This window comes from Protomyctophum parallelum (assembly GCF_964188405.1).
Source record: "Protomyctophum parallelum genome assembly, chromosome: 2".
Taxonomy (NCBI): domain Eukaryota; kingdom Metazoa; phylum Chordata; class Actinopteri; order Myctophiformes; family Myctophidae; genus Protomyctophum; species Protomyctophum parallelum.
Window position 1 is genome coordinate 13,089,485 of NC_139699.1, and position 71,580 is coordinate 13,161,064.

Sequence of the window (71,580 nt, forward strand, 5' to 3'; positions counted from 1 at the left end):
GCTCTCCAACTCGTCCTGCTGTGCTCTTGTGCTTCTTTGTCAACCTGTTGTCAACCAATAAAAAGCACAATGATATGTTATATGATATCATTAAGAAGGACCCAAAGACGCCTATACACGTCTTAGAACCCTGCGTTTTTTTGTTTTATTTATCCCACGATTTTGTAACCCATTTTTCACCCCTGTGTCAATTATCTAATGTGATCCTGGGCTCTACACACCCTCCGCCAACCTGGGGAGAGCAACGGACTTGAACTCATGCTTCCTTCATGCCTGAGTGTCCAAGTTGCTCCTTTACACCTGACAGGGGGGAGTTTCCCTGGTTGGACGTAGCGTGTGGAAGGAACACGTTATTCCAACCAGTTCCTTTCCCCTCCATCAGGTGCCCCGGCTGGCCAGGGGGAGGCACTTTTTAATTGAGAGGACGTATTTACCCATTTTTAGCACACAAGGTGTTAAGACGGCAGCCGAATGAAAGTGGTCAGGTGGGTGAGCCGTGTGCACAGAGCATGTTTATTTGGATAAACACTAAAATAGTTTACTTTAACCTCTAAATAAACCTGTTTCTGCCCTACGTATAATTCAGGCTGTCAGTTGTAGTAAAGGACCAACACAACCCTCCTCCGTCAACGCCTTGGTTGTTTCGCTCCTATTTTTAAACATTGTTTTCCACATTTTGTCTTTTAACAGCCATTACAAATGAGCATTTTGAGCACAAGGATGCTGGATAATGTGTTGTATTGTTTTATTTGTCATGTCGGTGACCACTGTTGGTGAAAGAATACTTGGTGATTATTTAATTACTATAAACAAATGCAAATGTTAATTTTGACAATACTTGTTCCCCTAATAAGTATATATACATACATACATACATACAGTATAACATACACACACACACACACACACACACACTGTGCATACTGTATGTACAAATCTTGGAGAATGGAACAGCGTGAATGTCAAGTACAATAAATTACACTGTAAAACATTACATTTTAAGTCAAAGTGCAATACACTCAACACATTTGGCCTGGGGGGGGGGGGGGTGCTGTGGGCCTAAATAGCATTGGCTATTTAAGCTATTCAATCCCGGACAATTGCTGGTCCAATATCGCAATATAAATATAATATTGAAATGTTGGCCAACCCTTCATACTGTATGCTACTTGATTCAACATATATAGACTATTTGGTCTTCTCTGATCTCATCTGTTTTATCCAGTTAAGACCACCTCATGTGTTTCCATAGCGATAAGGCTTTGACCCCATCCATTGCTGATTTAAAAGGAATTTGGCATAGGAATTCAACTGCTAAAAAGACGAAATGCTATTGAGTTTGAGCCTTAATCTTTGTTTTTATATGTATATTTATTTGGTATGCCTTCTTAATCGAGTCACAAAACAATTGATTAATTTGTAGTGTAGTACAGATGTGTTCCTCTGTGGGGAATGCAGGACTCTGTTAATAGATGTGATTTATAGATGCTGACATCATGAAGAGTTCAGTCGAAGAACCATTTAAGTCCATAATAGTTTATAAATTATGGATAAGGGACAGAAGGAACCTTTGAGGGATGGGTCAGGACTCAGGATAAACTGTGGACTTGAATGGTTCTTCATCTGGTCAAAATGATTTCCTAGCAATCACAATTGAAATCCTAGTAAAGAAGCACTTCACCCATGTATGTTCAGCCTTATTTCCATATAGTTGGTCTTCACTAATGCTCATTATAAGACTATGAGGCTCATTGTGAGACCATTTCTCTGTCTTCGGCTGTGGACAATTCAGCCTTAAGTTGTTATTATAACCCCAATGATTCCATTGGACGAATTTGATGATGTCCATTAGAGTAAGGTTTCTGAACCGTCCACAGGCCATCCCTGAGATGCAGAGCAAGTAGACAGACATAGTATAGCATCTTATAATGAGCATTAGTTACGTCACTTTATACGTGTATATGTATTGTTTAGGCTATACCATTTATATGATGATAGTTTTTATTTATTTTTAGTTATTATTTAGCCACCACATTGTGATGCAATGGATTGAAGGGGAGAGCTTGAAAGTACGTCATCACTGTCGGATGGAAACCTTTGTATCTATGTCCCAAACTGTTACTTTTGAGTAAATGGAACAAATGTTATTAGAAATAGTGAAAATAGCAGATCTACAGGCTCACACCGCTACGTGACCGGTTGCGAGCCCAGTAGACTTGCTGTTTTCAGTGCTTTAGCTTGACTAGTGTATGACGAAGGGCATTGAGTGACTTTGAAATATGTGACTAAATTTGACTGAGGGACTGCTGTTGGATTTTTTAGAATTTTCGTTTTTTCATGTCATATGAAAGCAGGGAATCATAGCTTCAAATTGACATTTGTTCAGTTTGACCCACCAGTTTTGGAGATATGGCTTATAGAGTAATGTCTTGCAGAAAACAGCGAGTTGAGAAAACAGGCTTGAAAGGTTCACTTCTGTGGACTCTTAACATTACACCTAGCTACATGTTTAAGCATTTCTTTTATATTTACATTTCAATTTCAGCTCTGACACGTATTTCAGACAAGCTCTAGTATGTGGAGAGTCTGCCTGTGCTATAAACTCATTTTTGAAAAAATAAAATAAAGCTTTTCTCCGCTGGTGAAAAGCTGGAATTTGCGCGATGGCAGTCTCTCAGTCAAATCTGGTCACATATGGAGATGCAAGGTTTCTGCAAGACGGCAACAAAATGTGAAGCAGACACCCGCTTCCTTTGTCTGACCAGAAGTTTGGCACCGTGATTTTATTGTATTTTATCCATAGAGTAGGGCTCCACAATCATGGCTAAAATTCATATCTGTGATTATTTGGTAAGATGCTGTGATAGTGATTGTTGAGCTCAATGAATAGTCTTGATGGCTTGGAGAAGAAAATCGTTTTATTGCATATATCATATCAACATGCTGACCACTTTCAAATCAACATGCTGTGTTGCTGACCATTTTCAACTGTGTTCTGAATTTCTTTATATAAATTATATACAGTATATTGCCAATAGACAAGATTGTATGATTATTGTCATGCCTTTGAAATCATCGCAGAAATGTGTCGTCTCAAAAGGACCTTTTATTGCCATAACTCTTTATGCTTTTCCATTGCAGCAACTATTTTATTTTAATTCAAACTTAACTTTTAGTCTACTGGAAATTCCATGAACCCAGAAATGTAAACTTTTACTATAGAAATGTTATCTATAGGCCTAATGGATGAAATTCAGCTTGGTTGCTAAAAGTTGCACGTTGAGCAATTTGAGTTATTAGCATAATATGTGACCATACCATTAACATCCAATATATGGCCAAAAAGTTAAAATTTCATCATTCTTTAAGTAGCATGTGACATATGAAACTAGGGGGTTTTCATGATTCTAAATCCATTCCAAGCATTAGGTTTGCACAAAAAAACACTCCTTGGGCTAAATTCGGCCATATCCACATATCCACTGCTGACATCATCACATTTGTGATGACGGCTATGGCTGTTTTCCTCCCAAGGAGTATTTTTTCTGCAAAACTAATGCTTGGAATGGATTCAAAATCATGAAAACCCCCTAGTTTCACGTCTCATGCTACTTAAAGAATTATGAAATTGCTCAACGTGCAACTTTTAGAAACCAAGCTTAATCTCATCTGCTAAACCTATAGATGACATTAATTAATCTCATTTGCTAAACCTATAGATGACATTAATTAATATCATCTGCTAAACCAGTATAGATGACATTAATTAATCTCATCTTTTTGAATAATTGCATGATAGACATTGCATCATAAAATATCAAGCTGTTTTTATTTTAAAGGTGCAGTGCCTAACTTTCATAATACCCAATCTTAAATATCGGACAGATCCGTCTTGAACACATGACTATAGAGATAGTGTGTAACGATTTGCTGGATTTTTGGACAGAATGAAGAGTAATCAAATTAGCCTACTTACGTACTGTCCACCACACTTACTGAATACAACATTATTGACTACAGTACAGATACAGACCTATTTCTGCACTGTATCTTCTCTCTGTATCTATGCACTGATAATAATAATAATAATAATAATAAAGCTTTATTTATATTGCACATTTCGAAACGAAGTTACAAAGTTCTTCACAGGGAATAAAAACAATCCACATCATAAAAAACAATATGTAATGGTAAACAACAATAAGTAATGATACAGGATAAAACAAGCAAGCAATATGGAGGAATGCATTAAGAATAAAAAAGCAAACATAGAGAAGACTTGTTTAAACATGTATACAAAGTACAGATATTTTACATTCATCTCAAATCTGGGATCCTGCTGCTACAGGATATGTATTTAGTACAACTAATAGTCTACTCTGTGTTAGAATCAAGAAATGATTTGAGAACGTTCCTACGATGGACTAACAAACATAATCCAGTTTACAGAACATACTGGTGTACAGGTTACTTGTTATTAACTAACAATATAAATGGAAGGTGTAATTGCATAGATGATTTCTTTTTTTAAATGTCTCTCCTAAATGGTATTTATGATGCCATGTTCTTTTGCACAATAAACTTGATTGGTTGAACGTGGTCAGAAAAATAAGTACATAAATTACCTGGCCACAATATATCTGTCTCTGCCATGTTTATCCCTTCCTCGTTAAAGGCTCATGCAGTACATAGTCTGGATTTACGGTGGTGAGGTGACCACCGAACTACAACATGACGTCACGAGCCGCGGTGAAGAGCAAACCACCGCCACCGCTCCAGCCCTTCTCTCTGTTTTTACAGCGGTGGTCGCGGTGGTCAACTCACCACCGAAAATCCAGACTAAGAAGGTTGTGAATCTCAAACTTTGCTAATAAGGGTGTGCTGCTTTTCCCTTTTTGCTAATGGGTTCCCAGATTGATTTCCAGCAGCCACCCTGAAGCTTGGTGGAGCCGTGGAGTCTGTCATATGATGTATCTATGACGTATGACTCTACATTTGGGCAAGGTTTTAAAGGCCTAGGTTTACTGTTGTTTATAATATGACGTGGCACTGAGGGTATATAGCCGGTGACACCTCAATGCGCGACACACAGTCCTATATGTTAGTAGACGTGTAGTACCTGCACATTAAAATGACAGAAGATAAGCTGAGCAGAAGATCGATGACGGAACCGGCTCCTCCTCCGTCTTTCCTGAAATATGACAAGCCTGTTTTGGTGAGACAAAAATCTGATAAACCACTACAACGTCTTGAGGCGATGCTGAAAGGGAAAGACGACAATACCGCTTCAGAGAATAACGGTCCAGATGACCCAATATGGCGTTCTTTCGTCCTTCAACGTACTTCCTCATCTACAAGGAGACGGGACAACAAATTGAGCGGCCGTGGGATCAAAAAGCAGACCACAGCGTGTCCTCGGTTTAAAAAGGCTTTGCTGAAAAACTACAACCCCTTTATGATGTCCCCGACTAGCACTAGTGATACAATATCGACCGTATCGACGGGATCGACAGTATCGACAACGGAACCTCCTGAACCCTTGCTTCCCGAACCAGAAACTCCCGAATCAAGGGCAGCCGCTGCAGAGTTATGCAGACACACAACCCAAGCCATGCTCAACGTCATCCTTCCACCTAGAAGATTTGAAATCAATGATGACCAGCTGTGGGAGCAGCAGGTGTCCAGCTGTCCTCCCACACGACTGGATCTGGTGAACCTGCAGGAAGCGCTGGAATCGAAGCTGGAGGAAAGCGATGAGGTCAGTGACTTGTTCCGCCTAGCAGAGCTCCCTGCCCGCTGGGATTTCTACTCTGAGTGTTTTGATGAGCTGATCAGACAGGTGGCTCTCGATTCTCCTAAGAGAGGCCAGCTGCTGGCACGAGTGAGAGAAGAGATCCGTCTGTCCTTAGAATACTATCAGATTCTGTCCAAAGCAGGTGAGGAGTTTGGCATAAGGAGAGCAGTTCAGGCTGAGGAAGATGACACGTCTAGCCTGGAGAAAAGGATCGCTGAAATGGAAAAACAGAACGAAGTACTGAAGATGCAGATGGAAGCGAAGGTAACTGAATTTGTTGCTACTACACTAAGTCAGCAGATGCAGCATGACATAGACTACAAGTCATACTTGGTGGAGAAAGACTTCCTGAAGAAAGTCAATAGCCAGCGTAGAAACCAGCTGGAGCGGGTCAGGCAACTGCGTGAAGCGCAGCTGGAGACGGCCAACCAACAGCGTAAAGCCCAGCTAGAGATGGCCAACCAGCAGCATGAGTCCCAGCAGGGTGGCGAGCAGGGTGGCGAGCAGGCAGAGGCGGGCAGCGAGCAGGGTGATGAAAAGCCAGAGACGGCCAAAGAGCAGGGTGAAGGAGACAAGGCGGAAAGTGATGAAACCAAGCCAGAGAGTGTCCCAGCAGGGTGAGGAGTGTGTCAACCAGCCGGCAGGGTTGATCGGTCGACGGTTCTCGAGTTACACAAAAGACAAACAAACGCAGAGGTTTCATGCATTTATACTAGTAATTTAGTAACAATAAGGTTGTTAACTTTTTTATATTTTTTAGTTTGTGTTAATCCTTTTCTACTTTTTTATTACCCTATAAGTGAATGCTGTCTGCAGGAGGCTCAGATGGGGCTGAAGTCGTGTCATATGTGATCTGTCATAGATGCTTCCTAGACCACTGGCCAGAAACGGTCTGAAATCCACATTGGGTCATTCCACAGTGTATGAGATGAGAGCCTTATACACTGGATCTCAGGATTTTTTTTAACAATGTGGCATGTACAATTATAGGGTATGTATCTTAGCACTGTTTTTAGTGTCAGCAATATTATGGCTCCAGGCTTCTGGAATTTGATACCTGTTCCACCTGAATCTGTCTGCACTGTAACTAAATCAGTTAGAACCAGCTTTATTGTCAAATCACAGCTTTACAGGAGTAGACAATTGAGTGAAATGACAAACTCCATAGTTTGTAGTTTTCTAGAGAATAGAAAGAAAGTCCTCATTGATGTGTACATGATAACGCGGTTTAGCTTGGGAGACAGGGTTGGTACCTTTTACAGTCTATGGTTGGTACACAACTTGAAACTCATGCACTCACCCTTTCCACTGCAGCACCATGTTCTCTCTGCCCAGTTATCTGACCTCATCCCTGTAAGCACCATGTTCTCTCTGCCCAGTTATCTGACCTCATCCCTGTAAGCGCACACATCCGTATTGACAATCCGGCCTATCACTGTCATATCATCAGCTTACTTGATGATGACATTGTGTACACAGAGGAGAGGGCTCTTACACACCTCTCTCCGAGGGGCTCCTAGGAGCTTTTGAGGGTTAGGTCCAGTTGAGACGTTTTCACCATGCACTTTGCAGTGGTTCATCACTCGTCAGGAGGTCCAGCATCCAGTCGCATTATGCTCAGATCCACGTCTAGCCCTGAGCTTTGCTTTGACCTTGGTTGTAATCACACTATTTACGTATTTGTCATTCAGCTTTCTGTGATTCGAGGTGGAGAACCATGACAATTGCATCGTCAGCGGATATGTTTTGACAGTATACAGCTGCCATGGGTCTAGTTAGGAAGGTAGAAAGATCGCTCAGAGCATCTGCTGAGTATTAATAGGCGTGAGGAATTATACGTATATATATGGTTTTTATGTCATAGCATAGATAGACTGGCCATGAAGTCCAAGATCGACATTAAGCTGTTAGACCCTGTCTTGTATTCAATGGAGGAAATTGGCTTCCATGATATGTGCTGCGTGATTGTATTACTTCAATTAGTCAGGGCAAAACCTATTTGATAATTGCATGTACCAAAGTTCATCCTAAATTACCATAATTTAACAGAATTTCTGATGTTATATTTCTGTATGCAATGAGCAAATGTGTATTTTTGAATACATTAGCACAAATAACATATACAGTTCATCTGATCATCCAAAGTTTTTGTGGTAATTGAATGAATATTTGATCTCATCCAGGAATAAAGATATTTGGAGTGCAACCATTGGGTATTTTTTATAGTGGTCAGTGTGCATAAATCTTATTACACATTTTCTGTTCAATTCAAAGTACCTTTTATAAATGATATTACTGTACAAGTGATCAATACAGAGGGAGTAAATATATCACAATATACTGCTGTTTGTCCATACAATACCGTACTCTAATATGGCCATACAAATGATTTCTGATCATTTATTATCTACTTTTAGACAATATTTTTAAACCAGTGCAGTGGTCACTGCCAATATTTTCTCAGTTCATCCTAAATGATATTCTTTCCTGTAGAATCCATTTCTGTTTTGGCCATTTTTGTATTTGTGCAACTTATTGAGATAATTTGCACATTTTAACACATTAGTGGAAATAATGTAATAAATACATGTACTGATGTAGCCTACTGCTCTGCTCCAGGCAGTTCTTAATAGATCTGGTCACTTGTTTTCATGTTTTTATTATTCTTAGATTTGTTTTTTCAACAGAATGTGATTTAAATAGTACGTTGTTTACAGATTCTAGGTTCATAGTTTACCTGATATCCTGGCTGGCTACTATCCACTCTGACATTTCTACCTGGCCATCTCCACATTTTTCTGGGCCAACCTTGTTTTCTTTTCAATTGGGGTTCCATTTCAGCTGTTTTCTGAGGATGTGACCAATGAAACTTCTTTTTTTCCACAGGTCCACATAGCTTACTTTGTCTCTCCACCATCCACCAGATGTTTAAACCCGTCTCCTGAGGCATCTACTGTATATATGTGTTGTTGATGAATGTTTGCTGCTTGTGTGTTTTATTATTCTCCGAGGCAACCACATTTTGCCAGTGCCCTTATGCCTAAACTTCTATGCCCTTTTTGAGCAGTGCAGCCGCTCTAATGCACAGCTCTGTGTGTGTGTGTGTGTGTGTGTGTGTGTGTGTGTGTGTGTGTGTGTGTGTGTGTGTGTGTGTGTGTGTGTGTGTGTGTGTGTGTGTGTGTCTGTCTGTCTGTCTGTCTGTCTGTCTGTCCATATGAGCACGGAATGTCTGTTTGAGCTCACTTCACACGAGTGTGATTTTTTTAAACTATTTTGATGTTGTTGAGATCTCAAAGGGGGGGGTCCGAGGCCAAATACATTAATGTGGGGGTCCTTGACATGAAAAGGTTTGAGAACCACTTCTGTAGACAACTCAGCTATAGGGCACTGTGTGGCTTTGTTCCAACCCCGAACATGGTTGAGGACCACATCGACCACATCGTCCTGGGTCGAGCATGAGGACCACATCGCTATCCTGCTCTCATTGCAGATTGTCTCCTATTGGGGTCATAGTTGTACTTCCCATCAGTCACTGTAATTGAGTTGCCATGGAGACGGCGGCCTGCTCGATGGCTCACCTCAAAATCATTTCACTGCAGCGTTCAAGCCACAGGGTCAGCTGCAGAGGTGGACAAAGTAGGCTACCTAGAAAAGGTAGTAACCTGCACGCATTTTTCAAGATGTTCAAAATGTTCTACAATTAATCTACAAGCTTACAATGTGGATGCGTTGTAAGCTTGTCGATTTTCAAATAGCCATGTATAAAACAGGTCATAACTGGATTATGTATCTTTTGTAATAATCAAATCTGAAAACAACTATATAGTAACCAGTTGTTATGTCTGATAGGCTATGCCATTTAAATATGCAAATGATCACAATAATTAAAGCACAATAAAGTTGTAACACAAGTTTGTATTTTAACTTCATACTCTATTATGGCTTCCTATGGGTATTATATTGTACTTTTAACATTTCTATACACATCATCTGTACGCTTTATTTATAAAAAAGATTGTCTGTTTAAACAAAAAGTGTTCAACGAAATGCGATTTAAAAAAATGTGGTATAAGATTGCTGATGTCCTTAAATAAGGAATAAAGAAAATAATGTAGGCTACCACTACGACCAGTACAGTCTACCACACACACATGAAATCTACATAACGGGTAGGCTCGTTTAGAGTTGACTTTTATTTTGGAGTCTGCAACCAGAACATGCGTCGGTATTTATTTGTTTCGCTTGACGCGTCGAGGGTGCGTGCGGCGAAAAGTTGGCAGTGCGTCACTTCCTCTGTTGGTAAACATGGCGGCCGCGGCAAACCAAACTGTTACTGTACCCGTAGTAAATAATAATATGTCTCGGGAAGAATGTCTTATCGTCAACCGCTGGCTGGTGGACCATTACCTCCAGTTGGCGATACAGGCATTTAAGGACAACCAATACGACACGTTCTGCACAATCAGAGACCTCCTTGACGGTGAGTTTAGCGAGTGTTGTTGATTGTTGATGGTTTGTTGTTGTCCTCCTAGCTGTTAGCTGCAGCCAGAGATATATTTATAGAGTAAGTGAGACATTGAGGGGGCAGAAAACTAGCCCATAGACTCCAATGCATTCCGTAACTTTCCGGTTGTCCCTATTCAATAGAAGTCTATGTAGAAGAGCCCTGACCCATGACGTGAACGGAGTTGTCGTAACTCTGTCTTAAGGCTCTGGCTGCAGCCTACCTCACCGACGTGGGTCAACGTGCAACAAGACATATCACCGCAGGCCAGGGACAACGTAGCCCTCCAAGCAGAACCCAAATGCTACTGAAGTTTCTGACATTTTGACGACTCATCAAAATTTCAGAAAAGCTTTATGTAGGGTCCCGAGAGGGGCTAGGGACAACGCTAAAACCATCCTGACCCTTTGGTGTGGTTAGGGGCTTTAGAAAAATAATCACCTGCACAGAATCTCTTGACAGAAAGTAGCTTATAACATGTCTTAATATTCACAAAAACCAGAGCAGAACTCCCACCACGGGACTCTGGCAATCAATTAATACAGTTGCAACCACTATATTAATGTATTAAAGTATTTCATACAGCTTAAGTTTAAAAAAAATCTGAACTATCCCTTTAATGTTGTTGTGGTTGTTTTCAGGTATTGTCTGCACTACACTTCATGACTGTGGTTCAAGCTATGACTCCAGAATAATCATATTTGAACTGGGGACATCCCCACCTGACAAGCACATAGAATGCATGCATGAGTTGAACTGGGGACACCGACATCCCCACCTGACAAGCACATAGAATGCATGCAGGAGTTGAGGCATTACATTTAGTTCTGTAAAAATATATAATCATATTTGAACTGGGGACATCCCCACCTGATAAGCACATAGAATGCATGAAGGAGTTGAGCTTGTTGATTACTTTTGATGGTTTTTTTCTTTCTTCCCTGAGGTATTAAAAGGGTCTTAAAACAACCGTCTTTAAATTGTCAATTTAAAGTAATCTGGGGACCCTCCAAAAATTCCTGGGATGCAATACTGTACTCAGTACTGTAGTCTAACGTCATTGAAGTAGGACCCATTACATTGAAAACCTATTTACATCACTGTTGAGGCCCAATTTTGAACAACAATACATTATTGTCCATTCCTTTTACAGGTGTACTGTCTATGCCTGTGGAAGTTACTGACGTGATGACCACAAAAATACGAGTGCTGCAGTTTCTGGCCCGGATAAATGACGGAGACAAACTTGGTAAGTGTTGAACCATTCCTTTGTGTTGTTGACCATGACATTGTGGGGGTGATTGTTGTGTGGTTCACAAACAACAATTAATTATAAAAAAATAATCAATTCATTATAACCCAGCACACTTCGCGTAACAGTAGTTGTTGTATTAGAAAAGAGACAAGAGATACAGAGACAGACAACGCCTCTTCTATACAACAAGGGCCCTTTCAGTGCCACACTGTGAAAAGCTATAACAGTGTCTATCTGCTATCATTGATCTTCCCGCCCGCAGATGTGTCATTTGAAGTAGACGAGTCCATCACTCCTCTGGAGTCGGCCATGGAGTTGCTGAAAACCATCGGAACAGAACACGGCGTTGAACAGCAGGACTTTGAGCCAGTGCACGCATCGGTCAGAGAAATGGTATGTTAGAATTACACACTTAACCTTTTAATCCATGAATTCCCAACCTGTGGGCCAATTTAGTACACGCAATCAAACAAGGGGAAAGTTTTGAAAATGGGCTGTAAAGTATGGCCACCATCCATCCATCTTCAACCGCTTATCCGTAGTCGGGTCGTGGGGGCAACAGCTCCACCAGAGTGCTCCAGACTTCCCTCTCCAGAGCAACATTTTTGACTTCCTCCTGGGCGATCTCGAGACGTTCCAAGGCCAGTGAGTCGATGTGTTTCCTCCAACTGCGCCTTGGTCTGCCCCGGGGTCTCCTCCCAGTGGGACGTGCCTCGAGGACCTCCCTATGGAGATGCCCGAGAGGCATCCTAACCAGATGCCCGAACCAGCTAAGCTAGTTTTGCATGAAAAACACTCCTTTTGGGCTAAATTTGGCCATAGCCACTTATGCCAAATGTGCTGACCTCATCACTTTTGTCAAGACTGCTATAGCTGTTTTTGGCCCAATGAGTGCTAATGCTAAAACTAATGCTTGGAATGGATTCAGAATCATGAAAAACCCCTAGTTTGACACATCACATGCTACTTGAAGCATAATTAAATTTAGAAAATAAAAGCCTGTTTGTCAATGGTGGCCATACTTTACATGCCATTTTCAAATACTTCCTCAGACAATTCCAATGCTCTGTGTTTCTCAGATGGTGGTGGTTTTCATTAAGAACAGGAGGTATGATGAGGCCAAGGCTATGCTGCATAAACACTTTCCCAAACAAATGGTTGGCACGGTAAGAAAGCATGGCTTTTCATCATTCAATAATGTTTATTTCTTGGTGCTATTTTAAACAACATGCAATGCACAACAACATATACTGAGATATTAAGTATTGTCCCGCATATGTAGAAAATGTATAAATAAACATTTAAAAGTATCTTTCTATCAAAAAAAGTCCAATCTTTATTCTTGCCAAGCCACCTACTTGCTTACATCAGCAGCTGCCAACCAATTACAACTAATGATATTATGACAAACAATCAGTTAGAAGGGTGTAGTAAAGAAAAAGCTTTATTAAAGGAATACCAATGTTTCAAACCGGAAAGGTCTTCTTCAGGCAATCCCTGAAGAAGACCTTTCCAGGTTGAAACATCAGTATTCCTTTATGCCCAACCTGTCCTTGTCCAATAGGCACGTCAGCAGCGAGGAGACAGGGCAAGCTGTCCTTTTCCCCCATAGAGATGCATGTTAAATGACGGGATTTCTCCATATAAATCGATCATTTCAGTAGCAAAATGTCTTATAAATGTAGTCTAACAGGCCTGCAGTAGGCTATGCACTGGACAAATGTGCGTAGAATTATTTAAATAAACTTGAAATACGAGGAAATGACAGAGGGCAAAATCAACTTTTAATGACTACCTGACAGGAGTTTTCATTTTGCACGGTAAGACTATGGTCATTAGTATTATTGCCATCACCTGGGTGGGTCAGGCGTGTAACTTTACCGAAGTAAGCCGTGTATACTGTATGTTCAACAACACAGCCATGCAAAATAACATTGACAGCTATGACGTGGCGGAAGCTTGATCTGCATAGCAACAGTTGCTAAACTATTTGGATTGCCATTGGAAAATCGCTTTTTGGTGTGGGATTTAGTGAATTCTCAATAAAATGATGACATAAACCTGTCAATCAATCAAAGAAACATATTACAGACACAAAAACCACAGGAAAGTGTTTCTTGTGTCCCAAAGTGGCCTTTTAAGCTTTGTTTCAGGCATATTTTATTTATTTTGAAGCCAGGAGGATGTGTTGTATGTGTATTCTGTCCAGAAAGCCACATTGACCGCTCTGGCCAATGATAAAAAGAAAACCCATAAAGTCCTGGAGCAGACGACCTACCAGCAGTTCAGAGATAAGATGCTGCAGTTCTGTGAGAGCCTCTACCGCCCCTCTGTCCCCTTTCTACAAAAGGTACGTGTTGTGTGTCACAAGGTTTTACAGGCCTGGCTGTCTTTTGATATCTGTATGGGTAGACTATGTCAATACAATGTAACTGACACAACTATGGTGGTTGTAGTGGGTCTCCCTGTTCTTCTATTGAGAAATGTATACCCTGAGGTTGGGTATGACCACTACGACTTGACAAGTTCTGAAGCACATGCAGCTCAAAATACAATTCATCTTCTGGAAGCAGGCCTGGCCAATAAGAAACGACTGTTTTAACGAAAATAAATTTGGGTTACTTGAAGTCTGAAATTAGTTTGACACCCATGGTTATGTCTTGCACAGTGCATGAATTGAAGACCTGTTTTTCTTGGACTCTTAAGTATGTACTTAAGTCTTAAGCCTGCAACATTGAACACTTCCTGACTACTATTTCTGTCTTTGGTTCTGATTCCCAGGCTGCAAAAAAGATGGTCAATCAGCGACATCTGGGTGAAGACGCCGCTCCTGTCAAGGACCAAGCAGCTGAGCAAGACTCGCCTGCACAATCTCCACTGCAGTCAACATGGTATGAACATGTAGGAACATGGTATGAACATGTAGGAACATGTAGGAACATGGTATGAACATGTAGGAACATGGTATGCTCTTCATGGCACAGCACAAATCCTACCCTGGCTCTACAAATGTAACCAAATACATTTTTACACTCCGAAGCCTAGTTCAGAACAAAGATTCACTTTGAGGGGGAACCAATTTAGATCATTGCAGAGAAACATTGCAGCAGTCTGAATGACCTTGTAGCAGGTCGACTAATGCCGGCTGACTGAGTCACAAGAGATTCAACTTCGAATCTCAAGCAATAAGTTGCAACGCTTTTATGAACACAATCAAGTTGCTTGTGAGTCTGCCATAGAGAAACAAAGAAGATGAGGCAGAAATTCTTCTTGTTGAAGTAGAAAAATATACTGTAAATGAGTCAAATGCATACATAAGTGATCGTCGTAGTGCAACAGCAATGGCATAGTGTTGCCTGTTGTCTTTTTTGTAAATGAATGCCCCACCCCTACTTCATACAAGAGTGTCACCACAGGTTATCAAACTTCTCATTCTTTGTAGAAGGACACCCACATATATATATTTATTATATATATGTATTCAAAAAGGATTTTGTGCCAGAGACCCTTAAAAAGATTGCAAATTCTTTGGAAAATAGCCAATCTGCAAGCTCACAACGTGTTGCCGTTGTGAGTTTGTAGTGAACAGATGTATTTTGTTTTATTCATAATGTTCAAAGCCAACTACACAATTTAATCATTAATCACAAGTATTTACTTGACATTTAATCATCAACTCAACATCAATCAATTTGATAATGGCGGCAGCCCTAGGCAGGAGACGCGGGCGGAAGTGGAAGCTGACAGCCAGGAGACGATAGACTCACAGGACGAGGAAACCCACATCTTCCAGGATGTGTCCATGGAATGGAGCCCGGTTGCACACAGATCCACTATGGAACGGAGCCCGGTTGCACACAGATCCACACATGGGCACCAAAGACCACAGACCAGCAATGCAAGCCAGTAAGTCAAAAGTACATTTGGGCGTGCACCATCAATAGCTGACATTGTTTACATAATCACGACATTCCCAGTTTCATTCAAGCTTGATCGTAATCTGAAAATTCTTAGTAAAATGGTAGTGAAGGGTTAATGAAATAATCAAGAAGCATTGTTTTTTTAAATATATCTTTTTAAAATGTTTTATATATCAAAGAATCAACATGAAAAAAAGACAATCGATTAGTCTGATTAACCACTTACACTTGGTTGTATAGTGGTACAAAAGTACAAAAATTGTGAAAATAACTCATCTGCAAGCTCACACAACTCCTTGCCGTTTGGTGAGCTTGTAGATCTGCTATATAAAAACAAAAACAAATATTATAATCACTCATTAATTTTTACACTTATAAGTCGGATAACAAACCCCCTTCACAACTCTGGTCTAGGTGAGGGAACTTTTACTTACATTGGTGCCACCCAGTGGAACATACTGGCCACTGCAACCAAACTGACTTTGAAGGGACATTGTCACCGCTGGAAGAAACTGCAGTCACTCAATGTTAATAGTATTTGTAGTAGATAACGGTAGCACAATTTGAAGTGTGCACCCTGTGGCCAGAACAATAATGAAGTCTGTGTGTTTGACTAAGCCCACTGGATAGCTGAATTCCTACAATTACCTTAATGCTTTGTACACTTCCCCTCCTTGTGGGGAGGGGGGGAGGCTGTGTGGAGGTGTGACTTGTAGTCCAGGAAGGAAGTGTATTATTATTATTGAATGAAAAACATTACACGTTGTGATCTTGTAGGTTGGATATTTGAACAATTCAAAAATGTTTTTCAAAATAGTAAAAATCACACCCGTGTGAACTGAGTGGTGCAACTCCCCAATCGCCAACTAAGCAGTCTGTGTATAATTTTTGTATAGCCTAAAAAAAGAATCAAAAAGTAAAATATATGTCAAATAATATTTGTCTCACTTGATTGGCAAAATTGCGCCACCTACTGCTTATTTCATAAACGTATTTCATATCTCCCAAGAATCACATTTTACCAGTGGATGGAAATGCGCATTTCTTTTTTTTTCTTTTTAATTTCTGAAAATTCGCGTCCTATTTTCGAAAAGGCTTGAAGGAAACGCACCTACTGACAACGTGCCTATCCCGAAGAGCCGACTGCAGGCCGCCTACTTCACTCTGGCTGAGGGCTGTGAGATCTCCTTTGACCAGCTAATTGAGGGCTGTGAGATCTCCTTTGACCAGCTAGATGATTCTCCGCTGGAATCCAGACTCGTCATCGACAAGACTCCAGTGACACAGGAGTAGGCATAATCGCCTAATGACAATTATTTAAGATAACAATCTTTTTTCTTTTTTAAATATATGTTTATTGGTAATAGGTTTCAACAGTTTGAACATACCATTATTATTATTTTCATTTTCTCCCTCACCCCATCCCTCCCCCCAAGTTATCGTCATCATTAAAACAATATAGAAAATAACATTAATAATTGAATACAGACATACAAAAACAACAACCATGCATATTTGACATATGATATAAACAGTAGGATACAAAAATAATAATTTAAGCACATCAAAAAAACAATATAAATAACAAAAAATAAAACAAAATAAAATAAAACAAAATAAATACAATTATGAGTTGGGTTATTCAAGTTTATTTTATTTATTTATTTATTTATTTGACAGGGACAACGCTCATTAAATTTCATCTGTAGTCCCTGGGCAGGCTCTTAAAAAGTAAATGATAAAAGAAAGACAGAGTGTAGGGCGCCTGCACACAACACCATGCGTTGATGCCATGTGTGCATATGTGCAGGCACCCATCACTACGTCCATACAAAACACAGTACAACAGATAAAAGAAAGACAAAGTGTAGGGCGCCTGCACGCAACACCATGCGTTGATGCCGTGTCTGCATATGTGCAGGCACCCATCACCACGTCCATACAAAAACACAGTACAACAGATAAAAGAAGGACAAAGTGTAGGGCGCCTGCACACAACACCATGCGTTGAGGCCATGTGTGCAGGCACCCAACACGGTAACAAGACTACTCGCCCCGTTTCTGTTTTCCTCCCAGAACTTTCCCCAGTGAGGGGTGGGAGAGGCTGGACAGCAGACGGCTGGACTTTGATTTTCTCTAACTATAAACTTTCATGACAGCAGAACAGCCTAAGTACAAATATAATTTATGAAAAGCTACTACAGTGAAGTCTGTTCACAGAAGTTGTTGTAGGATATGTGGGGATCATCTGACGAGGTACCATTTGAGGGGGCAAAACCTTACATATACTTAATAATACTAAATTGTTTATAGGTTCAATATAAATCAAATAATATAGCCTTTCCACAGGAGTATCTTTTTATATTTTTCCAAAAAGACAGCCAATAGCATATTACAAAGTTATCCCCCTCACTGGGGAAAATTCCGGGAGGAAAAATGGGCAAGCACCGGGGCGAGTAGTCCAGTATTACCCAACACCACGTGTCCACGTCCATACAAAAACACAGTGACGGAACAATACAGATAAAAGAAAGACAAAGTGTAGGGCGCCTGCACACAACACCATGCGTTGATGCCATGTGTGCATATGTTCAGGCACCCAATAATATCCATAATATCCTTAAGCCACATAGCTATAGAAGGGGAAGGTGGGGATTTCCATCCCAACAATATTCTACGTCTTGCTATCAGTGTGGCAAATGCTACCATATTAGACTGTTTCTGGGTTAGAAGTTAATAATAATTTATTTTTGCAGCATCGTCATAATCAATGTTGGAATAAGAAACAAACTTTTTCCAGCTGTTTATTTCTGGTTATTTCGGCTCATTCTTTTGTTATTCCATTGAGGTTATTCCTGTGTACATTGAGGTTATTCCTGTGTACATTGAGGTTATTCCTGCGTACATTGAGGTTATTCCTGCGTACATTGAGGTTATTCCTGCGTACATTGAGGTTATTCCTGTGTACATTGAGGTTATTCCTGTGTACATTGAGGTTATTCCTGTGTACATTGAGGTTATTCCTGTGTACATTATTCCTGTGTACATTGAGGTTATTCCTGTGTACATTGAGGTTATTTGTCACATCTTCCCTGTGCTGTGTTCTGTTTACAAAGCCTAAAAGGCAAAAGTCACACCTGTGTGAACTGAGCGGTGCAGGCTGGTCAACGACACTTGTGCGGCTGTTCGTACTCAGACATACAGACACACACACACAGCCAGTCAGTGGAGCCGTTTATGCACCGCTCAAAAATGTATTAATTATATGAATACAAATTACATTATGTTCAATGACGATTGAAATCGCTAATGATAATTATTTGTGTCAATTAATCGTCAAGTACAATGTCCTGATGTTGACAGCCCTACACCAGAGCCCACAACCACAGGCATAGCAGTGGAGCCGCCCGGAGAGGCAGACGCCCCAGTCAGGGCGCTGTTCACAGCGGAGCCGCCCGGAGAGGCAGACGCCCCAGTCAGGGCGCTGTTCACAGCGGAGCCGCCCGGAGAGGCAGACGCCCCAGTCAGGGCGCTGTTCACAGCGGAGCCGCCCGGAGAGGCAGACGCCCCAGGCAGGGCGCTGTTCACAGTGGCTCGCCTGGTAACGCTGACAGACAGCAGCGAGTGGACAGAGGAAGAGGAGACGGAGGGGTCAAAGACGAGGGCGGAAGTGGAACCTGAAAACGAGGTCATTGGTGTTGAATTTAGTACCCAAACTACAAACACAATCAATGTGTCGCGATGCACCACATTGTGAGCTTGCAGATTGGGTATTTCCGCATTTGTCGAGACAAATATTTTAACTTTTAGTTAACTATAATATCCCTGTGTGACGACCAGGAGGTGAGGTTGGGAGTGGAAGCTGACGACCAGGAGATGATGAACTCTCAGGAGGAAACCCAGGGCACAACGGAGGAGCCAACGCCGGCGTCCATGAAACAGAATCTAAAGAGCCCGGTTACCCTCGGTGTAAACGCCACATCCGCACAGGCCAGCAATGCAAGCCAGTAAGTTCAAAGGTCATCTGGTTTGGCAGGCATAGTTGACTAGCCTGGCATTGGTGATTCTGATCACGTGGGGTCGTAAACGTGCCCACAAGATCAGTCTGGATTTCAGCCCACAGGACACCAGTATAGCGGGTTGGAGTACTCGCCTTGAAAGCGAAAACGTATTTTCCGCCGGTGCATGCTCTTTCTGCACTAACTGCACTTTCATTTTCTTTCATTTGCTGCTTTCTTTCGTTTTAGGGATTTTAGCAGTTTTTGACAGGGGCATTCGAGCATGGGGCTAAATATGTATTTTTTAACACAATTTTATGGTGATTTATTTTTTTATGGTTTACTATAGTCTAATAAACACCAGGAAATTACATCTGGCCACAAAAGATCACGGGATCTATTGAATGTGACAAACTGACATATTGAGCCTATACACACAGTATAAGCCTTCCCCCAGTAGGCTACCTTCACATTCAGTAGATCCTGTGATCTTCTGTGGCCAGATGTAATTTCCTGGCGTTTATTAGGACTATAGTAAACCATAAAAAAGGAAATCACCATAAAATTGTGTTAAAAATGCATATTTAGCCCCATGCTCGAATGCCCCCGCCCCCCTGTCAAAAACAGCTAAAATCCCTAAAACGAAAGAAAGCAGCAAATGAAAAAAGATTAACACTCATCTTTTACTTTATCTAATAACAAACTAAAACATGAACCGTGGTTGAAAAAAACTAAAGTTGTCCTTTAGCATGTATTGCTTCAAGGGCCTCCATTGTTGTTTTGCCAGCTCTGCAGCCTTTATTCACATTGTGAATTATAATTTCCATTATAATTTGCGTTAACTACATGGACCAATTGGGGGCTGCTTTCCACTGTTGAAGGGACACTGTCCTTGATTAGCCTGATCGTACTCTGAATTCTCACACTTGTCTTCTAGGGGCAGAAGTCTTGAAAGTTGATGTCATGGCTAGCAGGCTAGTAGCTGACATCCTGTGTTCAGCTCGGCTATAGCTGACGGTTTTTTATTTCAGCTTGATCATAAGCTGAACATTTTTCTTAAAAAGGACGGTGGAGAACATATATGTGAGTCAATGTTGACACAAGTCTTCTGAAAGTTTAACTCTGGGAATAGTTAGAAGACTTTTATACTTTGACTCAAATACTGCGGTACTACTTTGAATTTGTCCACCATTGTCTATAATTAGAATAATATTGTCTATGGCAGCCCCATAAAAGCAGCAGATCTTGATGTGTCCTACATTTTCCTCTAGGGTTTTTTAGTCAAAGGTCATAATTCTGTCACATTTGCCAAGCTAATTGTGTATGATTGTTGTGGTGACTGTTTGGTCTGATATGGAAATATTAATCTAATCTCTTGTCTAATGCTGAACTAATAGGAACTTGGCAGAGTTAGCCCAGTCGTCAGCAGGTAGATCTGTCCCAGCCAGGGAATCACCCCTTCGAAAACAACCAGCCAGCAGTACTGTTAATGAGTAAGTCTTTTGTTTTAACCCACTTGTAAAAAAACAACAAAGTCCACCACAGCAAGCATAGAGTGCCCCCTGTTGAAAAAACTAGTTACTGGATTGAACATATTTTCTTTTTTCTCCAATTCTTTGCTAATTTGATGTAACGAGGAGCAATTACATTTCATTACTGAACATAACGTCTGGTTCTATACTATGTTATCATTGCAACCAGAGGATTAGGGTACATATTAGACAGACCAACACAGCCTATTAAAATATATAATCTTTATTGACAAATTCAAAAAATGAAAATAAAATACTTTCTTACAATTAGAGTTAACAACATTAACAATAAAATAGAGACGGATTTAAATATACAATAATGCTCACCCTAACCCCCTAGTCGTAATTAGACTCACTGTGGACTAAAGCAGTGTCCAATCCACTGGTGATCACCTGGTAAGACATGGAAATGCAAAACCGTAAATTACACGGCATACCAACAATACCAACATTTCATGAACCTATAGTATATACGGCTGAGCTACATAAACGTGAGCCAAGGACTCACCAAAGACACAGGACTGTAAGCCAATCGACTTGGATCCCCATAGACTGTTGCTCACTAAGGAGAACCACATTTATATTCACCTTTTTAGTTATACTCAGATTAACAATACATATCCAAAAGCACAAATAAACGCATTACCAATAATAATCAGAGAGAGAGAGAGAGAGAGAGAGAGACTAAATTAATGGATTACACAACATGGAAGACACAACACCCGAACTGGGTTGTCCAAATTACTGACTACAATAAACACATTATCCCCACCAAACACATCTCCTCCTCCCCCTGTTTGGACTGTCTGCCTTGTCCTAGGGGAGAATCCATTCACGGTTTGGTCAACTAACCCTATAGTGCATGTCAAACCTAGCGACCTTATAACTGAAGAAAGCTACACTTTATGCTAACGCTACTCACCAGTATACTTGTCGACCCAAACTCTACTCGCAACTCTCTCACATTGCATGCAACACTGGGGGAATTGTTTATCGCATCCGCTCACACGGAAGAGCCTGTTCCAGTGGCCGTTCGGCGACTCTGAAAATCACGTTGACGCCATGAATGAATGTGTACCGGTACTCTCCTAATGTATGGATGAATGTGTACCGGTACTCTCCTAATGTATGGATGAATGTGTACCGGTACTCTCCTAATGTATGGATGAATGTGTACCGGTACTCTCCTAATGTATGGATGAATGTGTACCGGTACTCTCCTAATGTATGGATGAATGTGTACTGGTACTCTCCTAATGTATGGATGAATGTGTACTGGTACTCTCCTAGTGTATGGATGAATGTGTACTGGTACTCTCCTAATGTATGGATGAATGTGTACCGGTACTCTCCTAATGTATGGATGAATGTGTACCGGTACTCTCCTAATGTATGGATGAATGTGTACCGGTACTCTCCTAGTGTATGGATGAATGTGTACTGGTACTCTCCTAATGTATGGATGAATGTGTACTGATACTCTCCTAATGTATGGATGAATGTGTACCGGTACTCTCCTAATGTATGGATGAATGTGTACTGGTACTCTCCTAATGTATGGATGAATGTGTACCGCTACTCTCCTAATGTATGGATGAATGTGTACCGCCACTCTCCTAATGTATGGATGAATGTGTACCAGTACTCTCCTAATGTATGGATGAATGTGTACTGGTACTCTCCTAATGTATGGATGAATGTGTACCAGTACTCTCCTAATGTATGGATGAATGTGTACCAGTACTCTCCTAATGTATGGATGAATGTGTACCGGTACTCTCCTAATGTATGGATGAATGTGTACCGGTACTCTCCTAATGTATGGATGAATGTGTACCGGTACTCTCCTAATGTATGGATGAATGTGTACCAGTACTCTCCTAATGTATGGATGAATGTGTACTGGTACTCTCCTAATGTATGGATGAATGTGTACTGGTACTCTCCTAATGTATGGATGAATGTGTACCAGTACTCTCCTAATGTATGGATGAATGTGTACCGGTACTCTCCTAATGTATGGATGAATGTGTACCGCTACTCTCCTAATGTATGGATGAATGTGTACCGCTACTCTCCTAATGTATGGATGAATGTGTACCGGTACTCTCCTAATGTATGGATGAATGTGTACCAGTACTCTCCTAATGTATGGATGAATGTGTACCGGTACTCCTAATGTATGGATGAATGTGTACCAGTACTCTCCTAATGTATGGATGAATGTGTACCAGTACTCTCCTAATGTATGGATGAATGTGTACCGCTACTCTCCTAGGTCGTCCGAGGCATCAGCGGAGGACATTGAGAATCCCCTCAGCTCTGCTCCTGTCAATGAACTGCCTACATGGAGACACCGAAAACGAGCGGCCTGTAGGTAAGGAGTAAGAGCAAACGCATCCATCTGCATTCACATGTTGGAGATTGAATGTCTGCTATTTTGAACCAGCAACCAACGGAAATCTTGCTCATGTCGGTAATTTTGTTCATCATCTTTCTTTTAACGATATCGATGCAACATAATTCCAATAGATTTTTTTCTTCATGACTAAATCAATTAGTCTGGTGATTGACCACTTAACCTTGTATTATACTTCTGTTATACAATGACGTTATTCAAAAATAGTTAACGTAGCCTTTCTACAAGCTCGTAGATATATTTAATGTAGTGTGAACACAGAACATACACTGTTCTAGAGCTCTGAGGGACTCCGGTCAACTAAGTATAGGGGTTAAGTGGTTAATCTTCTCCTAAGGTCAGCCCTAATTGTCATGATTGCACCAGTGCTGTGACTGAGCACACAACTCAACTAGTTCCTTCTGTAGGCCAAGGTATATTAAATGGAGGTAAAGTCACCAACGTCTTTTTCGCTATCACGCAATTCCAGACGGCAGATTCGTCGCACCATTGGAGCCAAACGGCACCCGGAAGTTCGGCAGAATGCTCTGGAGTCAATGCGAGCTCAGTGACCAGCGCATGAACAAACACTATTTCTCAATGACAGACCTTTTGTAATTGGCAAATAACAGAAGTCATGTAACTATTGTCTGCTGTGTTGCTTTTCGATGTGTACACTGTGTAATTTTATAGAGGTATCTAAAGAGCAAAAAGTACGTTTCTGAACGAGAGTATCACGAGACTGCCCACCGTTTCCTGTTTGGCAGCCAAATCTCGCGAGACCCCCGGAACAGAAACTATACCTGCTGTTTAAATCCTCAAATAAAATGATGTACTGTGCACTCTGTGCACATCGAAAAGCAACTGATTAGAAAACAAGCTGTGATATGTCTTCCTTTATATGCCTGAACCGATTTATATGACAAAGGTCTCAGTGGTTCATGAATAATGTTTATGAGCTGGTCCAGCCGGCTCCATTCACTGCTTTGTATTCATGTCACTTCCGGTGCGAGATTTGGCTCCCATGAAAGTGTCATGGCGCAGCACAGTCACGTGACCATGTCACTTCCTTCTCTAATTTTCCTTGCTGTAGGCTCCAGCTGGACAGTGATGACAGTGACTCGGTAGTGGACAGCTCCTCCGACCATCCCGTTTACCACGCCCCTCAGAAGAGCACTACTCCTCACAAGAGCTCCACTCCTCACAAGAGCTCCACTCCTCACAAGAGCTCCACTCCTCACAAGAGCTCCACTCCTCACAAGAGCTCCACTCCTCACAAGAGCTCCACTCCTCCAACGACGTCCAACCCTCCGGCGAACTCCAACCCTCCAGCGAATTCCAAGTATTCCAAATGGTAAGATGCAGTAATGGTCAAGGTCCCTGCATCTTGAATCACGCATACATACACCTGCTGTCATAATTATGTTAATAATAAAATCAAAGCCTTTTTCCTATATCTCTCCATATCTGTTCCTGATCCCACTGTAACAGCTAGTGTGAAGTAGATTTAATATCGGATCATCCATCATCAAATTACATTTAACACTAGTGTGTGCCCTGCACTGCAGCACCCCTTTTGGTGTTTTAAACATTGTTATAATTTAGCTGCTATTTTTGAAAAATCTTGAAAATGTGGCTCAAATCTTATATATATATATATATTATATATATATATATATTCTTTCAGAGTGAACGTTTTTAACTCAAATCTTTGCTTCTGAGGGGTTCCTGGAACAGATGGGGGTCAGCGGCCAATTACATATAATTTGTGGGGTCCTTGACATGAAATATTGAGAACCACTGGTATAGAAACTTGAGATTTTTCAGAAAAAAACATTTTTAAAAGTTTTTTATTTTTTTCGACGTCAGGCCTAAATGGGTTAATGTACACTGCAAGAAGTGACAGCTCAGACAGTATTTCTATTGTGGCTTTTGAATGAGTAAATGCAAACTTTATTTGACGGATTGGGTCTTTGCTGCGTAAACGGCAACATACTTCAGTTAACTTTCTCTCACGTTCTCTCCACAGGAAACAGCTGTGCAATAACGCAAAGGAGACCAAGGAAGTGTGGAGTGATGAAGAGGACTTATTTGACTTCAATGACAAAAAGGAAAGGAAAGGTACTATGTTTACCCAGGGTAACTGGACTAAGCATCAGATACTTGTTTACAGCCAGGCCCTGCTTATTTCATAGAACATTTCATGGTAGTGGTTCAATGCCTTGTACGACGGTCCGATCGACCAAATATGGACATACAAGGATCCCTGATGTCCCCAGGAACTGCTGAAACATGGGCATAAATAGGAGACATGCAGACACTCAGAGTTCTATTGCACACACCACCACTTATGTCGGTGCACGATACAGACTTTTTCCCCTATTTACAATAATTTGTTGTTCAATGTTGATGTTCAAGCTCACAGCGCATTGTAGTGTGTTGTGAGCTTGTAAATGTGCAATGTTTTTCATTTGTATGACAAAGTATAACTCAGCCTTAATGGTCAACCATCCTTTTTGTTTTCTGTAATCCAGCTAAAAGGCAAAGTGATGCCGTCAGCATTTGCAGTACAACTACGGGCAAGAGGGTAAGTGGACTGGCCCTGTTTTCATTTGGTTAATGATGATCCTATTTATAATGTGATCCAGCAGAACATTACACGGATGTCTTCGTCATCCTGATGAAGACCCGAAGGGGTCGAAACGTTCTATCCTTCTCCATGAAATAAAATGTGGAGCTCAAGACGGGTGTGTGAACTCCATCTTCTTTCACCTATTTATAATGTAACTTGGATAGTATTGTGAGTTATACTGAACAGAAAGTGTTTTGTCCAATGCCGAGAGCCTTGCGTTGTCTTGTATTTGCTAACCTGTGTTCATACTTGTAGTCGTTATTTGTTTGTCACAGCAGTGTAAAGTAGAACTGGACATTATATCTATATTATATTGTGATAGACTAGATTTCATCTGTGATGTTTTTCACCTGAGATCACAACACAACGATGCGTCGTGAGCTTGTAGATAGGCTTAGATTTGTTTTGGGGGATTTTTGTTAGTGATGCACCGAATATTCGACCGCAGAAAATGGCTGAAAAATGAAAATGCATTTTCGGCCTATTCAGTTTCGGCCCAAATAGGCACGAAATATATCACTGAGCTGAATAAATGTTTTATGGACCCGGCCATAATAGTGATTATTATTTAAGTTAAGTTTGACCATTTATTTTGCCATAAATCAGGTAGCTTTAAGGTACGGCCATGACAGCAATGGTAGGAAAAAAAGATGTATAATATTAATCATATTCGGATATTCGGTTTTCGGCCAACTGTTTCCTATATTCGGTATGCCTTTATTGATGGGGAACAGTAGTCGGACAGGAAAGGGGGAGAGAGATGACCCGCGGCAAAGGCCGTCGGGAGTCGAACCCGTGGCACGCTGTCCAGCTGGTTTGGCAGCCTACTGTAGGTGCCCAGACGGTTGAGTTAACTGTCCGGGCCATGTTGTTTGTTTATTTTATTTACACCTAAAATTAGGAAGGGACAGAGGAAAGGCTGGATTACAGTAAAATGATTATCTGAATTTTCGTGACTGTCGTCCTAGCAGATTTCATTTACCCACTTAGTTGTATATGTATAGGTATTACTGATGTAATGTATCAGAAATCTCATTGTGTAATACTTTTAAGCAGCAATAGACATCCCACATTAATTTCATTGTGATATTAACATCTCAATATCAAGGTATTTTGTTAATCACGAAGACTACCGTATGAGTGGCTATGAGTTGAGTCACCCATGCTGTTTCTAGTCCTGTCACAATTACTACATTCTAAGTCAATTTCCGCATATATTTATTTAAGTTATTTGTCAGGTCTGCCCTGTGCAATTTTTGTCTACAAGGCCTGAAAGGGAAACTTTCTAATGCTCAATGTCAAATCAATATGAAATACTTTATCACAATGAATTAATAGTCAAGTAAAATGTAATGTTCGTAACAGCCTACTTCTTCCGTTGCAGAGGTGGACTGATGCTGAGTCAATGTAATGATAAATGTAATGATCGTAACAGCATAATTTCTTCTCATTGCAGAAGTGGACTGATGCTGAGTCAAACCTGTTGAAAGATGCGGTTGCCAGATTTGGAGTGGGGAGCTGGACCCAGATGTTGTCATACTACAAATTTGAGGATAGAACAAATGTCCACCTCAAGGACAGATGGAGGACCATGAAGAAGCTCAAACTGGTGGAATAATCATACACAGTGTCAAATCTATTTGTTTAATGGACTGTAATCTTCTGGGGGGAACATTCGCCAACAAATGGCAAATTCACAAGTTCACAATGCAGACACATTGTCAGTTTGTAGATCGGATATTTTTGGCGAAGAGATTTGGTGTAGATGGGGAAAAAAAGCGGTCTAAGTACAGTACAAAGTAACTCAGTCCGGCATGTCCACTACACCCTTTTAGCAGGCTTTTATCTGACTCACATTGTATATTTTTAGCAGCACGTTCTTTATTCATCTCAGGAATGATAACAAAACCTAAATCCAGAAAGCAAAAAACAAGCAGTGGACTCAATTTTCTTTGTCAAATCAAAACTCCAAAGTTGAATAATTAAACTTTGCATTTAAGTGTTAACTGATTGCTTATCCTTAATTAATTTCCTGTCCGTTAAAACGACCGGATTAAGGTTGGTGAGAGGTCCATAAAAACGATCGGATTAAGGTTGGTGAGGGGTCCATAAAAACGACCGGATTAAGGTTGGTGTTGGGTGCGCTGCTCTGTGCTTGCACAACTGTTTAACAACCCCCTCATTCAAGTATGAATAGCCACGCAAGCAAACAACCTGTTTCAAGCCCATGACGCAATCCAGTTATTAAACATTACATTTATTGAACACAAGGAACTTGATACAAAATTGGCAGCCATCGGTTATTCAAAATCAAATGCAGGTGTAAATATACATTTTATAAGCTTTGACATCCACTAATAATAGAGGAAAGGATGACGTCAATTAACTAACTGGAGCAAACTCATCTATATATTGTTTGAATGTGCATAGTGGGTACATATAATTGTACATACATGCTAAAATACTCGCTGTAAGGAGAACCTATGAGCATTAGTAAGGTCCAATTATATCAAGATGTGTTAAATGGGTGATGTGGTCCTTATATTAAACTTAGACACTTTCAGAGTTACAAATGGAAAGATGAACTGGTTACAAGAGTAACTCACTATGCCAACAAGGTACTCTATCTAGTGACAAGGACCAGGTACTTTTGGGACAGTTATAGGTCAGGTACTCTTGGGACAGTCATTTAATTTCCAGCTCCAGCGTTGAAGTGACTTAGCCACCATTTCACTGCAGCTGTACTAGACAACTCTCAGTGTATGAACATGTAACTTTTTTACATTGATAAGAACACAGACGATATATTCATATGATGCGTCTATGTCAGCGTGTCTTCATTTCTAATGAACTCTCCCACGTCAGCCTGATGGAACACAACGATGGACATGGGGTCCACTCTTCGGCAGTCCTGAGTGGACCTGGCTGCCACGCCAAAGCCCTGGGGAGCGCAGAAACAAATGGAAAAGGGTTAGTCCTGAGTGGACCTGGCTGCCACACCAAAGCCCTGGGAGCGCAGAAACAAACGGAAAAGGGTTAGTCCTGAGTGGACCTGGCTGCCACGCCAAAGCCCTGGGGAGCGCAGAAACAAAAGGAAAAGGAAAACTTTAGCCAGTGTAAATTGGGGGCATTCGATTTTTGGACAATCTGTAAATCTGATGCACAAACCCCTAATGTAAATGTTGTCGCACAGACAATATAATTAACTATTCTGTAGCCAGTATGAAAGGGATGGTAAGTCGCTAGCATATTATTATCTCACTTTGTCACCTTTACAACGAGGTATAGATAGATTGTAAAGATCAGGCATTAGTGGAATGAGCAACACAGCTAAATGTGTGTGTAGCACCTCCAAAACGTGCCATAATGTCAAGTGCTTGGTATTCAACCCTTGCTTTAAGTTGCTTAGTGAATTGTATGATTGCACTCTCCCACAGTAATAAGGGGGGAAAAACATATTGGCCATTTTTACGTCTCACACATCCCAAACTCTTCTCCCTTCTGGCTCAAACTATGGAATGCACTTCCCATTACAATCAGAACTGCAGCCTCACTCGCAATCTTCCACCTTAGTCTGAAAACCCACCTCTTCAGACTCAATCATGGCCCTGACGACCTTACAGGCATATGCAAAGGCTCAACTTATGTAACGTAGATAGCATTTTATGTAGACATAGCACTATATATAGTATATATATATATATGCAGTTTCATTATATAGATATTCCTCTTTTACGTTCTTAGCTTTCTTACTGTATGATTCATAATAACTAGTTGTTTATGTATATGATGTATTGCCATGCTTTTTGTTCTTGCTTATGTAAATCGCTCTGGATTAAGAGCGTCTGATAAATGCCTAAATTGTCATGCAATACAAAACTATGCCTACTTAAAGCACAATCAGATGGTGCACGCAATTAACTGAAAATCAAAACCGACATTTAGAACCAATCTTTATCATATAGGTAATTAAATAATCAAAAAGCTTTTAACTAATGCATGGGATAATATACACCGTAGTTGTTGAGAAGTAACGCCCGACAGGATGATTAAACAAACATGATTGGTCAATCGCTGAAATTTCTTGACACCTCAGCTAGGTGTCATCAAGAAATAACACGGCTGAGTTCAGCGATTGACCAATCAGAATCAGGCATTCAACCAAGCCACGTAATAAACTGTATATCAATAATACATTCTAATATTGGTACATTTTCTATAATCGACTAAATTGATTATCCTCTTATGCCCTTACAGTACGTTTTAACAGCGGGCGACTGCCAGACGAACTTTCCGGAAGTGCATTATTTGTCAATGGGACCCTACTGGCAACTACTGGAGATAGAGGCGATAGCAGGCGAACAGGCGATGGTCGAAAAGTGGGCGGAGGAACGTCGGCCGAAAAGATTAAAAATTATTCATCTTTTGGGCGACGTCGCCCGGCGAAAGTGGGCGTTTGGGCGATAGCCAATGAAATCCTCCAGTATTTTCACGATTTTTCAAAAATAGCAGACCTACAAGCTCGTAGCGTGCCACTCGGTGGTGCTTTTTTTTAATATATATAATGGTGATATTGATTTGAAGTCTGCCATATCGCCCAGCGCTGCACACAGTGATTGAGCAGCAGATGATCAGTACTTACCAAGGGCACGTCTGACATGGAGTAGACCACCACCCCTTGGTACTTCTCTGTGTTCTCTGTGATGCGACCCAGTCCAGACTTCAGGACGTGGTTCCCATACAGGTAGGACTGCTCAGCTCCGGGCTTCACCCACACCTTGTACTAATAAGTAACCAAACGGGATTACAACTTAAGAGAAGTTAAGACCAATTTACACCTCATCATACCAGCGCTGAAAATGGCCCATCTACAAGCTCACATGTCATGGATGCGGGGATGGGGGTACAATTCAAAACAGATCCGAGTGTGGTGGTTTTAAAACCATGGTTAACAGGAGTCCCTCAGGGCTCCATACTAGTCTGTTTTCTGTTATTGTGGGGGAAGCTTTCGCTGAAAACAGCCAATCAACAAGCTCACAACGCGTCGCAACGTCACGAGTTGTGAGCTTGTTTGTCGATTAACTATTTCCTTTGGCGAAAGCTTTCCCCAGGTGCTGGAGTGTGGTTACAATGCTTGAGGACCTTTGCATAGGGGTGGTGGAAAGCCTGGTGAGGCGAGGTTACCTTTGCATAGGGGGCGAGGAAGTCCAGAGCGGTGATGTGCAAACGGAACTTCTGGGTCTTGGTGAACTTTCCAAAGCAGGTTCCCACTGACACCAGCTTGTCCCTTGCCACGTTGGTCGCCAGCTTCAAGATCTTCTCACTGTCCAGATGCGTTCAGAGACACATTGTTGACAGTGACGCCACATAATGACTGCTGACCAATGGAGGAATCCATCCTCTATCATAATGCAGCTGTATGCACGCAGCCAGGGCCAAATTAGCCATTTTTGGGCCATGGCCCAGGGGCCCTCATGGGGGTTAATCCGTCCCTGCACGCAGCAGCCAGCTGTATGCACCAGCAGCCAGCAGTGTAGAAAAGAAATACACACACAACGACTAATGCTACACATACCTCAGTGTACACATTCAGTGGTTCTTAAACTGGGGCACCCTGGCGGCCTGGCACCTAGAGGTCCTTAAAGGTATATTCAGTGATTTCACTCAAAAAACCTTAGGTTTCGTTTTTGGCTGTGGGACCCAGCCTTTCGTCCAATCAGGATAGAGAGTCAAAAACGAAACCTAAGGTTTTTTGACCCCCAGGGGTTAACTGGGGACAGGGAGGAACTCATTATATGGCCAGCACACTCTATAGTAGGGAGGATTATCACAACAAAACAAAAAAATAAGTGATATTTGAATTAAGTGAAATCACTGAATATACCTTTAAGTTTGGGGTCTGTAACTCAGGCGTTTCTAACTACTTAAGGATTTTTATAGTGTAGATCGGGGTCCCAGATGGTATCAACTGGGGGTCCTTGTCCTCATACATGCATACCGTAATTGCATATAAAACTGGGCGTGCTTGAAATACAAAGGTTTTAGAACGGCTAAGCCTACTACACAGTACACACCTCATAGTACACATTATGAAACTTACCTCATGTAGTAAACACGGTCGTTGTGCAGTCTGAAGCAGTAGGTGCCATCAGGTCGATCCACCAGCAGTTTGAGGTTTTCACCAATGCTGGTGTTGATAAATAAAATAAAAAAGAAGAAATGTTAGACCTGCCTCATAAATGTCGGCTATAATAACCGCCTAATAATGTGAAAATAAGTCGTAAACAAGTCTTGGTCTTATAGTGCTTTTCATGGTTGTATCCTCGCAGCAGTTTTTGTATTGACTTGTGCGAATTCGGTTGACATGTGAATACAATCAAACACCAATCACTTACTATTTAGAAAGTTTCTCAAACATGATTTTAGTCTCTTCGTCCGTTAACGGCCTCATCCTGGAGATCTGCTCGTCAAATCCAAGGGAATAAATGAATAAAAAGGGTAGAATGCGATGAGACTGAAACAACGTGGGTCCTCGAAGAGTATAGACGGCGCTTCAAATCGTCGTCGGAGTGAGTTCTGCACGTCATCACGGTGCGCCGTCAGTCCGAGAGCAGTTAGTTCCTGATGTTCTGTTCATTTCGCTCAGAGAGCCTCTCCCTTCATCACCTTATACTCCCTTCATCACGTCCACCCAGAGGTGAGTGACTTATTATTACTATAGTGCACTGATCACTGCACAAACACACACTATTAGCATTACTAGACTAGTATTATTCCAACAACATGTTCTTTTACAACACGTCCAGATTGTAGTTTTCTTTAAAGGAGCTAGCTCGTTAGCATAATGCTATAGCAGCTGCCAGACTGGAAGATACTAAAGGATGAGAAATTGACGTGACTGACTGACAAGCAATTTCTGTTCCAAGTGGTTGAAGCTTGAAGTTACAAATTTGTATAATTATCACATAATAATTCAAATAATTACACATTTATTTAGAACGTCACTATTTACTCAGAAGTGAGTGTCGATGAAAATACGTATTAAAAATATGTAAATATTTCTGTGTAATAAATAATAATCACAGCTGCGACGATCGCAGGCTATTCACTACACTTCCTCATTTTGCTCGACGTCACTGTATCATCCTCGGTGTCATGGTTCGTAGTCTCCAGCTGACAGTTTGACGCTAACATGCTAACGGCTAGCTGCTGTTTGATTGATAACATCGGGCCGGATCCCTGTGTCTAAACCACAGCAGACCCAACACAGCGTTTAAAATGATCTACCGGTATTTACAGTAAAACAGTAACGATCGGAATGCAACCCGATCGTTAGACTCGTGAAATAAAGCCAATAAGGAACCGGGGCCGTAGTTAAGTTACGTAACGTACGTGATTTTTTGTTGTTTGTAAATACCGATGAGGTTTGATCACACATACACATTCTATTATTTAACACAATTATTTTTCACATATTAGATGATGACATGCGAGTGGAGAATCGGTTGGTTTCATTGTGTGTGAATGAAAGTGAGGTGTGTCCTCAATGCTCATTGTGACAGCTTCCCCTTGTCTCTGTGATGCAGCCTCGCGTACAGTCACAGGGCAAGAATTAACCTTTAAATCTAATTTACTGCAAACATGAGTTTTCTCCCAAAACGTTCTGATGCAGAATGTTTGCTCTCATTTATTAATTATTCATACATAGACAAGCCAATGTTTGTTATACTGGCTAAAGCATTTACTATTTTAAATGTATCTAATCTGATGTATTAGTCATCCGTTATCTACAGACATTTTCAATGAATCATATATAGATAACCAACCACTTACTGCAATATGTTTTTTGTATACCTTTTTCGCACAAAACGTGAAAGCTTGTAGATCTGTTATTTTCGCTCTTTTTGTTTTTATCTACTGTATGACTTGTCCAAAATAGGGATCGATTACTCATCAATTATAATAATTAAATTGTAGATTTTTTGTAAACCCCTCAGCTCCTTCACTAAAGCATTTAGTACTGTCGTGGTTTATCATAATAACGACATAACTCATGCTGTATTTATATTCTTGCACAGATTACTGGCAGATTAAGTGACATTGCTGCAGGTAGCTGACTTAACTGACTCACAAGGATATAAATACTGCAAACTACATGTTCTAATCATAGTAACATGTCACTTAAAAACCTTGAAGAGTAAGAATGTCTCCCCCACACAGGTCTTGTTTTGCGATCAACACATCTACTGCTCTCAAATCTATTCTCACAATAATGAATATTATCATCCAACAGCTCAAGTCTAGAGTGGAAAAAACTTAAGTGGTGGAATTGTTTGGGAAAATGTCATTATGCACTCATGTTTAGTTAGTAGGTGGCCTACTTTGCGTTGGCTTTTAAAAAATGGCACATATAACTTTCACATCTGATATAGAAGGCATTTGTAGAATCGGTCTTTGGGACTTAGCAGAGGCTCTCAAAGTCTCCGGTTGACAGCTATTCACGTCATGGTGTGACAATCTTGCAGACTGGCTATTTTTGTAAAACTTTGAAATGTTCTGTAATGGGGTTCCTTCCCTCCCCTGGCACAACATATGTTCAGATGGGCGTCTGTGGAAAAATTCATATCATTTTGGGGGTTCTCCTTGACATGAAGAACCAATTGTGTCATCAGTGCTTCTGAGCAAAGATGTGTGTTGAGACATCTCATCATGTGGCTTTGACCGCAGTAGGAGTTTGCACCTCCTAAACAAGGAAACTACACAACCTACCGTGGCGTGCAGACATAAACAAGATGGATATACTTTATTGATCTCCAGGGGAAATTCTAGAACTACTTCCTCAATTTAAGAAACGCTTACCATTCACTCACACTGTGGTTTGAGCATTGACAAGTATACATTTCATTCACACGCAGTGAAAATGGCAGATCTGCAAGCTCGCAACACAGCGCGAAGCTCCTCACTGTGAGCTTATACATCTGCTATGTTCACTAGTTTGGGACGCTTATATCAATTCTACGTCCGAGCATAGACATGGTAACGCCCCGGCCCCCGCCTGCCTCTGATTGGCCTACAGACAGGAAGATGCATGCTGGATAGTCTGCCGTGAGGTTACTCCGTGGTGGGAAATAAATAATACAAGTGCGATATAATACAAGAGAATGACAGCTTGGCATGCGCGACAGTAACTTATTTTTGTTGTAGAAGAGGCAAAGTAATATTGTTTATGCCGTTGGCCTGTTTATTTGTGTAAACTTGAAACATTATTGTAGTGTAAAAGGTTCTTGTAATAATGTGACCCTTTTCCCCTGATCTTTTTTAGTATAATAGTTTAACACTAACACTTTAATTTAGAACACAGCCAAATCCAACCATAGTTCATTCAATCAAAGCAAACGGCACAAGTTTAGTCATTAGTTTGCCTCTTCTACAAAAATGAAAGTTACAAGTTACTGTCGCGCGTGCCAATAAAGCTGCCATTCTCTTGTCATTTCCCACCACGGAGTAACCTGGCCTGGAGGACAGTCTGGTGAGACCATGGGGGCTAAAAGGGCAGTGTCGGTAGGGTCGGTAGGCCAATCAGAGGCAGGCGGGGCGTTACCATGTCTATGCTCTGACGTCTATGTCTATGCTCTGACGTAGAATAGATATATGCGGCAAACGTCTAAGTTCTCTTTTGGGTCTTGAGCTAACAAGTTTGGGAACCACTGGTCTAAATCCACAAAGTAAAATAATTGTAAAAAGTGCTCTGAGATGTGGTGGAGTATGAGTATAAACTCGGGTATGATACATTTTGACGCAAAGATACAGTACTTGAGTCAATGTAATTTCCATCACTGATTTTGAAGTTGTTGTTCTGCTCTTGTCCACAGGAGTGTGTTCCCTGAGGTTGTGAAGGAGTGTCGAGTGCCCCCCCCCCCACCACCCCACCCCACCCCACCCCACCACCCAGCGGTCTGTCTGTCTGTCACCAGCTTCCTGCAGAGTGTGTTTGTGTCACTGCTAACTGTGAACAGGAAGACCGAAGGAGTAAAGTGCAGCGACAGAGGAAGTTGCTGTCGTCTCTTTGTTGGCCTCAGAATGACCGAATTCTGGGTGTGTTTCAGCTGCTGTATTGCAGAACAGCCTCAACCGGTGAGTACTACAGTGGGTTTCTTTAGACTAGGGGGCGAGGGGGTCAAACCGCTTGAGTTTAACCACTTGAACCCTAGTGTCCCTATTCTGTGGTGTACAACATTTGGCGAAAGTATCCCATCTACTCTACGAGCTCATCGGCTAATTTCAGCGTGTGTAGAGTGAAAAATCACACCCGTGTGAAGTGAGGGGGTGCTCTTATCGTCATACATCATCTCATTCCGGCCAATCACAATTTGCGTCCTCACATTTGGCTTCAATGTTTGTGTTTACACACTCAAAAATGGCCATTCATTATCAATGGCATTTAATGTTTGTGTTAGGAAAAGTTTGTGTTTACACACACACACACACACACTAAAAGCTGGACATAGGTAGTATAGTATAGTACGTAAGTATAGTATAGGCCTATAATGGAGTCCTTGGGGGAGTCACTCCACTCAAATAAGGGTCCAGTGGTTCCCTGTGCTATAATTTAATGGTGGGCAAGCTATTTCAGGTGAGCAGAATGTGCAGAATCCCTAGCCTGCCAGTGAAATTGGAGGCCTGAAAAACAAAGGTTTTATTTATTTATTTACTTTATTCAACCTCAGTGTCCTACGATGTTGGTGTGGGAGCCGAGTGCCAGCCACATCCTCCAACATGACGGAACAAAACAAATTCCATCATTGTGTATTGCTGAACATTGTGACATTGGACAAGCCGTTGTTATTGTCAGGGAGGTAGGATGGATGTCTACATGGTGACTACATTACAGGCACAAGACCATCATGAGTGCATAGAATGTGTGTGTCTCATTCTATGCATTTCTTTCCATACAATAGCTTCAGGGTCAACCAGTGAATTACGTGTTTCTTAGTTAATTGCATCCCTCTTTTCAAGGAGGTGTGATCAATGCGGTGTCATGTAAATATTGTTGAGTTATAAATGCCATTGTGCAGAAAACGGGTGAGATGTTAATTTCACATAACCACATGACATCCCTATTTTTGGCACAATACTCACCGCGTTGTGAACTTATAGATTGGCTATTTGTACTAAAAGTGGCTAAACTGTTTTCTGCTGATGCACTATTATCCGTACTAAACAACTTTCCTCCCTTTTTGTTTTGTTTTTTTAGAAGAGGCGGCGGCGAATAGATCGTTCTATGATCGGGGAGCCAACAAACTTTGTTCACACCACACACGTTGGCTCGGGGGACATGGGCATGGGCCTGGCATCCGTACGTACAACCCCACACGATAAGAATTTTTTTAAACGTATGCCTCTATTACCATTAATGAATGATGATGAATGATTATTAAAAAATAGTGAAACATTTTTGGTTAATTGCCCATCCTCTGTACAATCCAGACTTCTCTTAACCCATTTTGACCTGGGAACGATTCTGCAAATGTCTTCTAAATCCTCACTGTTTTCTTGAAAAAGCAGTTTTTCTATGTCAGTCGTTCTCAAACACTTTCATGTCACTTTTCACGATTCTTAAAAAATAGCAGACCTACAAGCTCGTAGCACAGTGCTCAAAATGCTTCATAATAATGCAAGTCCAGTCAGTCTGCTGAACTACTACAACACAACACACCGCTGCAGTTAAATCTGCTGCTCACTGTGAAACTAGAGTTTGTAGATCTGCTATTTTTCAATAGCTAAAGCATAACATAATGCTAACACCAAAAGGGGTTCCCGACAAAAATGGGTTAAGAGTGATACAGAATGGTACAGTGAATTATGTCCAGTTTTCGGTAATCATGTCTGTGTGTCTGTGCAGGTGGATCTTGTTCAGGCCCAAATGAAATCTAAAGGCGGGTACTGCCACAGCGGATCGGAAGGTTCTCAGTTATAACCGACCAGGTGAGACAAGCTGCCAAGTCTTATTGAGGATTCAGCAAGCAGCACGTTATTGCAGGCTTGACTCTTTTTTTTTACCACACAGTCATGGAAGCTCAGCTTACACTCTGTTTAATGCAGTCCTTGCAGGTTTTACCTGCCCAGGCGGATCAATTGATTCCTCCCGGTAATGCTAGTGTAAAGTAAAGGGACTTAAGTTGACAGAAGCAGCTCAAACACAGTGTAGTAGAAAGGAAGAAAATATTCCTACCAAGTTGTACCACAGATTGCTACCGATAATTGTATTTATTTAAAGGATGAAACATACATTTCCAAAATGTCTCATGCAATGATTGTAGTGAGACATCTAGCACTCTGAGAATGCTCAACAATATTACACTAGCCTATACAGTATATTGCAACAGGAAATGTCACTGTGGTCTGGAAATATTCTGATAAGAGCACATTCATTTTCGGCCTTGCATATAAGCTTCACAATGCATCACATGAGCTTGTAAGTTGACTATTTTAAATGCGGGACTCATCATAAGATGTTTGAAAGCTAGAGTCCTGCTAACCTGCTTCTCTTACTGGACATACAGGTCAAACAACTGCTGTGTCTGTTTGTCCAGTCACCACACCCCTCACTGTCCTGCTGCTGCAGCTTGAGTTCATTCCAGTGTCCACCCAGACATTTGTTTTTCCCGCTTGCCAGCGGCCCAGTTGAAAATATTTCTGCTCTCGGCAAGCAGATAAAAATGCCAAACACGCTCAGCTCAGCGGCGTGTCATCCTGCTGGTGTTTAAAAAATACAGCCCTCCCATTTTAGACAATTAAAAACTACACTGAGTGAGTGTCCCTTTAGTTTAGACAGAGCCCAGAGGGTTTGTGCACAGTGCTCAAAATGCATCATAATAATGCAAGTCCAGTCAGTCTGCTGAACTACTACAACAAAACACACCGCTGCAGTTAAATCTGCTGCTCACTGTGAAACTAGAGATGGACCCATTACTGATGACGACAGTAATAACGTTGAAGCATTTGCATTCCAATGTGGTTTAGTTTGGTTATTCTCAACCTTTTTTATTTTTATTTCAGGCACCCAAAGTTTGATATGCATTAGGCCAGGAACCCCCCACTTCTATCTCTGGGACCCCATTCTACCCTGTAATATCCTCAGTATGCACCATTTGGCATTCACCTAGCCTGGTTTCCACTTTCTAGCCTGATTCGCTGTGTTCCATGAATTTGTTTTGTCACTCCGCTGTCAGTCTAGCCTCAGACTCCTGTTTGACTCGTATTTCATAATGTCAGCTCTGATGTAATGACGTTGCTGATACATCAGCCAGTGCCACCCTTTCCATGCTTTTCACACTGTTGAAAAAATTTGCGCCAGTTCGAGTAAAACCTACAGTAACAAAATGAACACACACTTTGATTCAGTAGTCCACTACAGATTCAGTAGTACAAAAAACCTGCCAGCTATGTGGGGTGAGTTTAGTGAATGATAAGGGGACGTTGCAGGACAACAGCAGTAGCTGTGTGGGGTGAGTTTAGTGAATGATAAAGGCATGTTGCAGGACCACAGCAGTAGCTGTGTGGGGTGAGTTTAGTGAATGATAAGGGGACGTTGCAGGACAACAGCAGTAGCTGTGTGGTGTGGGATGAGTTTAGTGAATGATAAAGGCATGTTGCAGGACAACAGCAGTAGCTGTGTGGAGTGAGTTTAGTGAATGATAAGGGGATGTCGCAGGACAACAGCATTAGCTGTGTGGGGTGAGTTTAGTGAATGATAAGGGGACGTTGCAGGACAACAGCAGTAGCTGTGTGGGGTGAGTTTAGTGAATGATAAGGGGACGTTGCAGGACAACAGCAATAGCTGTGTGGGGTGAGTTTAGTGAATGATAAGTGGACGTTGCAGGACAACAGCAGTAGCTGTGTGGGGTGAGTTTAGTGAATGATAAGGGGACGTTGCAGGACAACAGCAGTAGCTGTGTGGGGTGAGTTTAGTGAATGATAAGTGGACGTTGCAGGACAACAGCATTAGCTGTGTGGGGTGAGTTTAGTGAATGATAAGGGGACGTTGCAGGGAAACGTCAGTAGCTGCACATTAATGTATTTGGGGCAGGTTGAGAACCACTGCTCTGCAACACACCGATGCAGTCCAACGGCTGCTCAGTGTGAAGCTCCGCCTCCTACAGTAGCTCATGACTACAGTAATAATGACCTGGAACCCAGCGTACATTAAATGTTCTTTCATTTCTCTCTCACAGGCCGCCAGATGTTGTGGAAACTACTGTTTGTTCATTTTTCAAGAGCAGTTCATGTCTGTAACAGACACAGGACCAAAATATGAAACCACTGCTTTTTCATTTTGTACATAAATCTATTTTTGTTTTTCGCTGTTTCGTTTTCTTTCTTTTCCTTCTTTTTTTTTCTTTTTTATGAAAGCACTGCTATCCATTGCCTGCCATACTCTTGCACTGTTAGCTAAAGCGGGTTTAGAACAGCTCATGATATTTGGTCAGATGTGTGTATACTTTCAAAAGTATTTTTGCTGTTTTAGCTCATTCAGATGCCTGTATTTATTGTTTTTTGTTTCTTTTTAAACGGGAGGTCATGGTGGCTGGGCCACTCTGGAGAATTTCTGAACTTTCTCTTGTTCCGTTCTGAAATATCAGAGGCTTTTCAAACGTCAGGTGGAGATAGCAAGGCAAAAGAAAACTACAAAAAAAAAAACTACCAAAAAAATAAATATGTTCACTCTTTTATTCTGAAAAGCACTCATAATTCACTGAGTTGCTTTCAGGGCCAAGAATGCTGTTTTGTAATAAACTTGAAATGAGTAGAGCACACTGGACCAGACATTGTACACTTACAACTTTGCTTATGTGTTTTTGCATTGATTTCAACAGGTTTGTTTTTGTTTTGTGTTTTTATAAAGCATTTAGAACTAACCACATAGAGTTTTAATAAAGTAGAAACTTCTAATCTGCCTTTAAAATTTAATTTTTTACTTTTACTTTCCAAGTAGCCAACCAGTGTGTTTTTAACTACTTGAACCTTATATAATTAGTTGATCAGTGTCCAGCAGGTCTATACCTGATCTGCTCCTTTTTCCCTCTACACCAAGTCTCTTAAGCGGAAATAGCCGATCTAGCCGATCTGCTGTTTTCTCCGGATGTCGGCCGCCGGAATAGGGATGCTAGGGTTCATGTAGTTAAAAGCAGAGATCTGGTTTCAACTGGTCCAACTTTAAGAGTAGAGAGTCGGGCCCGATTTATAAAATATTGTATATAGTCGATACGCAATGTCCCTGTATTAGAATTGTGTTTTTTGTCCCATCTCTGAGCATCTTGCGGCCCATTTTTTGAATCCCAACATCACTGGTTGAGAGTCACTTTAAGATAGGCTGAGCATGTGATATATTTTTTGCTTACAATTATATTTGTACCTTGTTCAACGTAGCTCATTTTGCTTTCAATATTGATTCGCTACTGTTTATAATTTGTTTCGGTACTATTTGCCAATCCACCCCCTCATTGCATTACCTCAAAAAACTGCCTACAGTACCATGGAAATGTCAGTAGATGTTAAAAGGTGTTGCACTGAGCAACCTAGTTTTGCCCTTTATCGTTGTTGTCCCTGATTGTATCGTCTGTCTTTTACCAGTGTTGACTTTGCTGTTGTAAAGAAATCTTCGTCTCATCTTGCTTGGAGAATGTGGTCTTAAGCCAAATTCGTAGTTCGTCTCACGAGTGCGTCGCTTGCCGACAATTACTGCCCTATCAAACGCGTGAAGTGTTGTCAGCTTGTAGGTCAGCTGTTTTCGGCAAGCGATGGCATGGTGTCACAAAGCGTAAATTAGGCATTAGCATATATAGCCCTACAAATCCTTAACTAATATTTAATTTGTCCTTGGTCAAATTCATTGTGGAGAAAATGTTCCATGCGTTCTCCTAAAATTATTTCCCATCAGCAAATAAGTGCATGGACTTTATCAGAAGTCATATCTTAATAAACCATAACCAGCAAACCCAGAGTTCATCATAGTGAAACATGAATAATTGTGTTCAATAAAAATTGTTTCATATGAAAATGCAATGTTTAATGTATCATTCTCTCATTTTTGTGTAATTTAAAGCTAAACTTTACACATTGACATTGTGTCTGGAGCATTTACATTTCCACAGTCCTTAACTCCTTGAATTGGAGTTATTTAAACTTGAGTAATGAAAGGGGGAAAGCTGTACAGTTATTCAGAAATGACAAATAAATACAAGTGGAAAATGGAACCTTTCACTTTACAGATTAAACGAGAACTGCTACAGTACCAACAATCAGTGGAATATGTAGAAACAAAAGCTTACACTGCACCAATATCACAACTGTCAAGCTATGCCTTCTCCACATTTACAGTAATTTAATCCTTAAAATGAATAACCCCCTAGGGGCAGTGTTTCCTCAATGTTTCATGAACATCCAGCCAAGCCATCCATTCCCTTTTGCTAAGAGACAAACACAAATGGACTAATAAGACAATTTCAGGAAACCCCAATTTACTATTAATTATGTCACAGAACCCTATAACTCTGAGATGTGTACACCCTTGAGTTATAGAACTGCATTTGGTTCTTACTTATCAATAATTTAACTCTAGAACCCCCTCAAGGACCCCTAGGGGTCCCCAGACCCCACTTTGAGAACTACTGGAGTCCAGTCCAAGTCTGAGGCTCACAAACATTTAAAGTCTTTGTAATGAGTAAGAGTGATATGCGAGTATATTTTAACATTTGTCGATTTTTAACAAACAGTTCATTGATCATTAATTATAATAAAGAAAGACAGTCTCACATAAACGCACCCTTTATTCATAAATATAAGCACTACACACACATTTTAATACAGCTGTGATAAAACTAGATTTTTTTTGTTCTTAAAAGAACATGGTTACATATGTAAAAAATATGAAAGATGGATAACAAAGAGACAATGACATGATGATTTGAGAGGATCCACTACATACCAGTAACATTTTTAGCAAACATACTGAAGTTTCCTGATGTCATAAAAAAGAATCACGCTTTTCTTGATATTTACAACGTAGAGAGACAGGAAACAGACTGAGGGAGTGACATGCAGCAAACCTAGCCTGGGAGTTGACCTGGGGATTCACCATGCCCTGGTCCAGTGCTTACAGCGATTCACCATGCCAGGCTACATGAACCTGACCTGAGGATTCACCATGACAGGCTACATGAACCTGACCTGAGGATTCACCATGCCAGGCTACATGAACCTGACCTGAGGATTCACCATGCCAGGCTACATGAACCTGACCTGAGGATTCACCATGCCAGGCTACATGAACCTGACCTGAGGATTCACCATGCCAGGCTACATGAACCTGACCTGAGGATTCACCATGCCAGGCTACATGAACCTGACCTGAGGATTCACCATGCCAGGCTACATGAACCTGACCTGAGGATTCACCATGCCAGGCTACATGAACCTGACCTGAGGATTCACCATGACAGGCTACATGAACCTGACCTGAGGATTCACCATGACAGGCTACATGAACCTGAGTGTTGACCTGAGGATTCACCATGCCAGGCTACATGAACCTGACCTGAGGATTCACCATACCAGGCTACATGAACCTGAACTGAGGATTCACCATGCCAGGCTACATGAACCTGACCTGAGGATTCACCATACCAGGCTACATGAACCTGACCTGAGGATTCACCATGCCAGGCTACATGAACCTGAGTGTCCCTGTTCTGACTTCTGAGCATACAGTAATAATAGCCTAAAGCTATCAAATAATTGTAGTGGAGTAAAGTACAACATTAGATTCTGATATGTAGGGGGGGGGGGGGGGGGAAGCACTTGAGCACAGAGCACGTGTACATCACTGGTTTAACTTTAAACCATATTATAGGATTATAAGTGATCCCCCAGTGGAGAGACAGCTGTCAATCACAGCCCCAGCCCAAGACCCTCCTCCTAACCAATCACAGCCCCAGCTCCAGACCCTCCTCGTAACCATGCTGGTTACTGTGGTGGTGGTTATCTTCCGGTAGATCACTGGTCAGAAACGTCCCCTTCTCAACGCTGTCCTCCAATTGGTTGACAGGAGTATCCTCTGGCTCCACTGCTGTGTTCATGAGTGGACTTCTCAGAAGCTGATAGGTCAACATCAGGCCCTGGGAGCGAGAGAGGTGAGTTGTAACCACAGTGATGATCACATTTACGGGTAGAAATCACGACTCAAGTTTCAATTCTGTTTAACGTTTACACACAGTATAATAAAGTATATAATATAGTATATAGTATGGCAACTGCCACATGATTAGATACTGTCAACATAAATTGTTTAGTCCATTGAATACTTATACGTATTTGCATGCAGTACCATATTGAAATGAATTAAAACCAATGGATTCTAAATGGTCAGCAGTAATGCCAGAAAGTGCCAATTGCACTGTGTGTGTGTGTGTGTGTGTGTGTGTGTGTGTGTGTGTGTGTGTGTGTGTGCAGGTTCACACTCTATAACATACGACGAATTAGGCCGTTCCTCACCCAGGAATCAGCCCAGCTCCTAATCCAGACAACAGTCTTGTCAAAACTCGACTACTGTAACTCCCTCCTTACTGGCCTACCAGCATGTGCACTTAAGCCTCTCCAGCTGATCCAAAATGCAGCAGCTCGCTTGGTCTTCAACCAGCCAAAATTCTCACATGTCTCCCCCCTGCTCCGCTCCCTCCACTGGCTCCCGGTCGCTGCCCGCACAGAATACAAAACTCTGATGCTGGCATTCAAAGCAACCAAAGGTATGGCTCCCCCATATCTTACAAGTATGATTGAACCCTACAAACCCTCCCGCGCACTCAGATCAGCCAACGCAGGGAAGCTGGAAGTACCCTCACTAAAAACGCCGGGACAACGCTCCACACGTCCCAAACTCTTCTCCCTTCTGGCTCCAAAACTGTGGAATGCACTTCCCATTGCAGTCAGAACTGCAGCATCACTCCCAATCTTCCGCCGTAGCCTGAAAACCCACCTTTTCAGACTCCATCATGGCCCATAGCACTTACCCTACCCCCTTAGATAGCATTTATGTTGCCTTAGATAGCATTTGATACAGACTTATAGCATGCTATGTAGACAGCACTATAATTGTATTGTATTTAGTCATAGCACGCCATAGTACATACATATGTATAGCATAGTAGTAAATATGTATAGTTTATATGTATATATAGTATTATATGTATAGTGTATGTATAGTTTCATTATATGTATGTATAGTTTCATTATATAGATATTCCACTGTTACTTTCTTAGCTTACGCATGTTTCATGATAAATGCTTTTATATGATGTATTCCCATGCTTTTGTTCTTGCTTAAATGTAAGTCGCTCTGGATTAAGAGCGTCTGCTAAATGCCTAAATTGTAAATTGTAAATTGTGTGTGTGTGTGTGTGTGTGTGTGTGTGTGTGTGTGTGTGTGTGTGTGTGCGTGTGTGCGTGCGTGCGTGTGTGCGTGTGTGCGTGCGTGCGTGCATGTGTGAATTCTCACCCTGCGGCTGTTCTCTTTGCTCTCCAGGCTGTTGTCTGTTGTCTCTGTGTCAGACTCTGGTCCAGCTGTCAACAGCTGTAAACATATCAATTATTATATTGAAAACATATTTCACATTTGTTATACTTATACTGTACATATCATTGCCGTCAGTTGGAAACTATGTACAGTATGTCCAAAACTGTTACTTTTCAGAGAACATAGAAAAAAAAACCTGTGTTCCAATCCAATGTAGTTATTATCTAGTTAAGCTCTTGTTAATACTTTTCATTGGTTCAATATTTATAGAACCCACAGACAGTCACTGTCAAAATGTGTCTTTGCTACTTTTGCCAGATATACACTTGTATGATGAAGTAAGGCTTTACTAAAAAGAGAACAAAATATTACAATACAATACTATACTATTTTTGTTTATTTAACATAATATGATATCACCATCATCCATCCATCTTCAACCGCTTTTCCGGTTAATTATTATAATTATGAATATTAGATTTGATTGACAGCTCACCTCCAGAGACAAGTCTGTCTGTTCAAAGGCCTAGAGGAAATGACATCACACAAACAGGATTTGACATCATTAGCTAAACAGGTTAAAAATAATAACAGCTAGTAAACTGCATGCGTGCGAGCGTGCGTGTCTTACTGTGTTCTCTGGGTTGTCTTCTAGATTGAATTGAGGTTGAGTTGACTGGTGAGTTGTCTGGTGAGTTGACTGGTGAGTTGACTGGTGAGTTGACTGGCCAGGTATCTGGTGAGTTGACTGACCAGGTATCTGGTGAGTTGTCTGGCCAGGTATCTGGTGAGTTGACTGGCCAGGTATCTGGTGAGTTGACTGGCCAGGTATCTGGTGAGTTGTCTGGCCAGGTATCTGGTGAGTTGTCTGGCCAGGTATCTGGTGAGTTGACTGGCCAGGTATCTGGTGAGTTGACTGACCAGGTGTCTGGTGTTCTAGACTCTGAAACAACACACAACACACACAGACACACATTTGGTAATATAGTAGACTTAATCGGTTTACCTACAATCAAAATAATAGGCTAGATTTAATAGATTATAAAAAATATAAATCATTTAATAAAGAATAATCAATTATTATGTATTATAGGTGAAACGTTGCAAAATATTACACATTAAAAAAAGTTAATATAGTTAATCTACAAACTTGTGATGTGTTATGAGCTTTATTGTCTCAATTTTTGCATGACACTGTTGTGCAACGATTCGACAAAGTACAAAATTAAGTTGTTTAAGTTGTTAACTGATTTATTGATATATAAAACCTTTAAAAACGTAATCGGGACATGAATAATTGATAATTTCAGCCATATTAGTCATGTGACTTTTACCTCTGAGGACAGACTCTGGTCTGACTGTGATGATGATGATGACGATGATGACGATGAGGAGGAGGAGGAGGAGGAGGATGATGAGGAGGAGGATGATGAGGAGGAGGAGGAGGAGGAGGATGATGAGGAGGAGGATGATGAGGAGGAGGAGGAAGAGGCGGATGAGGAAGAAGACATGTTGCCTGTGGCAGTTGACTGAGCATGAACGGTGACCGGCCTCACTGGAACCTGCAGGACTCATCAGGTTAGTCCTGCTTTTATTATGACACACTAGGGAAAACGGTTCTCGAGTTACGTGCATTACAACCGTACACGTACGCATGCACGCGCGCGCACACACACACACACACACACACACACACACACACACACACACATACACACACACACACACACACACACACACACACACACACACGCACGCACGCACGCACACAGAGACGTGGCACATTTATAGTAGGATACTAAATACACTCACTGCATGCGAGATCAGCCTCCCCAGAGCTTACACTGACTTTAACCAACCCATATCTAACCTTAACCAACCCATATCTAACCTTAACCAACCCATACCTAACATTAACCAACCCATACCTAACATTAACCAACCCATATCTAACCTTAACCAACCCATACCTAACATTAACCAACCCATATCTAACCTTAACCAACCCATATCTAACCTTAACCAACCAATATCTAACCTTAACCAACCCATACCTAACATTAACCAACCCATATCTAACCTTAACCAACCCATACCTAACCTTAACCAACCCATACCTAACATTAACCAACCCATATCTAACCTTAACCAACCCATACCTAACATTAACCAACCCATACCTAACCTTAACCAACCCATACCTAACATTAACCAACCCATATCTAACCTTAACCAACCCATACCTAACCTTAACCAACCCATACCTAACATTAACCCATACAGTGTATATAGCATAACCTTAATAAAACCATAAACAACCTGTGCTTAAATCTAACCAGGCCTTAGCTACTAAATTCTCCTATATTTTCCTACATAAACTACAAATACTGTCACTCTTCTTTTTTCTTTTTTCTCTTGCTGCAGAACAGGAACCGTCTGAAAATCTGCATTGTTTTTGCTGAGAGTGCGCAAAGTTATTTTTATGGCCTTTAGTGTTTGCAATGCTTTTCTTTCTGTTAACTTGAAAATCAACCCATAAAATCAACCCCTAAAACATAAAACAGTGCTTAGCCTCAAAGACCTCCAAAATAAATTGAATATGCTTTAAACACATTTCCTGTAATTCTACATAACTTAAGTTAAAGGATTCTTTAATATATATAAATGTGTATGATTATATTTCCCCTCCATGTGAACTTACCTGATCCTCTATTGTGGATGGTCTTATCTCTTCCATTGTAGTGTTGATTGGAACTTCATTTTCGATCTGGCAAAGAAATAAAATGCTGTTCAATGTTCTACCAGTCTTCTTTGGTAGGTCTCTGTGTGTGTGTGTGTGTGTGTGTGTGTGTGTGTGTGTGTGTGTGTGTGTGTGTGTGTGTGTGTGTGTGTGTGTGTGTGTGTGTGTGTGTGTGTGTGTGTGCGTGCGTGCGTGCGTGCGTGCATGTTTCTCACCCAGGGTCTCTCTTCCATTGTAGTGCTGATTGGAACTTCATTTTCGATCTGGCAAATAAATAAAATGCTGTTCAATCATGTTCTACCAGTCTTCTATGGTCTCTCTCTCTCTGTGTGTGTGTGTGTGTGTGTGTGTGTGTGTGTGTGTGTGTGTGTGTGTGTGTGTGCGTGCGTGCGTTGCGTGCGTGCGTGCATGTTTCTCACCCAGGGCGTTGGGGACGGCTGATAGGTGAAGTCGTGTTCAACCTGTGAACAAAACAAACACATGAGGTTTACAGACACTAGTGTGTGTCCACTATCCATGTGTGTATAGTGATTAGTGAAGTGTCTCATTTGTCATCAATTTTGTAAATGTGTATGAAAATGGAAATGCATGCCCAACCCAGTTATTGTCTCCACCAGGCCGAAGGCATGGGGAGAGAGTATGTTTTGCACTCCGTCCGTCCGTCCGTCCGTCCGTCCGTGAACAGCTAATCTCGGCCACCGTTAACCCGGTCGATGCCATATTTTGCACACACACTCCCTGGATGCCAACCATGAACCTCTGCCCCAAACTTTCCAGAACGGCCTGTTATAGTGCCACCAGGAGGCCGCTTTGTGCAAAACAAGTTTTTCAATGCCATATTTTGCACACACACTCCCTGGATGCCAACCATGAACCTCTGCCCCAAACTTTCCAGAACGGCCTGTTATAGCGCCACCAGGAGGCCGCTTTGTGCAAAACACGTTTTTGCACAGTACACCTACAGATTTTGTCCAAACATCACGCAAATTGCTACACAGTCTCTCTAGAGCCATTCAACGAAACGGGTCTTTCAGATTTATCAGACTCCATCCTGATTGGTTAAGATTGGCTTCCAAAGTTCACAGGAGTGCTCAGTTTCAAACAAAATGCTGCAAATCATGAACACATCGCGTGATTTCCGTGAAATTGTGCACCCACATTCCCACTAGGCCGAGGACGAAATGCCACATGAACAATTTCAACTCAGCCTCAAGGTGGCGCTATAACTGGCCAAAAAGTGTTTTTACCTCTAACTGCACGGATCTGTGGATAACCTGGTGGAGACCTGTGCCCGGAAGGGCACTTTTTCTAGTTATGTCTGTGTCCCTTTCATGAGATGTCACCAATTAGTAATTCTCAGCACCTGAGCTGTATTGTTTGGGCTCTTTAAGAGCAAGTTCTTTGTTTGCTTTTTAATTGCACTTTGAACACGAGGAACAAAGGAAAAGGAAAATGTTTCCCTAAGTCTATAGAAGTTTTTACTTCATTTTGTTATACAGTGAGCGAGTCGTGTTTTCCTCTATGTTTTTGAGACCACCGCTCCTGTAGTTAAGTTTGAGAAAAAGGACGAAGAAAGGCGCTACAGTTTTCTCAGTGCTTCTCTTTTAGGTAGGAGTCCACACCAATAGTGGTGTGGGGAGGTGTCCACACCAATAGTGGTGTGGGGAGGTGTCCACACCAATAGTGGTGTGGGGAGGTGTCCACACCAATAGTGGTCACCACTATTAGTGTGGACACCTCCCCACACCACTAAGTGGTGTGGGGAGGTGTCCACACTAATAGTGGTGTGGGGAGGTGTGCGCCACATTAACCACCAGTGGTCTACCACACCAATAGTGGTGTGGGGAGGTGTGTGGCTGTGTGCCACGTTAACCACCACAAAAGGTCAAGCCTAGCTGCATGGTCCATATATTACAAATATTAGTTACAATTATTTAGTTTATTACTAGATGTTAGCTCTTCTCCGTGGTTATACTGTACATCTAACCAGAAGCTTTATAGGATGAAACAGTTTGCCACACATTTTCTTTTAGAAGAACAGCACATCCTAAGAATAGTTTCAGAAGTAAACTAAACAGATAAAATCAATCAAATGTTTATTTTACTCATCTGTTAGAGGTCAATAGCAGAAAACAAATTAAATAAAACAAATATTATAAAGTATTACAAATATTACAACAATTGTATTGGCTAAAATAGTACTATAATAAGAAATACCAATAGAGATATTTAAGATGTATCGTGGGTCTCTCAAAGACAAAAGCATCATCTGCAGGAACAGCAGAACATGGCAACCAGACACAGGAAAGAAATGTAAGTAATTCAGATCACATTTTTGTAAGTGTGTGTCTTGTGTGTTCAGTAGGCTACAATACTACATACCTGTGAATGTTCAACTTGCTCCTGAAAGATGGCATCTTCTCCTTCAGTCAACTAACACGCATGCATGCACACACACACACACACACACACACACACACACACACACACACACACACACAATAGGCCTATTTTATTTTGCGAGACACTAATGGAATCTAATTGGCGTTTGAAAAATATATATAGAATAACAATTTAAAAAGATATATATGAGAGGACACACACACCTGTGTCTGTTCAACTTGCTCCTGAAAGATGGCATCTTCTCCTTCAGTCAACTAACACACACACACACACACACACACACACACACACACACACACACACACACACACACACACACACACACACACACACACACACACACACACACACACACACACAAATTACACAATTATAGTGCCTAAAATAACATTAACCACTTTCAACATGGCTTCCCTATTTTGGGCTGTAACAGAAGAAAAACTTTAAGAAATGTAAAAAAAAAAGAAAACGTGGCCCAGGCCGTGGCGTAACGGTCTGGGCACCGGACTGGTAATCCAGTCGCAGTGTGCCGCAGGTTCGACTCCCGAGCCCGACACTGCCTTTACTGCATATCATCCCCCCATCTCTCTCCCGTTTCCTGTCAGCCTACTGTCTGTCCCTTCAAAAATCAATAAAAAGGCGTAAGCCGCAAAAAAAAATCTAAAAAAAAAAAAAAAAAGAACGATGAGCTTGTAGATGTACTATTATTAAGTGAAAGAAGTGGTTATAGAGAATCAAATAGAATAGTGCATGTCTTACTGGTCTACTGAGGGTCAGTCCCAGCAGCAGACAAAGAGTCATCATCACCAAAGTCTTCATCCTGGCTCCAACACAGGAACAGGAGCCTATACCAGAGAGCTCTAATCCACAGACAGTGAAGTGGTCCTCACAGCGCAGGTCGTCTCCTCTCTGAGTCAGGTCACGCTTTCTCAGCGTGTAGAGGTCGTTACGGCTCTGAGCCCTCACAGGTCGGGTTTCAGCAGTGTTCTTCTAACCAGGCCCACTAGTAATAGTCCTGTTGGTGCTCACAGTGCTACTGTCCCCAGACGTGGTTTCGTCTTTATATAATGTCATCATCACACCGGAAGTTATGAACTATCAACATGTCCTCCTGCGCGTTGCCTCCCCCCTCCCACTCACCTCTCTCTCTCTCTCTCCATCCTGTCTGAACATCAACCCTACAACCCCACGGTCTATATGTGTGTGTGTGTGTGTGTGTGTGTGTGTGTGTGTGTGTGTGTGTGTGTGTGTGTGTGTGTGTGTGTGTGTGTGTGTGTGTGTGTGCAGTGTACAGTATGGCATCTGTTGGTGCAGTAAGAACAAAACAAAACCACAGACATCCACCCAGAATAACATAAAACATTTATTCACATTTTGCAACTTTGAACTCAATGTGGCAAACCATGCACTTCCTGTGGCAAGAGAACAACAACAACAAAACAAGTGCACAGAACAGAATCAACAATAGGTTTTGTCAGCACAAGACATAATTTACTGCCCCCCCCACACACATATATACACACCCCTCTCATCTCCCCACTCTGTTCTGACAGTAAATCAGTTGTAAATACAATTGTGAAAATAGCCGATCTCTTATAGATCCGCTATCTTCACAAATGTTTTTGTGACACAGAATCTTGTACTGTGCAATGTGCATAGAAATTGTAAATGTACATTCATTAATTTTATCCAAAGTGCTTTACATTCACCATTCACACGCACGCGCACACACAAACACACACACACACACACACACACAATCGCACGCACATGCGCACACAAACAAACACGCACACATACACACACACACACACACACACACACACACACACACACACACACACACACACACACACACACACACACACACACACACACACACACACAACGCTCACGCACGCACGCACACACAGTCACACTCACACACAAACGCTAGCTCTCTCTCTCACACACACACACACACACACACACACACACACACAAAGCCAGGATTAAATTAACCAAATTAACTCACATCAACATCAGTTGAATAAAAAGGCTACACTGGCTTAACTTCGTTTAACATTGAATCACATCACCAGTTTAGCGTAACAAAATTTGGTAGTCTAGTCCTATTAAATCATGTTAGTAAATAAGATTTACAGATAAGTAAGCCTGGGACCGAGGCTAAGTAAAGTAGTATTTAGTAAACGGTAAACCTATAACCTACTAGAGGAAACATGCCTAGTTGCCTACCTGTCATTTAAATTAAATCATGTTAGTAAAGTAGTATTTAGTAAACCTACTAGAGGAAACAGGCCTAACTGTCATTTCTATTAAATCATGTTAGTAAAGTAGTATTTAGTAAACCTACTAGAGGAAACAGGCCTACCTGTCATTTCTATTAAATCATGTTAGTAAAGTAGTATTTAGTAAACCTACTAGAGGAAACAGGCCTACCTGTCATTTCTATTAAATCATGTTAGTAAAGTAGTATTTAGTAAACCTACTAGAGGAAACAGGCCTACCTGTCATTTCTATTAAATCATGTTAGTAAAGTAGTATTTACAGTAAACCTACTAGAGGAAACATAGGACTACCTGTCATTTCTATTAAATCATGTTAGTAAAGTAGTATTTACAGTAAACCTACTAGAGGAAACATAGGACTACCTGTCATTTCTATTAAATCATGTTAGTAAAGTAGTATTTACAGTAATGTCAGTAAACCTACTAGAGGAAACATAGGACTACCTGTCATTTCGCTCATTATTGCCACTTGTTGCCAAACGAACGCGCAGTTGCAGCAGTGGTAAACTCTCACCACGTGAGGGCGGCAGAGCGCAGCCTTGCAAATTTGCCAAATCTTTAGAATTGACATGCATCTCTCTATTAAAGGTTACACAAGCAGCCAAATAATACTAGGCTACTTGAAAATAAATACCAAAGAAAAGTACCCTACTTTACAGGGGCCCAGTTTTGAATTTGTAGGTGCTCTTTGAGAGCATCTCTTTGTAGAGGAGTGAATTCAGTGAAAGCCATAGAAATACAAAAAGTAAAGTAAAGTAGTCTGTCTAGTTTATTTGTACTTAGGCTACTATACTACTTACTGTCCAGTCCAGCAGTCCCGCCACTGCCACAGGTGAGAGAAGAAAACACATTTTGTGAACTACCCTACCCATGACTTTTGTAGTCCTTTAAGTTGTATACACAGAGCCGTGTCACGTCACGTGTTGTTAGAAGCTAATACAGGAAGTACAACAATGAAGAAGATACGAGTCACTTTGTGAATCAAAGAGGCAAAACATCCTTTTAATTCTACAACAAAGTGTTTTATTGATTTTAATGCTGACAGAATTGTTCAGCCGCGAATGTTACCAACATGGCTAAAATGTTGGGGATCATTATTTTAGGGCTCATTTTCCTGTCATCGCAGGTAAGTTGATGTTTGCTGAAAATCTGGATCAAAAGCAGGCCCTTTATTATGTTGGCGAAACATTAGCCCTGAAACACTGTATAATCGTCATGTGAACCATGGCTAGCTAAACATGGGTGCGTGTTTTATATTCGTCAGTATTTTAGTTTTCATCACGAACTCGGGGCTGTTATCTAGACAGAAACTATAGCCTAGCTAATTAATTCGTTAATGAGCCATTGGGAAAACTTGTAATTATTAAATATGCCTTTATAAAGCCATCGGTTTGTAGAGTTAATGTGTTTATAGATCCCAGCAAAGTGTAGTTCAAATAAGCTTATATGTCCGTGCTCTGGAGTCGGGTCAGCCCTGACCAAAAATAATGGTCAATTTGTATTTTAATAAATCACACCCGTGTGAAGTGAGGGGCGCTCTTATCATCATAGATCATCTCATTCCGGGCCAATCAGAATTTGCATCCTCACCTTCGTCTTCAATGTTTGTGTTACGCAATGTTTGTGACACTCAAAATTGTGCATTCATTGTTATGTCAACAATGGCATTTAATGTTTGTGTTTAGGACAAAAGTTGAGTTACACACACATGCAGTGACGCAAAAGCTGTGGCATATCGCCCCTCAAAAACAAAATGCCAGACGCCGCCTGTAGGCAGAGGGCTTGTGTGAACAATGAAATGATACTGTATTGTTATCTACAAACTGTAACGTGTTAAGTAATTTAGCTATTAACCGTATGTTTTGATTGATTGACAAGTGTTAAGGGTCAGGCTTTAGAAGAAGACTTGTCTTAGCACCATCATTAAAGGTATATTCAGTGATTTCACTTAATTCAAATATCACTTATTTTTTTGTTTTGTTGTGATAATCCTCCCTACTATAGAGTGTGCTGGCCATATAAGGAGTTCCTCCCTGTCCCCAGTTAACCCCTGGGGGTCAAAAAACCTTAGGTTTCGTTTTTGACTCTCTATCCTGATTGGACGAAAGGCTGGGTCCCACAGCCAAAAACGAAACCTAAGGTTTTTTGAGTGAAATCACTGAATATACCTTTAATATGTTGCTCTTGAAGTTAAGTGTTACTCTTTTTGAGTGCAGGAGAGTTTGAAAATATGGTTGTTTTCTCTCTTCCCAATGAAACATTTTTAAAGTAAAAGTGGTTAAGTTTGACTGTGTATTTTATAAACATTTAACCAAGTAAGTATTAACAAGAGCTTAAATTGAGACTAAGTAATGTATTATTTAATTATTAACTACATTGGAACACAGGTTCTTTGTTGTATTAACAAGAGCTTAAATTGAGACTAAGTAATGTATTATTTAATTATTAACTACATTGGAACACAGGTTCTTTGTTGAATTTCCTGAAAGAAATTACAGTTTGGGACATACAAGGTATGTTTCTGTTTGTATATGTTGTGTGTCTACTGTCTAACCACATCCAGACTACCAGTCTGTAGGTGTTGCTGGCCACAGGGTAGATTACATTATGTGGTGGACATTGTCTTATGTATTCATGTTCATCAATGTCATTCATGTTACATTGTATGTCATATTTAGCTGTTCAGACTTCATATATTATGTGAATATTATTTCAATGATCAGCTGCTGTTGTGAACACCAGACAGCCAGTCACAGTACAGCACAAGGTATCGTCCCTCTGGGATATAGGATTTTGACTGTCTAGGGGTGCGTTCGGAAATGCGCCCTGAACGCACTGGTGTGCTCTCTTGTTGTTCGTTTATTCAGTGCACTCGGTGCGTTGTCGTTCGAAAATCCAGTGCGCTGCGCACCGGGTGTGCCGAGTGCCCGCACTGAGCGACCCTACCCTGAAGCTGGGGTTGACCGGTGTGATTCGTGTGAATGCGTCACAGGCACAGCTGTGGTCGTTCGTAAATAAGGCACACTGAACGCACTCTGTAATGTCACCGCCCACCACACTCAACAAACTGACCACATTCCCGGTGCGCATTTCTGAACGCACCCTAGGAATTCCCCCAAAGCAAGCTAATGTCATCATCTGTTCCTAGGTCACAGTACAGTGGTTCCAGAATGTGGTTGACCTCTGACCCATGCCAGTGATTTGGCTTGGACTAATTAATGTATGCTTCATTCCCAACAGATAAACTGCCAAGAGGCCATATTGCACATTTCAAATGGATCTTCTGATAAAGAGTACTGCCTAGTGTACAATAACAAGTGGAGCAACCTGCCAGAGACTCTGGAAACTGCAGTAAGATGTGTTTTCTCTGCTTTGTTTGCTACAAACACTTAGTTATCCGTCTGACTACATGATCGGTCTCAAGAACTGATCCATGGACAGCGTTTCTATGGATCCTTAAATAAGTCTTAAATCTGTGCTCTTAAAAATGTCAGACAGGTCAAATAAGATTTAGGAGTTATTTTCTTATGTTGTATATTAGTGAGTTCTTGGCCTATATACTTAGATCTATGTTTTTTTTTTTTTTTTTTTATATAATTTCTACACTAGACTAATAAAATAGCTGATGTACAAGCTCACAACGTGTCGCAATGTGGCACATGTGTGCTTGATAGATCGGCTATTTTTGTCTGAATTTCATCCTCAGAATAGGGTTTACATTTAATTGTGAGTGGCATTAAAAAGTCTTGAACGCAACAAGCCTAAAAACGTGTAGAAACCCTGCACGAGGATATATATTTCAGAAGAAATGGATTCTCCCCTCCGCAATGTCATCCCATTTGCTAAACTGTACTGTACTGTCCCCCCCCCCCATAGGAGCAGTATGAAGTGGTGAACCTGACGTCCACTCTGCTGTGTGATGCCAATGCCACTGGGATCCCTCCAGGCACGCCAGTGAAGGGCAAGGCCCTGGTGGTGATGAGAGGGTACTGCGAGTTCAGCCAGAAGGCTCAAGTGGCCCAGGACCTGGAGGCAGCGGCCCTGATCCTCGTCAGCAACGAAACATTGGTAGATCTGCTATTTTTCAATAGCTAAAGCATAACATAATGCTAACACCAAAAGGGGTTCCCGCCCAAAATGGGATAAGCTTGGAGTTGTGTGTGTGTGCGTGTGCGTGTGCGTGTGCGTGTGCGTGTGCGTGTGTGTGCGCGTGCGCGTGCACTGCATTTGGCTAGAATAGAGGTTAGAATGGATGTATTAATTAGGTGTTACAAAGAATGAAGTCTCGTACCAAGTGGAACAAACTTCAGAAGTGTACGTGTCTCTTTCTGGGAACTGTTGGATTCATTTTCACTTTTCAGCATTAAACTAAGCAACCAGTGACCAGGTCCAGCGCTGCATGTCAGGCAGGGTTGTTTGTGTATGAAATCGGGAGATTAACGGGAGAGAAAGGGTTAAACAGAGGAAGGCTTCCGCTTGAATCGGGAGTGTTGGCAAGTATGCAGAATGCGGGGGGGGGTGGGGACACTGGCCATGATACATTCCTGCCCTGGTTCATGCTATCTTCAGTTTTCACATATTGAAACAGTATACACAAACCTCAATGTAGTTGGTGTTATCTTTCCACAGTGCCACATTGATGCTTGTTATAATGAACAAAAAGGCAGGAGATCTAGGCCACAGCTGTTTGCTGGGCGTATCGTTCTTTGAAGAGCGAAAGACTAAATTGATGGTGCATGGCCCCAATGACATTCCTCCTTCCCTTTGGTCTAGAGACTCTAGAACCCTTTCTAAAACGTTCAGAAATGTGATAGACGAATAACATAACATTTATGGGCAGGATTCAGGAACCCCTTTCTGTAACTATACCTTTCAAGACTGGAACCCATTTTGGTACAGTATATAGCAACAATTTTTTTTGTCATTTTTGAATAAATATTTGAAGGTTTTCAGAAAACCTTTGTATCAGGATTTAGATTTAGCGTTTTTAGAATTGGCCATAGTTCTAAATGGGTTAATCAGTCAATGAGTGGGTGTTTCTTAGGTATATAAAATCAATAATCAATTTGTATTTGTTATAACCAATTTATTCTAGTTCTAACCGAGTTTCCTCTTCTCTTTCATCTCACTACGTGGCTGTGCAGATCACTCCATCAGCCAATCAGTCGGCGTATGATAAGATCCACATTCCCCTGGTTCTGATGAGGTACCGAGACTTTGGCGACGCCCAGCGGGTACGTCCTCTCTTACATATATATCTTTTAATATTGTTATTCTATGTATTAAAAAAAAAAAGCCAATTAGATTCCATTATAATCGACAAGTGTCTCGCTAAATAAAATAGGCCTATTGTGTGTGTGTGTGTGTGTGTGTGTGTATTCGTAATCAATTCAATTGATTTATTAGATTAAATGTTGCAGCCCTACAATAAAATAAAGAAATAAATAGGTGTGGGAGTGCTATTTGTGGCACAGACTACATTTGTACACATGGACTATAAAACCTACATCTTGTTCGTTACACTCCGTTGCTTTCCGTTTAATGGTTGGTTTAGTTTAGTTTGGTTCATTAGAAATGTAAATCGTGTGTGTGTGTGTGTGTGTGTGTGTGTGTGTGTGCGCTCAGGTGTTTGGTGTGGTGATGCGAGCCCAGCTGTACGCTCCGCGGCCGCCTCACCTTGACCCCAGCATTGTTGTCATGCTGCTGATCGCCGTGGTCACCGTGGCTCTGGGAGGCTACTGGAGCGGGGCGTGTGAGAGGTAAAGATAATGATGGACGGTCAAATCCCTGACCACTTTCAAATCAACCTGGCATCCCTATTTTGGGCAACATTTTTCAAAAAAATTCTACATGTTCTAAATTCTTTCAAGAATTGCATGTCTACGACTACAAGCTTTATGCGGTGCGACGCGGTGTGAGCTTATAGAGGAGGTGTTTTAGTTGTGTGACACCAGTGTACGATAGCCGCCTTGTGTCCAGCCTTTTCACATCTCGGCGGAGAAAAGCCTGGTCACGACCTAAAGCAGAGAGTGTCTATAGGGGCTGAACTTCGCATTCTTAACGACCTAATACACTCTCTTCATTCACGGAGAATGTAAACAGATTTGACCTTAACGTCATTTAGAGACAGATGGAGCAGAAGACTGTCAGGAGGAGGAGGAGGTGCCGATAAAGCAGACAGCGGTGATGTCTTCCTGTACTCTCCTCTCAAGGTCATCATCTTTGTTTGTCTCCTTCAGAGACCGGTTGAGCGGAGGGACATTGGGAGGAGGTGGAGCAGATAAAGCAGACAGCGGTGATGTCTTCCTGTACTCTCCTCTCAAAGTCATCATCTTTGTGGCTCTCATGTGTGGCATGCTGGTCCTCATGTACTTCTTCTACAATGTCCTCGGTGAGTAGGCTTGCATGTAATTCACCACATTAAACATGGCATCCCTATCTTCGGCATTTCAATTCAATTAAATTAAAATGTATTATAGTGTCAAATCGCAACAAGTTGTCTCAAGACACTTTACAACCAACAAAGATCCACCCAGAGCAAGCAATATTGCGACAATGGTAACGAAAAACTCCACTTTAGGAAGAAACGTCAGGCAGAACCCGACTCTAGGCTGGGCGGCCATCTGCCTCGACCGTGGCATGAAAATATACACACGCACACACACACACACACACACACACACACACATGTGGGGCGCACACGGTGGCCCACATGGTGAGGGGCGCACACGGTGGCTGCCACACGATTGCAGATTCACTGCCACTATATATTATGTTACGATGCATGAATGTAGTGTGTTGTTGTATAAGACGAAACCAGTCTGGGACATAATTGGTTCAAAACTGGTTTAACTTGTCCTTGGCAGTCGATGAGATTAACGTGTTGATGTTTTCCAGTGTACATCATTATCGCCATATTCTGTGTGGCCTCTGCTACCGCACTGTTCAGCTGTCTGGATGCTGTGATGGACCTACTGGGCTGTGGCACTGTAAGGTACGAGTGTGCACCATTTCACCTTTTTTAACAACTACAGTGGTTCAGTGTGGGCGAAGCAGATGGTAGACAGACAGATGGTGTGTTTGGCCTTCAGTAACAGTGACACGGTGTGTGTTACTGTTCTACACAGGCTCTCTAAACAGAGACACTATGTATTTCAGAATGAACAAACACGATCATTCCCTAGAAAGAACACATCTATGTAAAGCGCCTTGGATAAAGGCGCTATATAAATGCACCATTTACCATTTAGGAATGTGTGGACCAAACAATGTTGCATTTCTATGTTTGAGTGGTGCAACCACTCCCTTACGGAGCTACTGTATGTGTGTGGGTGGCTGGGTGGCTGGCTGGCTGGGTGGGTGGGTGCGTCTGAGCACGAAAACAGCATTTTCACCATCTGTGCACAACCCAACACACACATAAACACACACGCACATATTAACTGTATATACTGTATGTGTATGGTGATTTCGGGGGTGCCAGTACAGTACAGTAGAGGGACCCCCACACGGTAACTCTGTCATTTCTCAACCGTTTGGGACGCGGGCGTTCCTGTGGGTCTGGAACTTCCGCCCCCCCCCCCACCCCCACATGGAGTTGCAACACTCACTTCACACGCGTGTGATTTGTTTTTAATATTCTTAGAATTACACGCACGTTTTTCACAGATTTTGCCCCCCTATGAAAGGGCTCCCACTATTTTTCGTTTTTTCTTTTAGAAAAGAAAAGTCATGATGAAATATTAAAGAGTACCTCAAGTTGCCATGTGTTGCTGCTGTACTTCAATATATTTGGATAAAGACCATTTTCTACCTTGTGTCCCTATTTTGGGCATGTCATTATAGGTATTTGTTATCACAATGCATTTTGAGCTTGTTTTTTGCTATTCGTCGCGCAAATAAATATATTCAGTGTTTACGTGCCTCTGTAAATGTTTTATTACTTTTTCCACACCCAACAAAACCAAACTGTATTTTTGATGTTGTTTGTACAGTTCTTTCTCTGAATCATAATGTGGCAAGAAACCATAACCTCTGCGTGTGTGCCTGTCTTGTGTCTCTCTGTGTGTGTGCCTGTCTTGTGTCTCTGTGTGTGTGCCTGTCTTGTGTCTCTCTGTGTGTGTGTGTGCCTGTCTTGTGTCTCTCTGTGTGTGTGTGTGTGCCTGTCTTGTGTCTCTGTGTGTGTGCCTGTCTTGTGTGTCTCTGTGTGTGTGCCTGTCTTGTGTCTTTGTGTGTGTGCCTGTCTTGTGTCTCTGTGTGTGTGTGTGTGTGTGTGTGTGTGTGTGTGTGTGTGTTTGTCCGTGCCAAATGTTCCCACAGGTATAGTAGAATGTGAGAAAGTGTCATTGTGAGGACAGTTTTCTTGGTTCTCACAAGAGAAATGGTTGTTTTACACAAACACATGCGTTAATATTTGAGGCGAGCGGGGGAAACTTTTTTTTATTGGCTTTCAATCATATAACTATGGTTTCCATAAGTTGTTTGGTTGTATTGCAGTTGTTCATGAGGCTTGATTTCATAGGTCGTGCCAGGTTGATTTCAGCGGTTCAGCCGTCACATTTATCAACGCTAAGACCGAAATTACGCAAGGATCAACTGTTTACGATCACTTCATAAATGCCGTGCCGACGTGAGCGTATGCTAAAACCCACGCTCGTGTGTGTGTGTGTGTGTGTGTGTGTGTAGTTTCTCCATCAGGAACTCGACATTCTCCGTGCGGTCTCTCATCCTGGCTGCAGTGTGCATCAGTGTCGCGGTGGTCTGGGGAGTCTACAGGAATGAAGACAGGTACTGTCTGTCTAGCGGTCGGTCTGTCTGACTCATCGCCGTCTGTCTGTCTCACAATACTGTCTTCTGTCTGTCTGCCTTTGCTCTCTCTCTCACTCACACACACACACACACACACACACACACACACACACACACACACACAGATGCGTTGCATGCCAGTCCTTCCACGCCCTCTGTACTGGGGATTTGTCATCAAAAGGGAAGTGGTTATTGGTTAAACTGTTTGTGTGTGTGTGTGTGTCAAACCTGTGGTGTGTGAGATTCCAAACATCATGTAAGAATGTTGTGTGCTATATTTCAAGTCTCCAAAAAAGACACATCCAACCTAACGTTGAAGTTAAAAATCGTCTCTGTAGGGTAGAAAACTCTTCATATTTTTATGTTTTTTTAAACTTTTTTCATAATTGAATGCACTATTTTGTATACTTCGTTGTATGCAGTAGTAGAATAAGTACTCAGATGTTTTACTTTTGTATTTTTGCAGTATATGGTAGTTACCCACAATGTAGAATTACCTTTGTTACAAGTAATGTAAAAGACCTGTATTAAAAATGTTACTAGTAAAAGTAGAAAAGTAGTTGATTCAAAATATACCACCAAAGTAAAAGTACTTTTCTTTTTAATAGCAGATCTACAAATGTGTACATACTGTAGTGTAGATTATTTGAAAAGTATAAAATTGGTTTAATGTATGTTGTAATAATAATTTAACACTAATACATGTTGTAGCTGCCATCGATGTAAAAGAATGGAGTGGATTGGTTTCAACAGGTGTTTTTATTTTATTTTGGAAGCATGGATCGAACACCATGAAAACTATGAAAAAATAGAGAATAAATACGTACTTACATATCAGACATTTCATAGTTTCCTTCAACAATAAAAGCAGTGCATTTGAATAATCACGGGAACAATACTACCTCTTATTCACAAATGAAAGAACCACAATGATAAGCTGATGTCACTGAGACCCAAATCCCTGGGCCGTCCCAATGACAGTGAACAGGGGAATATGTCTTAGCATTTTATTCTATATTTAGATATGAAAATAGAGAGAGACAGGAAACTGAGGGCAGGGAGACTTTGTGAGTCAGATTTCGACTTCTCATGACTAGTCTAGGTCTGGAGGAGTAGAATCTACAAACGAGTGTTGACTCATGCTTCCGTCATACAGTCTGGAAGCTGTAAAACGGTTAAATTTCCTTTGTAGCACTTTCAGGGGTGTAATTGCAGACATTGCTGTAGCATATAGCTATAACAGCAGAATTAGTTGTCTGGCTTGAGAGACTATAGAACGCAAGTATGTTTTGTCTTGGGCAGAGTTTTTCTAAGCCATTAGAAAGTGGGCCAGAATCAAAGGATAATTTAAGAATTTAATCTTGAAACAGACTCTCTTATATACAACCAGAAGAAGTGCACCTCAGAGCACAGGTCTCTGCCAGGTTATTCACTCATAGAAGGGAGTGGAATACAGTATGTAGGCTTTTAAGGAATAATGTTGAAGTTATTGCTCAATGCTCAGACATGCAAACTTTAGGTGCCAATGTTAGCCAATTAGGATGCAATATGAATAGTCTTGACCACGCCTTTGGCCTGGCGGAGACGATACAAATGATATTGCTATAAAGGTAATGGATAAAATGTGTGTGGTTTAACCCATTCTGACCGGGCACCCATTTTGGTGTCAGCATCATGTTATGCTTTAGCTATTGAAAAATAGCAGATCTACAAGCTCATATCGCGCCACAGAGTGGCGCGATACGAGCTTGTAGGTCTGCTATTTTTGAAAAATCGAAGAGCGACTGACATTTCTAGAATCTGATCTCAGTTCAGAATGGGTTAACTGCACACTGATAGTACTGTGTGCGCAATCAGATTGTACAGGTGCAGATAGAAATGTTTAACCCATTTTGACCTGAGATCAGATTCTAAAAATGTCTTCTAAATCCTGACAGTTTTCTGAAAAAGTTATGTTTCTATGTCAGTCGTTCCTCGATTTTTGAAAAAAGCAGACCTACAAGCTCGTAGCGTGGCACTCGGTGCCGCGCTATGAGCTTTTAGATCTGCTATTTTTCAATAGCTAAAGCATAATATAATGCTAACACCAAAAGGCTACAGCCTTGAATGTTGCACTGTCCAAGTACGTTAATTAGTTCATTAAAAAGGTAAAAAAAACCAAAAAAAACATTTGTTTTTAATCTGCAGCTCTTCCATTGCTCAAGGTCTGTTCTCAGATACAGAGAGAGACCAGAGTGTTGTCTGGAATCTAGCTGGCAATAAAACAAAGTCAAAGGTTTCAAAGTTGGCAATGCAAATGCAGCATACCTGCAGGTCGATTTTGAAGGTGCAGTTTACCAGGTCGTGATACATAAATTGGCCTCGCTCTGCGCACATTCGTATTATGAAAGGCATATCGGCCCGTGTTGAACGCACTCGGCCCGTGTTGAACGCACACACATTTGGCATACCGCGTCCCTGAATATTTTAGCATTGTGGGAGTGTCCATATGTTAATTATTCTCGCTTTGCGCAATTTGCTATTAAGCCCCTTGACCTAAAGACACTCAGCGCATAACGATTAGACGTGGGTCTGACCACCTCATAAACGCAAAAAGCACTGTTTGATTTGACACTTGAGCGGCTCTGGAAGGCTGGTAGAGTGTTGCCATGTCTGTTTATTATAAGCGGCTTATTTTTCTGTAAAGTTGCTTTGTGTGGTTGCTTTTCTTGTTTCTAAAGTGGTTATTTGGGCTTTTCTCCTAATGTTGTTTAAACCAGTGATCGTCACACAGCACATTCCCATGTCAAGGATCCCCAGATGAATGCATTTGCCCAACTAAGGACAGCTAATCCAAAAATTAAATAAAAAGATTACTTTTGAAAATAGCAGATCTATACCAGCTCACAATGCATCACATTCATTCATTAAAACTATGAACTCTGACTGCAGGGGGATATATAATGATCATTATAACAATGTGCAAGAACATATTTAAAAAGAAGGAAGAACTTTATATTTGTGGACAATCAAAATATGTTTTTTTATTTTAATGTGGTGTCATTCAAATTAATCTGGATATGGCAGACTCACTATTTAGAAAATAAAAACATGGCACTTCATTTAAAATAGGTTACAGACCCCTGTTATATGCGCTTATTTTTATAGACCTATTTACTTGTTTCTATGAGACATGGCAGTTTTGCGTCTTTAAAAAAAAAAAATTGAGATTAGAAACGGCCATAATTCTTTCATTTCTCAACCTTAAAAATAAATAAAAACATCTCCATAATCCGTGGGAAATGTGCTTTCATATGCTGTATCACACCCGATTCAAGTCTTCTTCAATAAAATGCTACGAGCGAACTCAGCGAAGACCATACCATCGGGGCCACAGCATTACGCAGCACGCATTCAACTCATTCCTTCGTCGTGACTTGAATGAAATAAAATATAATAAACGTTATTTTACTGGTGTTTTTCAATAGAAACAAATAAAGAGCGTGTGTAGGCTACTGTGTGCAAGTGCAACAGTGTATACATGCATGCACTAGGCTATATTTCTTCCGTGTCGGGATGGTGATTGAGCTCTTCAAGTTCACAGCCCGTTTGGTCTTTCATAAAAAAACGTTGATATTAGCCTATAAACACTCATGGTTCTCTCATTTCTCAACCGTTTTATTAAATGTAAAAATCTCCATATTCCTTATGAATCTTGCTTTCATTCGCTGTATGGTACATGGTTCTATCGTTATCGAATTAATTAATTACGCATGGATTGGCAATTTGCCAATATGCTGCTATCTACTCGCAATTCCATTCCGATCTGAAAGGTGGGTCTGTTCTTTTGAGGCATAAAGGTGACAGCATGCAGTGCAATAGGAATAATTAACCCAAATGTGACAAAGGCATGTCATGTCTTCTATGGTGCCAGCCTGAAGAAATGTCATACCACGACCCCCAAAGTGCGCATTCCGTATGTGACATCAGCTGACTGGTAAAGAGAATAGTACGGACATGTTGATTGGGTACGTCTCAAACACGCCTTAAACACACCCATGACTAATTCAAGGCCGTTTTGCGCACTCCGCGGGGTGTCAAAAGCGCTTCTTAACATGCCCAAAATTGCAATATGACATACTACACGCCCCCAGATCATAATACTGTAATTAGATTAGTAATATAGAAGTAAGTAACATAGAAGTCCTAAATCGACCCCCTGGTGTCATCAATGCAAAGCCATTGTACAGTAACTTATCTGTTTATGGGGTATAACAGAATACTGATAAATACCGTGTGTAATCAAATTGTGCAGGTGCAGATAGAACAGCCTTGAATGTTGCACTCACAGGACATTTAGTTAATTAACAGAAATGTTAAAAAGATACATTTTATCTGGAGCTCTCTATTTGCAAATGTGCACATTTAAACCATTAAAAATAGAAGAAACTAGAAAAAGTGCCCTTCCGGGCACAGGTCTCCACCAGGTTATCCACAGATCCGTGCAGTTAGAGGTAAAAACACTTTTCGGCCAGTTATAGCGCCACCTTGAGGCTGAGTTGAAATTGTTCATGTGGCATTTCGTCCTCGGCCTAGTGGGAAAGTGGGTGCACAATTTCACGGAAATCACGCGATGTGTTCATGATTTGCAGCATTTTGTTTGAAACTGAGCACTCCTGTGAACTTTGGAAGCCAATCTTAACCAATCAGGATGGAGTCTGATAAATCTGAAAGACCCGTTTCGTTGAATGGCTCTAGAGAGACTGTGTACCAATTTGCGTGATGTTTGGACAAAATCTGTAGGTGTACTGTGCAAAAACTTATTTTGCACAAAGCGGCCTCCTGGTGGCGCTATAACAGGCCGTTCTGGAAAGTTTGGGGCAGAGGTTCATGGTTGGCATCCAGGGAGTGTGTGTGCAAAATATGGCATCGAAAAACTTGTTTTGCACAAAGCGGCCTCCTGGTGGCGCTATAACAGGCCGTTCTGGAAAGTTTGGGGCAGAGGTTCATGGTTGGCATCCAGGGAGTGTGTGTGCAAAATATGGCATCGACCGGGTTAACGGTGGCCGAGATTAGCTGTTCACGGACACACGGACACACGGACGGACGGACGGACACGCGGACGGACGGAGTGCAAAACATACTCTCCCCACATGCCTTCGGCCTGGTGGAGACAAAAAGAGGCACATTGTACATGTATCTAATAAATCACACTCATGTGAAGATAGGGGCGCTAATATATTGAAGTCTAACTCATGTTGATTAGGCGATGTAAAACAAACGGTGCCAACACAAACTATTACCCCCAATATGTCCATGGAAAATCACCCGGTGTGTGTGTGTGTGGACATTATTTCTTTCTTTTTAGATTCAGTTAGAAGTTATTTTCAAAATAATTTACTGTGGTAGGTATTCTTGCTAGCAAGCCAGTTGTGGCCCGTGGAAATATCTATATATATATATATATAGAGGTTTCTGCAACGATAATTGATAAAGAAATAAATAAGAATACATCCATAATGTCTTTTGGGGTCATATTGTCATTTTCCTCCTAGATGGATCTGGATCTTGCAAGATCTCCTTGGTGTTGCCTTCTGCTTGAACTTCATGAAGACTATCTCACTGTCCAACTTCAAGGTACCTGACTATACCTTTACCATACGAGTCGTACCATCTGAACTAAAGCATGACGCCTTTTGACACGATTTTCAAAAGGTCCCGGGTGCCGAAATCGCCTTTGGATGACTATTTTAATATCAATTGATTAGGGTGATCAACTGTGTCCTGCATGCGGTCATAACCCTCAATGAAAGGGGAAACAATAAAATGGAAATTTTCCAATGGAGAAATAGAAATTTGTCTGGCTTATGCTGTCTATGAGGACGCAGCTTTTTGAACACTTAATATCTCGGGATTCTTCTTTTTGGGTCAAAACTAGCTAGATTTACACCTCATTTCTCAACACGATATGATCCTCGCTTACAAAAGGTATGTTCTGGGTGGATTAAAGTTTCCGGGCAATACGGCTTTCAATCTAAGAGCCTCGCCCGTTGAGTTATAAGTCACCTTAGATGGCGGTCAATGAGCTGCACATATCAAAGTGTGTTAGATTATAATAATTGTGATGATTCATGTGTAAACCCAAACCATTACTCCTCCAGATCTGCGTGATTCTGCTCAGCCTCCTGCTCGTATACGACGTCTTCTTCGTCTTCATCACTCCCTTCTTCACTAAGGTACGACGGTAGAAACCATTAACCCATTTTGGGCGGGAACCCCTTTTGGTGTTTCAAGCACCGAGTGCCGCGCTACGAGCTTGTAGGTCTGCATTTTTTTTTTTTATCGTGAAAATGTGGCGCAAATCTTTGCATATACTGTATATTCTTTCAGAGCGAATGTTTTTACGGTAACTCAAATCTTTGCTTGGTGAAACGTGTCACTGATTTGAAGTCCTATCATCAAGCCCCCCTAATAGATTTGTATGTTTCTCTGGGTCCACAGAACGGAGTGAGCATCATGGTGCAGGTGGCCTTGGGCCCTGATGCTTCTGGAGAGAGGGTATGTCAACGCCTTGCTTCCCTCTTTAAAACATTTTGACTAAAATCTATTAATCAAAAATACAGCTTTTTGTTTTGCAATGTTTTTCATAGTTCTTGAGTTGTTTTGACCTGTGAACTCTTCATTGAGAACTCACCAGCTTTTATTAACAACTTGGCTGAGCACTTGAGTCAAAGTCCAATACTCTTCATTACTACCATTGATACACACGCACTTATCTTTACATTATTAGAATATGAGCAGATCAAATACTTTGTTCCTTTTTGAAGTCTGCAACAAAGGCATGGCTTTTGGATCCCATCTCCCAGACGGCGGTATCCTTCATAGCCAGAGGAGACAGTCCGTTGCAGCATCCAATTACAAAACAGATAGTCAGTCAACACTTCTGCCGAGTTGACTATAAACTCACTTAAGTGAACAGTGAACACTTGATGATATACACTCGCTGGTCGATGCTCCAAACGGCCTGGGAAGCCTCCTCCACTCACTCTCAGCTCCTCCAAAAGCAAAGTGATATTTGGGTCACAAACATATTCCAGGTAGCGCTGGAGGATGGCGTACGTGTGGAGTGGGCGAGTATGCAGAAATGAAGATATTGGATTTTGGCTTTGGTGTCACAGTTGTGTGTGTGTTTGTGTGTGTGTGTGTGTGTGTGTTTGTGTGTATTCTGGACTAATTGTACCCACCTTGTGGTTGGGTGGGGGGGGGGTCTGTCTAGGCTCACGGTAACGAGGTGGAGGTCGCTGCTGAACCACAGGCTCCCTCAGAGAAAGTAAGGTCTTCCTCCTTACCCACCCACTGTGTTTTGTGTGTGCGCCACCCTGTGGTGGGGAGGGCTGAGGGACACATCAGACTCAAAGAGCCTGGATGGGATATTTAAAACTACTAGATAAATAAGGCCCAAAATGGGGGGGGCGGGGGGGGGGCGGGGGGATAATAATTTGCTTTCAAAACCTTTCAAATTAATTCCTTTTGATTTGTTCATAATAAATGTGTGATACATGTGGGCATTAACCCATTTTGACCTGAGATCAGATTAAAAAAATGTCTTATCCTGACAGTCGTTCTTCGATTTTTCAAAAATAGCAGACCTACAAGCTTGTAGCGCGCCACTCGGTGGCGCCCTATGAGCTTGTAGATCTGCTATTTTTCAATAGCTAAAGCATAAGATAATTCTAACACCAAAATGGGTTAAACAAATAGACACCTCATTGGCCGCTGCAGTTGGTTGGAGCGACCTCATTGGCCGCTGCAGTTGGTTGGAGCGATGTGTGTTGAAGGCGGGGCGGAAGAATTTCCACTGGGGGACGAAGTACGCCGGAAGGCTACGTTACGTCACGCTGCCACTCAAGTGATTACTGGCCAATCACAGCGCATCTTTTCCCGGGACTTACAGACCCGAACATGCGCTCTGTGACGCACGCTCATGCTTCCGCGGGGCTTCGCAAGGAATCTGGGGAAAGTTTTGCCCTCCCTTGAGCACGGAAAGGGCGTTTATATGTCTACGCATGTGGGTGGAGGCAGTGGCTCAGGAGGGGCAGGTAAAGTGGCCGTCTTGGAATCCGAAGGTTCCAGGTTCGATTCCTGGCAAAGTGTCATAGTGTCATTGAGCAAGACACTGAACCCCTAACAGTTAAAGGTTCAGTAGAGGAGTAGTTGGGGCCCAACTACTCCCCATATACAGTTTACGAAGTGTCCTTCTTTCATATTTGATTGTATTTATATCTAGAGATATACTGAGTGAAGTGAGAATATACTGAGTGAAGTGAAAAGCACTCACTTCCTCCATTTCATTGTCATTGAAAAGTGATTAACTTGTTGACACAGAATTGGTGGTTGAAAATTGGTTAAATATTTTAAAAAGCATTATTTGTGTGGATACGAGTGTGTGGATATGAGTCCTGTGCTTGATTTTACTTTGTTGCGCGCCAGTGTCGTACAGAAGAAAATATTCGATCTACAACCTCACAATGCAATGCAACATGACATGTGAGTTTGTAATCTTAGGACGGAGTGAATGAACTGCAAGCAGCATGTTTGCTGTTGCTTTGCCGGCTCTTATTGTCTTCCTCTTGCTATTACAGTAGTACATGGGGACTGTTCACTTACATATGTTCAAGTCAAGAGTGTACAGTATATAATGTTATCCAATCTATACAATGCTGTATAAACAGAGCCCTAGACCCTTTCATAGGCATGGATTTGTATTTTGTACATTTAAATCGAGCTGAAATGAAAAACATGTTTTTCACACTTTTCTCTGCAGCTGCCTGTGGTGATGCGAGTCCCACGGTTCGCAGCCTGGGCTCAGAACTTGTGTGGAATGCAGTTCTCCATCCTGGGCTATGGAGACATCATCATACCAGGTAAACTAAACAATCTATGAAGATATCATCATACCAGGTAAACTAAACATTCTAAAACGGGTAGTCCCAATACTTCATTCTGATTGGCTGGTTACCGTCACATGACCGGTGTAAATTTAACCGATAACCCACTCCTTCAATCACTTTGTATCATCCTGCAGCCTTGTAGCTGAACTGGGGAAGGCGAGCGCTTGATTGCTTTACAAACACATGCCGTGTGGGCGTCTAAGCACCGCCCGGCTCATTATGACTGTGAATGTGTGGCTCCAGGCAGCCCCGTAAATACATCAAGCTCTATTCTCCCGTCACATAGTCTACTTGCCGAGCAAAACAAGGAAGTGTTGTGGCTCTGGCTCGCTCGCTCTGGTGGCGCAAAGGTTAATATTGCTATATGTTTGTAACCGTTTTAGAAAAGCAATAAGCCACTCGAGGCCCCAGCTTACCGGGTATTTTACACTGGCTGGGAGGGTAGAAGCCCCTCCGCTGCGCGTCAGGTCTGCCTACGCCCCCAGCCAGTGTAAAATACCCGGTAACCTGAGACCTCTCGTGGCTTATTGCTTAAATCTATGGAGACATCATCATACCAGGTAAACTAAACAATCTATGGAGACCTCATCATACCAGGTAAACTAAACAATCTATGGAGACCTCATCATACCAGGTAAACTAAACAATCTATGGAGACATCATCATACCAGGTAAACTAAACAATCTATGGAGACATCAGGCAGTCCTCTCGTCACCTGACGGCTGCCAGCAGACCTTTTCTCCCCTTCCTTGTCTATTGTTCTTGTCTATTGTTCTTGTCATATTCAAGTCATATCTTAGCATTTTA

The 71,580-nt window shown here is 41.5% G+C and overlaps 6 protein-coding genes across 10 annotated transcripts in view; 3 read left to right on the top strand and 3 right to left on the bottom strand.

Annotated features, from left to right (window-relative positions):
* Nucleotides 1–4,653, bottom strand: part of mis12 (MIS12 kinetochore complex component) — a gene marked incomplete at its 5' end in the record, with an annotated part of 5,545 nt that extends 892 nt beyond the window's left edge. Inside the window, 1 exon segment of the mRNA XM_083759196.1 lies at nt 4,626–4,653. Within this exon segment, the coding sequence (XP_083615322.1) occupies nt 4,626–4,653 (28 nt within the window).
* Nucleotides 4,654–10,104: 5,451 nt separating this feature from the next.
* On the top strand, nt 10,105–28,660 carry terfa (telomeric repeat binding factor a). Its single transcript, XM_083759864.1, has 17 exons — nt 10,105–10,274; nt 11,452–11,547; nt 11,816–11,946; nt 12,633–12,719; nt 13,763–13,903; nt 14,335–14,444; nt 15,262–15,459; nt 16,568–16,762; nt 18,837–19,161; nt 19,314–19,480; nt 20,869–20,964; nt 23,282–23,380; nt 24,495–24,755; nt 25,431–25,522; nt 25,936–25,988; nt 27,490–28,091; nt 28,127–28,660. The coding sequence occupies exons 1-16, from the start codon at nt 10,151–10,153 to the stop codon at nt 27,649–27,651; spliced, it is 2,337 nt and encodes a 778-aa protein (XP_083615990.1). The 5' UTR covers nt 10,105–10,150; the 3' UTR covers nt 27,652–28,091; nt 28,127–28,660.
* A 43-nt stretch (nt 28,661–28,703) lies between these two features.
* On the bottom strand, nt 28,704–32,597 carry nip7 (NIP7 nucleolar pre-rRNA processing protein). The gene is made up of 5 exons (XM_083759865.1): nt 32,429–32,597; nt 32,134–32,220; nt 31,218–31,356; nt 30,676–30,816; nt 28,704–28,974 (listed from the first exon to the last, which is right to left on the bottom strand). Exons 1-5 carry the CDS (start codon nt 32,482–32,484, stop codon nt 28,855–28,857), a joined length of 543 nt encoding a protein of 180 aa, XP_083615991.1. The 5' UTR covers nt 32,485–32,597; the 3' UTR covers nt 28,704–28,854.
* Nucleotides 32,598–32,641: 44 nt separating this feature from the next.
* cdc42se2 (CDC42 small effector 2) lies at nt 32,642–40,395 on the top strand. 2 transcript variants are annotated; one of them, XM_083759866.1, is made up of 5 exons: nt 32,642–32,730; nt 35,906–36,167; nt 37,288–37,389; nt 37,936–38,018; nt 40,268–40,395. In XM_083759866.1, the coding sequence occupies exons 2-4, from the start codon at nt 36,114–36,116 to the stop codon at nt 38,008–38,010; spliced, it is 231 nt and encodes a 76-aa protein (XP_083615992.1). In that variant the 5' UTR covers nt 32,642–32,730; nt 35,906–36,113; the 3' UTR covers nt 38,011–38,018; nt 40,268–40,395. The 2 variants fall into 2 exon arrangements, 1 of the variants encoding a protein (XP_083615992.1); XR_014568950.1 differs by lacking the exon at nt 32,642–32,730 and having other exon boundaries at nt 35,976–36,167; nt 37,288–37,426.
* Nucleotides 40,396–45,908: 5,513 nt separating this feature from the next.
* On the bottom strand, nt 45,909–51,687 carry LOC310854517 (uncharacterized protein; the record flags this gene model as incomplete). Its single annotated transcript, XM_083759197.1, has 8 exons — nt 51,506–51,687; nt 50,950–51,000; nt 48,763–48,804; nt 48,305–48,370; nt 46,938–47,165; nt 46,235–46,546; nt 46,100–46,129; nt 45,909–45,947 (listed from the first exon to the last, which is right to left on the bottom strand). The coding sequence occupies exons 1-8, from the start codon at nt 51,563–51,565 to the stop codon at nt 45,909–45,911; spliced, it is 828 nt and encodes a 275-aa protein (XP_083615323.1). The 5' UTR covers nt 51,566–51,687.
* A 2,284-nt stretch (nt 51,688–53,971) lies between these two features.
* The window catches only part of sppl2a (signal peptide peptidase like 2A), a 24,800-nt gene continuing 7,191 nt past the window's right edge, over nt 53,972–71,580 (top strand). For 3 of the 4 annotated variants that reach the window (XR_014568911.1, XM_083759046.1, XM_083759047.1), the window contains exons 1-13: nt 53,972–54,160; nt 56,275–56,385; nt 56,911–57,102; nt 58,179–58,268; nt 58,660–58,793; nt 59,274–59,425; nt 59,932–60,028; nt 61,720–61,821; nt 67,377–67,458; nt 67,983–68,057; nt 68,323–68,379; nt 69,098–69,151; nt 70,646–70,745. Coding sequence is in view for 3 of the 4 variants with exons in the window: in XM_083759046.1 (XP_083615172.1) it covers nt 54,107–54,160; nt 56,275–56,385; nt 56,911–57,102; nt 58,179–58,268; nt 58,660–58,793; nt 59,274–59,425; nt 59,932–60,028; nt 61,720–61,821; nt 67,377–67,458; nt 67,983–68,057; nt 68,323–68,379; nt 69,098–69,151; nt 70,646–70,745 (1,300 nt within the window). In the remaining variant the exon portion in view is untranslated. The remainder of the gene's footprint in view (nt 54,161–56,274; nt 56,386–56,910; nt 57,103–58,178; nt 58,269–58,659; nt 58,794–59,273; nt 59,426–59,931; nt 60,029–61,719; nt 61,822–67,376; nt 67,459–67,982; nt 68,058–68,322; nt 68,380–69,097; nt 69,152–70,645; nt 70,746–71,580) is intronic. The other variant, XM_083759048.1, reaches the window with a different exon arrangement.

Coding starts and splice junctions, on each gene's coding strand:
- terfa (XM_083759864.1), top strand. CDS start 10,151: ATGTCTCGGGAAGAATGTCTTATCGTCAACCGCTGGCTGGTGGACCAT. Junction 10,275..11,451: donor AATCAGAGACCTCCTTGACG/GTGAGTTTAGCG, acceptor TTCCTTTTACAG/GTGTACTGTCTATGCCTGTG. Junction 25,523..25,935: donor TGACAAAAAGGAAAGGAAAG/GTACTATGTTTA, acceptor TCTGTAATCCAG/CTAAAAGGCAAAGTGATGCC.
- nip7 (XM_083759865.1), bottom strand. CDS start 32,484: ATGAGGCCGTTAACGGACGAAGAGACTAAAATCATGTTTGAGAAACTT. Junction 31,357..32,133: donor GACCGTGTTTACTACATGAG/GTAAGTTTCATA, acceptor GCATCTGGACAG/TGAGAAGATCTTGAAGCTGG. Junction 28,975..30,675: donor CCATGTCAGACGTGCCCTTG/GTAAGTACTGAT, acceptor TGCGCTCCCCAG/GGCTTTGGCGTGGCAGCCAG.
- cdc42se2 (XM_083759866.1), top strand. CDS start 36,114: ATGACCGAATTCTGGGTGTGTTTCAGCTGCTGTATTGCAGAACAGCCT. Junction 36,168..37,287: donor TTGCAGAACAGCCTCAACCG/GTGAGTACTACA, acceptor TTGTTTTTTTAG/AAGAGGCGGCGGCGAATAGA. Junction 37,390..37,935: donor TGGGCATGGGCCTGGCATCC/GTACGTACAACC, acceptor GTGTCTGTGCAG/GTGGATCTTGTTCAGGCCCA.